The sequence below is a fragment of the Ovis canadensis genome, chromosome X, assembly GCF_042477335.2.
Source record: "Ovis canadensis isolate MfBH-ARS-UI-01 breed Bighorn chromosome X, ARS-UI_OviCan_v2, whole genome shotgun sequence".
NCBI lineage: Eukaryota > Metazoa > Chordata > Mammalia > Artiodactyla > Bovidae > Ovis > Ovis canadensis.
In genome coordinates, this window is record NC_091727.1 from 140,692,163 (window position 1) to 140,764,251 (window position 72,089).

At 40.1% G+C, this 72,089-nt stretch overlaps 1 long non-coding RNA gene across 1 annotated transcript; it reads left to right on the plus strand.

Annotated features, from left to right (window-relative positions):
* The first annotated feature begins 1,994 nt into the window (after window positions 1-1,994).
* LOC138930618 (uncharacterized) lies at window positions 1,995-45,304 on the plus strand. The gene is made up of 2 exons (XR_011446254.1): window positions 1,995-2,115; window positions 44,020-45,304. It is a non-coding gene; the product is annotated as an uncharacterized lncRNA (long non-coding RNA).
* Window positions 45,305-72,089: the final 26,785 nt, after the last annotated feature.

Here is a 72,089-nt window from a genome sequence, read left to right on the forward strand (position 1 = left end):
GGATGTTTAAAAAAATACTTTGGGGATTTTAATGCATTTTCAGATCATGTTTCTTCCTTCACTGAGGCAGGATGGTCGTGGTGGTGGATACTAACTATTTCACTGTTGATTGTGTAAGTCAACAAAGCTGTGAGTAGGGCTTTGAGGGGTTGATTTTTGTTTTTACTCCTGAGACTAAATATGATCCAGTACAAAGAATATTCAGAATATCTATCAAGGAAGGAATAGATTTTATTATAGCAGATTAATGAGCACATTCAGATGAGTCCATTTAGTTTCATTTTACTATGAAATTCACCAAAAGAAATGAAGTAGTTTTGGTGCTATTGGTCATCTTAAATTCACTGATACCAGGAAACTGTAAATTAAATATATGTATGCACAGAAGGTGGAAACCACTAGCAGAAACAAGATCAGAGTGACAAGAAGCCACGCTATGTTAAACTGAAAATGCTACAGGCACATAACTCTGAAGTTACACTACTTTCTGCAAGGGAAATCTTAAGGAGTGTGTTAATGATTTCACTTTGGTGGAAAATCTATACAAACTCGGTATGGTTAATATTATGGCATTTGTTAAAAAAAAAAAAATTAGGGACACAGTCATCTCCTTTGTTCCAGAACTCCACTTCTACTAATTTCTCCGGAGGTGATATTAAGAACATGCACAAAGACTTACCTCCCAGAGTGTTTCTCAGGGCTTTTGTTATAATAAAAATTGGAGACCATTTAAACAGCTAAATCTAGAGTATTTGAATAATTGATGCACATTCATTCAGTGGAATACTATACAGCCAGTTCAAAGAATATTGTCAAAGTGCACATATTAATACACAAAAACCTGCCTGACATATTGAGTGAAAAAACAAGTTAGAAAACAAAATTACATATGACCCCATTTGAAGACTTGTGCAGTTAATCTATTTTGAACAGAAAAATTCTGCACGTGGATTCCACAAATGGTAACTGGTCATCACTGGTGGGATTATGGACAGTTTCTATGATTATCTCTATTTACTAAAATAAATCTGTGCTGCATTCATAATAAAAATATACAAATGCATGGAACAACAGTGATTATATTAGACAGAGATATTTCATGCTTTAAAAAGATACACAAGTCTTGTTTTCCCTGGAGACACACCATTGTTCATGAATCACAGGATAAACCTTTAACAGCATATTATTACTGGCACTCACTGGCTACAGTATTTCTGATTGCTGCTTCTGCCGTGTCACTTCAGTCGTGTCTGACTCTGTGCGACCCAATAGATGGCAGCCCACCAGGCTCCCCCGTCCCTGGGATTCTCCAGGCAAGAACACTGGAGTGGGCTGCCATTGCCTTCTCCAGTGCATGAAAGTGAAAAGGGAAAGTGAAGTCGCTCAGTCGTGTCCGACTCTTCCGGACCCCCTGGACTGCAGCCTACCAAGCACCTCCGTCCATGGGATTTTCAAGGCAAGAGTACTGGAGTGGGTTGCCATTGCCTTCTCCGATTTCTGATTGAGATTAGTATAAATAATGAGTCGCCATATTCAGGGCTCTCACAAAAGGCACTTCCAATGTGAGAAATGTGGCTAAAGTTCATAAGATGACTTTTGGTGTTTTAGCAACTAATTATATAAGCAAATAACAATTAGCATGAATTCTCAGAGAACCTTGTGTGCTTTTTCATTAGCTATGCAAAAAAAAGGCAGGGTGTGTGTGGGGGGGTGTAGATTTGGAAGGAAACTTTCAATAGAGATGAGAGAGCAGAGAGCCAGTATCTTTAGTTTTCTCACCTTTCTCTCCATCTGGCCAGGCAAATGATGCAGAAATGGCCAACAGTAGATTATGCTGGGTGATCAGGGGCAGAAGCAACGTGGATAATTGAAATCCACTGATAATCCAGAAACCTAATTTTACCAAATAGTTGCAACCACCTCGTGGACAGAACCCTTTAGTAGAGCTGCTGATGAGAAGCATAATTGAGTGGTTTGAGTTCATCTGCTTTCAGTTATCCTTTGCAGGTGCTAATGAACAGTGAGGTGGTCAAAAGGCTGTCAGCCAGAGGGAGTGGTAGGAGCAAAAGCAAGACATGGATAAGACCAGAAACTGGATAATCAGCCTCAAAATGGGTGAGTGGACTACAGTGAGGATCAGCTCTTGATTACCTGCTTAACTAAATTCCACAAAGATATGTCATGAAAACAGGTCTTCATATTAAGGGTTTTCATGTATGCAGAGTCTATCTTGGCTGACATGATTTGTCTATAGTCTTAGAAATTCTCTATACTGCAGTGATTTTCCTGGACAGCAATGATAGGCTATTTACTGTCAGAGCACAGCTAATCAACTGCAGGCTCCTCTGCTAAATATGGCCAACAGGCTGCTTATGAGTCAGGACTCTGGCAGACGGTCCTTCTTTTGGACCAATGGGATTGTGATTGACTCTCTCCCATGCCTTTCTGGGAGACGATATAAGCATTGCCGGTATCCACATCCTTTTGTTTTTATTATTCCTCCAAATTCATGCTTGAGTAAACAGCCTTTGGAAAGTACTGTTATGGTGAACATTTTGTGGTTTATGGTAAGCATTTGGTTTTCAAGAACTGTTGAAAACAAATGTTTCTAGAGTGCAGTTATTTGCAAGTATTACACAATAAACTCTAATATTTGTAACTAAAACTCTATCCATGTTTGATTAGCAATTAAGCTCTCAAATAGTTATGAAAGTAATTTTCTTTCATAAGGCTGTACTTTAGGACAAATTACTTGATACATTCACTAATATTCAGAGCTTCTCAACTATATCTACATATGATTATGAATGTAGCTCTTTGTGGTGGTAGCAAAACTGATTTCCATTTTTGGCAGTAGCTGGAGAAAAGTACACTATAAACTATCTGATATTTGTAAATAAAACTGTAACGGCACATGAATATTTATTATGTTTTCTAGAGCAATTGTGAGAGTAATCTCCATTTATAAGACTTGTTTTGAGTAAATGAGATTTTTATTCATTTTAGTATCAACAGTTCTTTCTTGATGCTGTCCTATGATAGTGTGTCCCTTTGCCCATATTGTGAGTGAAAGGGCAAATGAACTAGTTTCATATAATGTGAATTTTTTAAGTCATTGAATATTCTCAATAACTCGTTAACTTTTGCTTTCAGTTCAGTTGATTTCAGTCACTGGGTCACATCTGACTCTTGTGACCCCATGGACTACAACACGCCAGGCCTTCCTGTCCACCACCAACCCGCAGAGCTTCCTCAAACTCAGGTCCATCAAGTCAGTGATGCCATTCATCCTCTGTCATCCTCTTCTCATCCTGCCTTGAATCTTTCCCAGCATCAGGGTCTCTTCCAATGAGTCAGTTCTTCGCCTCAGGTGGCCAAAATATTGGAGCTTCAGCTTCAGCATCAGTCCTTCCAACAAATATTCAGGACTGATTTCCTTTTGGATTCAATGGTTTGATCTCTTTGCTTTCCAAGGGACTCTCAAGAGTCTTCTCCAACACCACAGTTCAAAAGCACCAATTCTTCGGCACTCAGCTAAAGCTGAGGGGTCCAACTTTATTTATGGTTCAACTCTCACATCCATACATGACTACTGGAAATACCATAAGTTTGACTAGACGGACCTTTGTCAGCAAAGCAATGTCTGCCCTTTTTAATATGCCGTCTATGTTAGTCAGAGCTTTTCTTCCAAGGAGCAAGCATCTGTGTTGTTTGATTTCATGGCTGCAGTCACCATCTGCAGTGATTTTGGAGCCCCAGAAAACAAAGTCTGTCACTGTTTCCATTGTTTCCCCATCTGTTTGTCATGAAGTGATGGGATCTGATGCCATGATCTTCATTTTGTGAATGTTGAGTTTTAAGCCGCTTTTTCACTCTCCTATTTAACTTTCATGAAGAGGCTCTTTAGTTCTTCTTTTGCTTTCTGCCATAAGGATAGTGTCACCTGCATATCTGAGGTTATCCCTATTTCTTCCAGCAATCTTGATTCCAGCTTTTGCTTCATCCAGCCTGGCATTTCGCATGATGTAATCTGCATATACACTAAATAAGCAGGGTGACAATATACAGCCTTGACGTACTCCTTTCCCGATTTGGAACCAGTCCGTTGTTGCATGTCCGTTTCTAACTATTGCTTCTTGACGTGCATTCTGATTTCTCAGGAGGCAGGTAAGGTGGTCTGGTATTCCTATCTCCTGAAAAATTTTCCACAGTTTGTTGTGAGCCACACAGTCAAAGGCTTTGGCATAGTCAATAAAGCAGAAGTAGATATTTTTCTGGAACTCTCTTGCTTTTTGTATGATCCAACAGATGTTGGCAATTTGATCCTTGTTTCCTCTGCCTTTTCTAAATCCAGCTTGAACATCTGGAAGTTCTCAGTTCACATACTGTTGAAGCCTCTCTTGGAAAATTTTGAGCATTAATTTGCTAGAGTGTGAGATTAGTACAACTGTGCCATAGTTTGAAGATTCTTTGGCATTGCCTTTCTTTGAGTTTGGAATGAAAACAGACCTTTTCCTGTCTGCGGCCACTGCTGAGTTTTCCAAATGTGCTGACATATTTGGTGCAGCACTTTAGCAGCAGCAATTTTAGGATTTGGCATACCTCAGCTGGAATTCCATCATCTCCACTAGCTTTGTTCATAGCGATGATCCTAAAACCCACGTGACTTCACACTCCATGAGGTATGGCTCTAAGTGAGTTATCACACCAGCATGGTTTTCTGAGTCATTAAGGTCTTATGTGTATAGTTCTTCTGTGTATTCTTTCCACCTTTTCTTACTATCTTCTACTTCTTTAGGTGCATACCATTTCTGTCCTTTAGTGTCCATCTTTGCATGAAATGTTCCCCGGATATCTCTAACTTTCTTGAAGAGATCTCTAGTCTTTCCCATTCTATTGCTTTCCTCTATTTCTTTGCATTGATCACTGAGGGAGGCTTTCTCATCTATCCTTGCTATTCTTTGGAACTCTGCATTCAGATGCGTATATCTTTCCTTTCCTCCTTTGTCTTTAGCTTCTCTTCTTTTCTCAGCTATTTGTAAGGCCTCCTCAGACAACCAGTTTTCCTTTCACAGTTCCTTTTCTTGGGGATGGTCTTGATCACTGCCTCCTGTCCAATGTCACGAATCTCCATGTATAGTTCTTCAGGCACTGTATCAGATCTAGTCCCTTGAATCTATTTGTCACTTGCACCATGTAATCATAAGGGATTTGATTTAGGTCCTACCTGAATGGTCGGTGGTTTTCCCTACTTTCTTCAATTTCAGTCAGAATTTGAGAATAAGGAGTTCATGATCTGAGCCACAGTCAGCTCCTGGCCTTATTTTTGCTTCTTGTTTTGTATAGAGCTTCTCCATCTTTGGCCACAAAGAACATAATCAATCCGATTTTGGTATTGACCATCTGGTGATGTCCATGTGTAGAGTCGTCTCTTGTGTTCTTGGAAGAGGGTGATTGCTATGACCAGTGTATTCACTTGGCAAACCTCTGTTAGCCTTTGCCTCCTTCATTTTGAACTCCAAGGCCATAGATGCCTGATAGTTCAGGTATCTCTTGGTTTCCTACTTTTGCGTTCTAGTCCGTTATGATGAAAAGGCCATCATTTTTTTTTTTTTAAATCTTTAATTCTTACATGCGTTCCCAAACATGAACCCCCCTCCCACCTCCCTCCCCACAACATCTCTCTGGGTCATCCCCATGCACCAGCCCCAAGCATGCTGCACCCTACGTCAGACATGGACTGGCGATTCAATTCTTACATGATAGTATACATGTTAGAATTCCCATTCTCCCAAATCATCCCACCCTCTCCCTCTCCCTCTGAGTCCAAAAGTCCGTTATACACATCTGTGTCTTTTTTCCTGTCTTGCATACAGGGTCGTCATTGCCATCTTCCTAAATTCCATATATATGTGTTAGTATACTGTATTGGTGTTTTTCTTTCTGGCTTACTTCACTCTGTATAATTGGCTCCAGTTTCATCCATCTCATCAGAACTGATTCAAATGAATTCTTTTTAATGGCTTAGTAATACTCCATTGTGTATATGTACTACAGCTTTCTTATCCATTCATCTGCTGATGGACATCTAGGTTGTTTCCATGTCCTGGCTATTATAAACAGTGCTGCGATGAACATTGGGGTACATGTGTCTCTTTCAATTCTGGTTTCCTCGGTGTGTATGCCCAGCAGTGGGATTGCTGGGTCATAAGGTAGTTCTATTTGCAATTTTTTAAGGAATCTCCACACTGTTCTCCATAGTGGCTGTACTAGTTTGCATTCCCACCAACAGTGTAGGAGGGTTCCCTTTTCTCCACACCCTCTCCAGCATTTATTGCTTGCAGATTTTTGGATCGCAGCCATTCTGACTGGTGTGAAGTGGTACCTCATTGTGGTTTTGATTTGCATTTCTCTAATAATGAGTGATGTTGTGCATCTTTTCATGTGTTTGTTAGCCATCCGTATGTCTTCTTTGGAGAAATGTCTATTTAGTTCTTTGGCCCATTTTTTGATTGGGTCGTTTATTTTTCTGGAATTGAGCTGCATAAGTTGCTTGTATATTTTTGAGATTAGTTGTTTGTCAGTTGCTTCATTTGCTATTATTTTCTCCCATTCAGAAGGCTGTCTTTTCACCTTGCTTATATTTTCCTTTGTTGTGCAGAAGCTTTTAATTTTAATTAGATCCCATTTGGTTTTTTTTTTTTTTTTTGCTTTTATTTCCAGAATTCTGGGAGGTGGATCATAGAGGATCCTGCTGTGATTTATGTCTGAGAGTGTTTTGCCTCTGTTCTCCTCTAGGAGTTTTATAGTTTCTGGTCTTACATTTAGATCTTTAATCCATTTTGAGTATATTTTTATGTACGGTGTTAGAAAGTGATCTAGTTTCATTCTTTTACAAGTGGTTGACCAGTTTTCCCAGCACCACTTGTTAAAGAGATTGTCTTTACTCCATTGTATATTCTTGCCTCCTTTGTCAAAGATAAGGTGTCCATATGTGTGTGGATTTATCTCTGGGCTTTCTATTTTGTTCCATTGATCTATGTGTCTGTCTTTGTGCCAGTACCATACTGTCTTGATGACTGTGGCTTTGTAGTAGAGCCTGAAGTCAGGCAAGTTGATTCCTCCAGTTCCATTCTTCTTTCTCAAGATTGCTTTGGCTATTCGAGGTTTTTTGTATTTCCATACAAATCTTGAAATTATTTGTTCTACTTCTGTGAAAAATGTGGCTGGTAGCTTGACAGGGATTGCATTGAATTTGTAAATTGCTTTGGGTAGTATACTCATTTTCACTACATTGATTCTTCCGATCCATGAACATGGTATATTTCTCCATCTATTAGTGTCCTCTTTGATTTCTTTCATCAGTGTTTTATAGTTTTCTATATATAGGCCTTTAGTTTCTTTAGGTAGATATATTCCTAAGTATTTTATTCTTTTCGTTGCAATGGTGAATGGAATTGTTTCCTTAATTTCTTTTTCTACTTTCTCATTATTCGTGTATAGGAATGCAAGGGATTTCTGTGTGTTGATTTTATATCCTGCAACTTCACTATATTCATTGATTAGCTCTAGTAATTTTCTGGTGGAGTCTTTAGGGTTTTCCATGTAGAGGATCATGTCATCTGCAAACAGTGAGAGTTTTACTTCTTCTTTTCCAATTTGGATTCCTTTTATTTCTTTTTCTGCTCTGATTGCTGTGGCCAAAACTTCCAGAACTATGTTGAATAGTAGCGGTGAAAGTGGACACCCTTGTCTTGTTCCTGACTTTAGGGGAAATGCTTTCAGTTTTTCACCATTGAGGATAATGTTTGCTGTGGGTTTGTCATATATAGCTTTTATTATGTTGAGGTATGTTCCTTCTATTCCTGCTTTCTGGAGAGTTTTTATCATAAATGGATGTTGAATTTTGTCAAAGGCCTTCTCTGCATCTATTGAGATAATCATATGGTTTTTATTTTTCTATTTGTTAATGTGGTGAATTACATTGATTGATTTGCGGATATTGAAGAATCCTTGCATCCCTGGGATAAAGCCCACTTGGTCATGGTGTATGATCTTTTTAATGTGTTGTTGGATTCTGATTGCTAGAATTTTGTTGAGGATTTTTGCATCTATGTTCATCAGTGATATTGGCCTGTAGTTTTCTTTTTTTGTGACATCTTTGTCAGGTTTTGGTATTAGGGTGATGGTGGCCTCATAGAATGAGTTTGGAAGTTTACCTTCCTCTGCAATTTTCTGGAAGAGTTTGAGGAGGATAGGTGTTAGCTCTTCTCGAAATTTTTGGTAGAATTCAGCTGTGAAGCTGTCTGGACCTGGGCTTTTGTTTGCTGGAAGATTTCTGATTACCGTTTCAATTTCCATGCTTGTGATGGGTCTGTTAAGATTTTCTATTTCTTCCTGGTTCAGTTTTGGAAAATTGTACTTTTCTAAGAATTTGTCCATTTCTTCCACGTTGTCCATTTTATTGGCATACAACTGCTGATAGTAGTCTCTTATGATCCTTTGTATTTCTGTGTTGTCTGTTGTGATCTCTCCATTTTCATTTCTAATTTTATTGATTTGATTTTTCTCTCTTTGCTTCTTGATGAGTCTGGCTAATGGTTTGTCAATTTTATTTATCCTTTCAAAGAACCAGCTTTTGGCTTTGTTGATTTTTGCTATGGTCTCTTTTGTTTCTTTTGCATTTATTTCTGCCCTAATTTTTAAGATTTCTTTCCTTCTACTAACTCTGGGGTTCTCCAATTCTTCCTTTTCTAGTTGCTTTAGTTGCAGAGTTAGGTTATTTATTTGACTTTTTTCTTGTTTCTTGAGGTATGCCTGTATTGCTATGAACTTTCCTCTTAGCACTGCTTTTATAGTGTCCCACAGGTTTTGGGTTGTTGTGTTTTCATTTTCATTAGTTTCTATGCATATTTTGATTTCTTTTTTGATTTCTTCTGTGATTTGTTGGTTATTCAGAAGTGTGTTGTTCAGCCTCCATATGTTGGAATTTTTAATAGTTTTTCTCCTATAATTGAGATCTAATCTTAATGCATTATGGTCAGAAAAGATGCTTGGAATGATTTCGATATTTTTGAATTTATCAAAGTTAGATTTATGGCCCAGGATGTGATCTATCCTGGAGAAGGTTCCATGAGCACTTGAAAAAAAGGTGAAATTCATTGTTTTGTGGTGAAATGTCCTATAGATATCAATTAGGTCTAACTGATCTAATGTATCATTTAAAGTTTGTGTTTCTTTGTTAATTTTCTGTTTAGTTGATCTGTCCATAGGTGTGAGTGGGGTATTAAAGTCTCCCACTATTATTGTGTTATTGTTGATTTCCCCTTTCATACTTGTTAGCATTTGTCTTACATATTGCGGTGCTCCTATATTGGGTGCATATATATTTATAATTGTTATATCTTCTTCTTGGATTGTTCCTTTGATCATTATGTAGTGGCCTTCTTTGTCTCTTTTCACAGCCTTTGTTTTAAAGTCTATTTTATCGGATATGAGTATTGCCACTCCTGCTTTCTTTTGGTCTCTATTTGCGTGGTATATCTTTTTCCAGCCCTTCACTTTCAGTCTGTATGTGTCCCTTGTTTTGAGGTGGGTCTCTTGTAAGCAGCATATAGAGGGGTCTTGTTTTTGTATCCATTCGGCCAGTCTTTGTCTTTTGGTTGGGGCATTCAACCCATTTACGTTTAAGGTAATTATTGATAAGTATGATCCCGTTACCATTTACTTTATTGTTTTGGGTTCGGGCTTATACACCCTTTTCATGTTTCCTGTCTAGAGAATATCCTTTAGAATTTGTTGGAGAGCTGGTTTGGTGGTGCTGAATTCTCTCAGCTTTTGCTTGTCTGTAAAGCTTTTGATTTCTCCTTCGTATTTGAATGAGATCCTTGCTGGGTACAGTAATCTGGGCTGTAGGTTATTGTCTTTCATCACTTTAAGTATGTCTTGCCATTCCCTCCTGGCCTGAAGAGTTTCTATTGAAAGATCAGCTGTTATCCTTATGGGAATCCCCTTGTGTGTTATTTGTTGTTTTTCCCTTGCTGCTTTTAATATTTATTCTTTGTGTTTGATCTTTGTTAATTTGATTGATATGTGTCTTGGGGTATTTCGCCTTGGGTTTATCCTATTTGGAATTCTCTGTGTTTCTTGGACTTGGGTGATTATTTCCTTCCCCATTTTAGGGAAGTTTTCAACTATGATCTCCTCAAGGATTTTCTCATGATCTTTCTTTCTGTCTTCTTCTTCTGGGACTCCTATAATTCGAATGTTGGAGCGTTTCATATTGTCCTGGAGGTCTCTGAGATTGTCCTCATTTCTTTTAATTCGTTTTTCTTGTTTCCTCTCTGATTCATTTATTTCTCCCATTCTATCTTCTATTTCACTAATCCTATCTTCTGCCTCCGTTATTCTACTAATTGTTGCCTCCAGAGTGTTTCTGATCTCATTTATTGCGTTATTCATTATATTTTGGCTCTTTTTTATTTCTTCTAGGTCCTTGTTAAACCTTTCTTGCATCTTCTCAATCTTTGTCTCTAGCCTATTTATCTGTGATTCTATTTTGATTTCAAGATTTTGGATCATTTTCACTATCAATATTCGGAATTCCTTCTCCGGTAGATTCCCTACTTCTTCCTCTTTTGTTTGGTTTGGTGGGCAACTCTCCTGTTCCTTTACCTGCTGTGTATTCCTCTGTCTCTTCATCTTGGTTATATTGCTGCGTTTGGGGTGGCCTTTTTATATTCTGGTAATTTGTGGAGTTCTCTTTATTATGGAGCTTCCTCACTTTGGGTGGGGTTCTATCAGTGGCTTGTCAAGGTTTCCTGGTTAGGGAGGCTTGTGTTGGAGTTTTGGTGGGTGGAGCTGGGTTTCTTCTCTCTGCAGTGCAGTGGAGTAACCCGTAATGGGTTACGAGACATCAAAGGTTTTGGGATAATTTTGAGCTGCCTGTATATTGAAGCTCAGGGGAGTGTTCCTGTGTTGCTGGAGAATTTGCATGGTATGTCTTGTTTTGGAACTTGTTGGCTCTTGGGTGGAGCTTGGTTTCGGTGTAGGTATGAAGGCATTAGATGGGCTCCTATTGCTTAATGTTCCCTGAATTCAAGAGTTCTCTAATGTTTTCAGGCTTTGGATTTAAGCCTCCTGCTTCTGGTTTTCAGTTTTATTTTTACAGTAGCCTCTAGACTTCTCCATCTATACAGCACTGATGATAAAACATCTAGGTTAAAGATTAAACGTTTCTCCACATTGAGGTACACTCAGAGAGGTTCACTGGGTTATAAGGAGAAGAGAAGATGGAGGAGGTAGTTAGAGGTAACTGGAATGAGATGCAGTGAGATCAAAAGAGAAGAGAGCAAGCTAACCAGTAGTCACTTCCTTATAGTGCACTCTGTAGTCTGGACCGCTCAGAGGTATTTACAGAGTTATACGGGAAGAGGAGAGGGAGGAAGTAGACAGAGGTGACCAGGAGGATCAGAGAGAGGAATGAGTAGGAGAGAGACAAATCCTGCCAGTAACCTGTTCCTTAGGTGTTCCCCACCGTCTGGAACACACAGAGATTCACAGAGTTGGATAGAGGAGAGATGGGGGAGAAAAGAGACAGAGACCACCTGGTGGAGAAAAAGGAGAGTCCAGAGGAGGAGAGAGTGGTCAAGCCAGTAATCTCGCTCTCAGGTAAACTGGGGTAGTGAAGTTTGGGTTTTTAAATGTACAAAATTGGCAACAAACACCTAAGAGCAAAGATTAAAAATCTAGAGTAGAGGTTGGATTTTTTTTTTTTTTTTAAGATTTAAGCAACAAATGTGCCAAGGTTGGATTTTCAAAGATACAATATTAAAGAGAAGCAGAAGGAAAAAGGAAGAAAGAAAAAAAAAAGAAAGAAAAAGAATTATTAAAAAACAAACAAACAAACAGACAATCAAAAAAAAAAAAAAAACCATCAACAACCATCCAAAGACTATATATCGTGTTTGCCTTAAAAAAAAAAAAAAGTCTTAAAAAAATAATAGTAATAATAGGTTATAGAAATAAAAATTAGAGGAGAAATAGAAGGCTTAACAATTTAAAAAAGTTAGAAAAAAAGGCAAAAAAAAAAAAAGGAATGATTTTAAAAATATTAAAAATATATCTCGCCCTTTCTGGTGTTATGGGCCATGTGGGATCACTTCCAAGGTGGTTCCCTCTGTTTAACTTCTTCTGTTTGCTGGTTTTTTAGGCTCACTAGTTCAGTCGCGCTGTGGGGAGGGGGGATGCTGCAAACAAATAGCACTGTCGTGTGCACACAGTATCTCTGGCCCCCTGGACCTGTCCTTTCTCGCGGGGCGCAAACCACTCCGGTTCTAGGATGCTCAGCCGGGAACCGTCTGGGGCCGGCCCTAGGCTGCGTGCACTTCCCTGGTCCAAGCCACTCAGGTTCGGCGCTCAGGCAGCTCTCAGAGGCACAGATTTGGCTGGAACTGCGCTTTGTGCCCTTCCCAGGTCCGAGTAGCTCAGGAGTTTGGCGAGCACGATCGCCGCGGCTTGTCACCTTTTCTGCCGCTGCTGCTCAGCTCTCTGGGTGGACCGCTGGCGCACCCCGTGAGGCAGACTGTGACTGTCCAGCACCCCCAGAAGTCTTAGCAAAGGAGCCTGCTTGCAGTTAGGTACGTAAAGTCTCTCCGGGTCTGCAATTGCCCCTTTCCAGTCCTTACGGCTCTGGCTGCCTGTCCCCGGCGGGGGATGGTCTGCAGCCGGCTTTTTCCGTTCCGTCCTTTGTTCTGTGCTCGGTCCTGGCGGTGTCTTATGTTCAAGCTTTTCACGTGGTAGCTATCCCACAGTCTGGTTTGCTAGCCCAAGTTAGATCGTTCTGGTTGCGCGTGGGGTGTTCCTGCCCGATTCTTACAAAGCTCTGCAGCCCGCGCCTCCCGCGCATCCCTGCCCTGCCCCCACTTCCCAATGGCGGATGGAGGCGTCTGTGCTGCTTTTCCGCTGGGGGAGTTACTGTTGGGCTTGTAATCTGTTGGTTTTAATTATTTATCTATTTTTCCTTCCTGTTATGTTGCCATCTGTGTTTCCAAGGCTCGCCACAGACTCGGCAGGGAGAGTGTTTCCTGGTGTTTGGAAACCTCTCTTCTTAAAATTCCCTTCCCGGGACGGGCTTCCCTTCCCGGGACGGAGCTCCCTCCCCACCTCCTTTGTCTCCTTTTTCGTCTTTTATATTTTTTCCTACCTGTTTCTGAAGACAATGGTCTGCTTTTCTGGTTGCCTGATGTCCTCTGCCAGCCTACAGAAGTTGTTTTGTGAAGTTTGCTCAGCGTTGAAATGTTCTTTTGAGGAATTTGTGAGGGAGAAAGTGGTCTTCCCGTCCTATTCCTCTGCTATCTTTCCCTCCGTCCCCCAAGGCCATCATTTTTGAGTAGGTCTTCATAGAATCATTCAACTTCAGCTTCTTTGGCATTAGTGCTTGGGGTATAGACTTGGATTACTGTGATACTGAAAGGTTTGCCTTGGAAACAAATAGAAATCATTCTGTCATTTTTGAGATTGCCCCCAAGTACTACATTTCAGACTCTCTTGTGGACTATGAGGGCTATTCCACTTTTTCTAAGGCATTCTTGCCCAGAGTAGTAGATATAATGGTCGTCTGAATTAACTTCACCCGTTAGAGTCCACTTTAGTTCACCGATTCCTAAAATGTCGATGTTCAACCTTGCCATGTCCTGTTTGATCACTTCCAATTTACCTTGGTTCATGGACCTAACATTCCAGGTTCCTATGCAATATTTTTCTGTACAGCATCGGACTTTACTTCCATCCCCAGTCACATCCACAACTGGGTGTTGTTTTCACTTTGGCTCCGTCTCTCCCTCCTTTCTGGAGTTATTTCTCCAATCTTCTCCAGTAGCATATCGGGCACCTACCAAGCCGGGGAGTTCATCTTTCAGTGTCATATCTCTTTGCCTTTTCATACTGTTCAGGGGCTCTCAATGCCAGAATACTAAAGTTGTTTGCCATTGTCTTCTCCAGTGGACCACGTTTTGTCAGAACTTTCCACTATGACCCATCCGTCTTGGGTGGCCCTACACGGCATGGCTCGCAGTTACATGGAGTTAGACAAGCTGTGATCCATGTGAGCAGTTTGGCCAGGTTTCTGTGACTGTGGTTTTCATGATATCTCCCCTATCATGGAGAAGGATAAGAGGCTTATGGAAGCTTCCCAGTGGGAGAGACTTAATGTGAGGAAACTCAGTCTTGTACTGATGGGTGGGGCCATGCTCATTAAATCTTTAATCCTATTTTCTGTTGATGGGATGATGGGAGTAAATAATTTTCAATTCAGTTTCAAATAAATATTTATCAAATTCTACCTAACTGAAAAAACCATTCCCCAAATTTCCACTTTAGCAAACATTTGGGTAAACTCTAGCCCAATTTACTCCCATGAAAAACAATGGTATGAGTCGATGAATTGTAAAATTTATTCATATTAAAGACTTGCTCTGTGCCTGATCTGACAGTAAGTGCTTTATATATATTGACTCATGTAATACTTTGGGGAGATGGTACTATGACATCTCTAATTTATTACAGATGAGACCCTAAGATTAAGTAATTTGTCAAAATTCACCTAGAGCTCTTAAGTGGCAGGGCTCAGATTTAAATCCAAGTAGTTGACCTCTGGAGTCAAGCTTTGTAATTCTCCATGCTGTATAGTTTCAGTTAGATTACTGTGGCCTAACATACGCAGCCTGAGTATGACAACTTTTAGGTACTGCAGGACCATCTTCCAACTTTCTCTCTGTTCACTTGGCAAGTGTCTGGCTCAGATGGTAAAAAAATCTGCCCACAATGTGGAAGACCCAGGTTCGATCCCAGGGTTCAGAAGATCCCCTGAAGAAGGGAAAGGCTACCCATTCCAGAATTGTTGGGGGATTCCCTGGTGGCTCAGATGGTAAAGAACCTGCCTGCAATGCAAGAGACCCAGGTTTGATAGCCAGGTCATGGAAGATCCCCTGCAGAAGGGAAAGGCAACCCACTCCAGTATTCTTGCCTGGAGAATTCCATGGGCAGAGAAGCCTGGCAGTTCATGGGGTCGCAGAGAGTCAGACATGACTGAGCGACGTTCCTGTTCCTGTATGATATGTCTTGCTCTTCCCTATGTACTTCACTTCTCATGATAATCTCTAGGTCCATCCATGTTGCTACAAATGACATTATTTCATTCTTTTTATGGCTGAGTAGTATTCCATCTTCTTTATCCATTTATCTGTCCATGAGTATTTAGGTTGTCTCCACACACTGGCTATTGTGAATAGTGCTGCTGTGAACATAGGGGTACATGTATCTTTTTGAATTATGATTTCTCAGAATATATGTCCAGGAGTGGGATTGCTAGATTCAACTGATTTTAAAACTCTTTTGTTTTGGCTTATTTAAATAGCAAGAGGTGGTATGTCTACTCCTTACTGACTCCTTTTGAGAATGGGGCTGTTTTACTGACCTAACCCTCCCTTCCACGTTCATGGAGACAGACTCAAGAAGGATGAGAATTCTGATACTGAATAATGGGGCAGCCCACTCAGCCATGTTTTGTTTATGAGAGAGACTCCCAAAACTCAGCCATCTAGAAATGCCAAAAAGAAATGTGTGAGTGAATTACATATTTATGACAGTCACATCCAAAAAGAAAACTGCTGTCAATATTGGATAAATAGAAGAAAATAGAAGAAAAAACACTTAGTGGGGCAAAATAAGTTTATATTCATTAAAAAATCCAAATGAAGGTATTTTAGTCCTGAATTTTGTGCACTAAAAAGTAATACCAAGGATGAACAAGATGTGGAAGGATTAGGTGAACGTGGAGTATGTCTCTGTCCATGGATACATCAGGAATACACCTTCAGACACAGAAGTGCTTGCAGACACCAGCTGAGAGTGGACAGCAGTACCTGACCACAGGAAAACAACATGTTGAACCTTGCAAAATTTGGTAGGATTTTGTTTCCCCTGGGGGAAAAACAGGAGTATTAGTGTTGCAGGAAGGTGGACCCCTTCCAGGGCCTGAAACTTGGCTCTTGTCTAACACTCAGAAATGAATTGTCCGAGAGACATATGTACTGACAAAGCAAGAGATTTTATTGGGAAAGGGCCCCCCGGGTGGAGAGCAGTAGGGGAAGGAAACCCAGGAGAACTGCTCTGCCGCGTGGCTCGCAATGTCGGGTTTTATGGTGATGGGATTAGTTTCCGGGTGGTCTTTGAGCAATCATTCTAAGTCAGAGTCTTTTCTGGTGGTGCACGCATCGCTCAGCCAAGATGGATGCTAGTGAGAGGGATTCTGGGAAGTGAATGTACACACAGTGTCTCCTTTAGACCTTTCCCGAACTCTTCTGGTTGATGGTGGCTTATTAGTTCCATTCCTTATCAGGATCTCCTGTCATAAAACAACGCATGCAAATAGGTGCTATGGTGCCTGGCCAGGGTGGGCGGTTTCAATCAGTGTGCTTCCCCTAACAACTCTTCCCTGAGAGACTTCATACACAAGATACTTCTTGGGAATTGGGGCAGAGGTCTCCTTCTTCTGTAACTTATCCTGCTGTGCATGGGCGTAGGCCTGCCTAGCAAAGCAGAAGTCTCTCTCTACCTGATCTAAGTTGGGGTGTTCCACATCTGAAACCAGCTTCTACACTTGCAGTAACAGAAATTTAGTTTGAAACTGTTGGCCTCTCTCTGAGATGAAATAGACAAGGGCCAAACAGGAGACCTAAAGGATAGTCATCTCTGGTCCCTGGAAAAAGAAGGGAGCATTTGGGGTGAGGGTTGCAGGGTTTGTGAACCTTTTTGATTGGTTGGTGGTGGGGCAACAGAGCTGTGCTCCAGGAATCTTGTGTTCAGTCTGAAGTTACCATCCTCCACCTGGGTGGGGGTTCAAAGACATTGTTATGCATCTTTCTTTGAGTAGGAACCAGGACTCTGTCTGGAGGCTGTACCAACATTTGATTGTTTCTCCTGTTTCTGTATCCCCTCCCTTCCCTGATTAGCAATTGTGTGAATCTACCCTTTGGAACTCAGGGAAGGTCAAGGAGGCCGAATGAAGCCTGTATCCTACAGACAAGAAATGGAGAAGACAGAACAGATCTGTACTCCAGAGCCCTGCAGAGTTCCGCTCAGTTTTGATTTAGGACACTGGGCAACTATGACTGTGATAACTTCCTGTCAAAATGGAGCAAAGGACTCCCTCAGCTTGGAGTATAGACACTGAATTGGAAGTACTTCTGAGTTCTAAGTTCTACATCTGAATCTCGTATGATGAAAATCCTAATCCCCTGGTCTGCCATTTTGGTGTAACAGACCCAATTAGAAGTAGTCGGAGGAGTGATAACTGGGATTTAGTAGACAAAATAAATCTTATTTCTTTTTAGAAGAATAGGCCTGAAACCCAGTCTGGACCTGGCACTTGAGGGAGACTTGTAGCCAGGTAGCCACTTGCCTCAGTTCAGTTCAGTCTCTCAGTCATGTCCGACTCTTTGCGACCCCATGAATCGAACAACACCAGGCCTCCCTGTCCATCACTAACTCCCGGAGTTCACTCAGATTCATGTCCATCGAGTCAATGATGCCATCCTGCCATCTCATCCTCAGTTGTCCCCTTCTCCTCCTGCCCCCAATCCCTCCCAGCATCAGAGTCTTTTCCAATGAGTCAACTCTTCGCATGAGGTGGCCAAAGTACTGGAGCTTCAGCCTTAGCATCATTCCTTCCAAAGAAATCCCAGGGCTGGTCTCCTTCAGAATGGACTGGTTGGATCTCCTTGCAGTCCAAGGGACTCTCAAGAGTCTTCTGCAACACCACAGTTCAAAAGTGTCAATTCTTCGGCGCTCAGCCTTCTTCACAGTCCTACTCTCACATCCATACATGACCACTGGAAAAACCATAGCCTTGACTAGACAGACCTTAGTTGGCAAACTAATGTCTCTGCTTTTGAATATGCTATCTAGGTTGATCATCACTTTTCTACCAAGGAGTAAGCGTCTTTTAATTGCATGGCTGCAATCACCATCTGTAGTGATTTTGAGCCCCCCAAAATAAAGTCTGACACTGTTTCCACTGTTTCCCCATCTATTTCCCATGAAGTGATGGGACCAGATGCCATGATCTTCGTTTTCTGAATGTTGAGCTTTAAGCCAACATTTCACTCTCCTCTTCCACTTTCATCAAGAGGCATTTTAGTTCCTCTTCACTTTCTGCCATAAGGGTGGTGTCATCTGCATATCTATGGTTATTGATATTTCTCCTGGCAATCTTGATTCCAGCTTGTGTTTCTTCCAGTCCAGCGTTTCTCATGATGTACTCTGCATAGAAGTTAAATAAGCAGGGTGACAATATACAGCCTTGACGTACTCCTTTTCCTATTTGGAACCAGTCTGTTGTTCCATGTCCAGTTCTAACTGTTGCTTCCTATCCTGCATACAGATTTCTCAAGAGGCACGTCAGGTGGTCCGGTATTCCCATCTCTCTCAGAATTTTCCACAGTTTTTTGGGATCCACACAGTAAAAGGCTTTGTCATAGTCAATAAAGCAGAAATAGATGTTTTTCTGGAACTCTTTTGCTTTTTCCATGATCCAGTGGATGTTGGCAATTTGATCTCTGGTTCCTCTGCCTTTTCTAAAACCAGCTTGAACATCAGGAAGTTCACGGTTCACGTACAGCTGAAGCCTGGCTTGGAGAATTTTGAGCATTACTTTACTAGCATGTGAGATGAGTGCAATTGTGCGGTACTTTGAGCATTCTTTGGCATTACCTTTCTTTGGGATTGGGCTTCCCTGGTGGCTCAGACAGTAAAGCATCTGCCTGCAATGCGGGAGACCGGGGTTCGATTCCTGAGTCGGGAAGGTTCCCCTGGAGAAGGAAATGGCAATCCACTCCGGCACTCTTGCCTGGAAAATCCCATAGATGGAGGAGCCTGATAGGCTACAGTCCATGGGGTCGCGAAGAGTCGGACATGACTGAGTGGCTTCACTTTTCTTTGGGATTGGAATGAAAACTGACCTTTTCCAGTCCTGTGGCCACTGCTGGGTTTGCCAAATTTGCTGGCATATTGAGTGCAGCGCTTTCACAGCATCATCTCTCAGGATTTGAAATAGCTCAACTGGAATGCCATCACCTCCACTAGCTTTGTTCGTGGTGATGCTTTCTAAGGCTCACTTGACTTCACATTCCAGGATGTCTGGCTCTAGATGAGTGATCAGACCATTGTGATTATCTGGGTCATGAAGATCTTTTTTGTATAGTTCCTCTGTGTATTTTTTCTTCAGTTTGAGTCTGAATTTGGTAATAAGGAGTTCATGATCTGAGCCACAGTCAGCTCCTGGTCTTGTTTTTGTTGACTGTATAGAGCTTCTCCATCTTTGGCTGCAAAGAATATAATCAATCTGATTTTGGTGTTGACCATCTGGTGATGTCCATGTGTAGAGTCTTCTCTTGTGTTGTTGGAAGAGGGTGTTTGCTATGACCAGTGCATTTTCTTGGCAAAACTCTATTAGTCTTTGCCCTGCTTCATTCCACATTCCAAGGCCAAATTTGCCCATTACCTCAGGTATTTCTTGAGTTCCTACTTTTGCATTCCAGTCCCCTATAATGAAAAGGACATCTTTTTTGGGTGTTCGTTCTAAAAGGTCTTGTAGGTCTTCATAAAACCATTCAACTTCAGTTTCTTCAGCGTTACTGGTTGGGGCATAGACTTGGATAACTGTGATATTGAATGGTTTGTCTTGGAGATGAACAGAGATCATTCTGTCGTTTTTGAGATTGCATCCAAGTACTGCATTTTGGACTCTTTTGTTGACCATGATGGCTACTCCATTTCTTCTGAGGGATTCCTGCCCACAGTAGTAGATGTAATGGTCATCTGAGTTAAATTCACCCATTCCAGTCCATTATAGTTTGCTGATTCCTAGAATGTTGATGTTCACTCTTGCCATCTTTTGTTTGACCACTTCCAATTTGCCTTGATTCATGGACCTGACATTCGAGGTTCCTATGCAATATTGCTCTTTACAGCATTGTACCTTGCTTCTATCACTAGTCACATCCACAGCTGGGTATTGTGTTTGCTTTGGCTCCATCCCTTCATTCTTTCTGGAGTTATTTCTCCACTGATCTCCAGTAGCATATTGGGCACCTAATGACCTGGCGAGTTCCTCTTTTGGTGTCCTGTCATTTTGCTTTTTCATACTGTTCATGGGATTCTCAAGGCAAGAATACTGAAGTGGCTTGCCATTGCCTTCTCCAGTGGACCACATTCTGTCAGACCTTTCCACCATGACCCACCCGTCTTGGGTTGCCCCACAGGCATGGCTTGGTGTCATTGAGTTAGAGAAGGCTGTGGTCCTAGTGTGATTAGGTTGACGAGTTTTCTGTGAGTATGGTTTCAGTGTTTCTGCCCTCTGATGCCCTCTTGCAACACCTACCATCTTACTTGGGTTTCTCTTACCTTGGGCGTGGGGTATCTCTCCATGGCTGCTCCAGCAAAGCACAGCCACTGCTCCTTACCTTGAATGAGGGGTATTTCCTTACCGCCACTGTTCCTGACCTTCAATGTGGGATAGCTCCCTCGGCCCTCCTGTGCCTGCTTAGCCACGTGTATAAGTACATGTAAAAGTATATAAGTACATGATGCAAAATGCCAGGATGGATGAAGCACAAGCTGGAACCAAGATTGCTGGGAGAAACATCAATAACCTCAGATATGCAGATGACACCACCCTTATGGCAGAAAGTGAAGAAGAACTACAGAGCCTCATGATGAAAGTGAAAGAGGAGAGTTAAAAGGTGGTTTAAAACTCAACTTTCAAAAAACAAAGATCATGGCATCCAGTCCCATTACTTCATGGCAAATAGGTGGGGAAACAGTGGAAAAAGTGCCAGACTTTATTTTCTTAGGTTCCAAAATCACTGCAGATTGTGACTGCAGCCATGAAATCAAAAGATGCTTGTTCCTTGGAAGAGAAGCTATGACTAACCCAGACAGCATGGTACAAAGCAGGGACATTAATTTGCTGACAAATGTCCATCCTGTCAAAGCTATGGTTTTTCCAGTAGTCATATATGGATGTGAGAATTGGACTATAAAGGAAGCTGAGTGCCAAAAAATTAATGCTTTTGAACTGTGGTGTTGGAGAAGACTCTTGAGAGTCCCTCAGGCTGCAAAGAGATCAAATGAGTCAACCCTAAAGGAAATCAGTCCTGAATATTCATTGGAAGGACTGATGCTGAACCTGAAGCTCCAATACTTTGGCACCTCATATGAACAACTGACTTATTGGAAAAAGCCCTGATGCTTGGAAAGATTGAAGTCAGGAGGAGAAGGGGATGACAGAGGATGAGATGGCTGGATGGGATCACCAACTCAATGTACATGGGTTTGAGCAAGCTCCAGTTGTTGGTGATCGACAGTGAAGTCTGGCATGGTGCAGACCGTAGGGTGGCAAAGAGTTGGTGAAGACTGAGTGACAGAACTGACTAATGCACCCAGCATAGGATCACCCCAATGGATAAGACAAACACTCACAGACATAAAAAGAGAAACTGACACTAACACAGTAATATTAGGAGACTTTAACACCCCACTTACACCAGTGGACTGATATCAAAACAGAAAATTAATAAGGAAACAGAAGCCTTAAGTGATACATTAGATGAGATGAGTCTCATTGATATCCTGAGGACATTCCATCCAAATGCAGAAGAATACACCGTCTTCTCAAGTGCACATGGAACATTCTTTGGGATAGATCACATCCTGGGTCACAAATTTAAGATAATTGAAATCATATTAAGCATCTTTTCTGACCACAATATTATGAGACTAGATATCAACTACAAGAATAATATTGTAAAAAGCACAAACACATGGAGATTATGAAATACATTTCTAAATAACGAACAGGATACTGAAGAAATAAATAGGGAAATAAAAAAAAATTCCTATAAACAAATGACAATAAAAACATGACAACTCAAAATCTATGGGATGCAACAAAACAGTTCTAAGAGGTAAGCCTGTAACTATACAATACTACTTCAAGAAACAAGAAAAACATTGAGTAGATAACCAAACTTTAGAGCTAAAACAACTGGCAAAAGAAGAACCAAAAAACCCCAAAATTAGCAGAAAGAAAGAAATCATAAAGATCAGAGCATAAATAATTGAAAAAGAAATGAAAGAAGCAATAATAAAGATTAATAAAACTAAAAGCTGCTTATTTGAGATGATAAACAAAATTGGCAAAACTTTAGCTAGACTCATCAAGAAAAAAAGAGAGAAGAATCAAATCAATTAAATTAGAAATGAAAAAGGAGCAGTTACAACAGACAATGCAGAAATACACAGGATTTTAAAAGACTGTTATGAATAACTACATGGCAATAAGATGGATAACCTGGAAGAACTGGCAGATTCTTAGAAATGTTCAATCTTCTAAGACTAAACCAGGAAGAAATAGAAAGTATGAATAACACAATTACAAGCACTGAAATCGAAAACTGTGATAAAAAAAAAAAATCTCCCCAAAAGCAAAAGCCCAGGGCCAGATGACTTCACAGGGGAGATCTATCAAACATTTAGAGAGGAGCTAATGCCTATCCCTATAAAACTCTTTTAAAAAATTGCAGAGGAAGGAACACTTTCAAACTCATTCTATGAGGCCACCATCACCCTGATATCAAAACCAGACAAAGACAACACAGAAAAAGAAAACTACAGGCCAATATCCCTGGTGAATATATATGCAAAAATCCTCAACAAAATTCTAGCAAACAGAATTCAACAAAAGAGTAAAAAGCTTATACACCATGATCAAGTTGGGTTTATTCCAGGAATGCAAGGATTCTTCAATATACAGAAATCAATCAGGGTGACAAACTACATTAACAAATTGAAAGATAAAAATTACATGATCATTGCAATCAGTTCATTTCAGTTGCTTAGTCATGTCCGAATCTTTGCAACCCCATGGACTGCAGCACACCAGGCCTCCCTGTTCATCACCACCTCCTGGAGTTTACTCAAACTCATGTCCATTGAGTTGATGATGCCATCCAACTATCTCATCCTCTGTCATCCCCTTCACCCACCTTCAAACTTTCCCGGATTCAGGGTCTTTTAAAATGAGTCAGCTCTTTCCATCAGGTGGCCAAAGTACTGGAGTTTCAGCTTCAACATCAGTCTCTCCAATGAACTCTCAGGACTGATCTCCTTTAGGATGGACTGGTTGGATCTCCTTGCAGTCCAAGGGACTCTCAAGAGTCTTCTCTAACACCACAGTTCAAACGCTTCAATTCTTTGGTGCTCAGCCTTCTTCACAGTCCAACTCTCACATCCATACATGACCACAGGAAAAACCATAGCCTTGACTAGATGGACCTTTGTTGGCATAGTAATGTCTCTACTTTTTAATATGCTGTCCAGGTTGGTCATAACTTTCCTTCGAAGGACCAAGCATCTTTTAATTTCATGGCTGCAGTTACCATCTGCAGTGATTTTTGGAGCTCACAAAAATAAAGTCAGCCACTGTTTCCTCTGTATCTCCATCTATTTGCCATGAAGTGATGGGACCGGATGCCATGATCTTCATTTTCTGAATGTTGAGCTTTAAGCCAACTTTTTCGCTCTCCTCTTTCACTTTCAAGAGGCTTTTTAATTCTTCACTTTCTGCCACAAGGGTGGTGTCATCTATATATCTGAAGTTATTGATATTTCTCCCGGCAATCTTGATTCCAGTTTGTGCTTCCTCCAGCCTAGAGTTTCTCATGATGTACTCTGCATATAAGTTAAATAAGCAGGGTGACAATATACAGCCTTGACATACTCCTTTTCCTATTTGGAAAAGTCTGTTTTTTCATGTCCAGTTCTAACTGTTGCTTCCTGACCTGCATACTGGTTTCTCAAGAGGGAGGTCAGGTGATCTGGTATTCCCATCTCCTGAATAATTTTCCAGTTTGTTATGATCCACACAGTCAAAGACTTTGGCATAGTCATAAAGCAGAAATAGATGTTTTTCTGGAACTCTCTTGCTTTTTCCATGATCCAGCGGATGTTGGCAATTTGATCTCTAGTTCCTCTGCCTTTTCTAAAACCAGTTGAACATCAGGAAGTTTACGGTTCACGTACTGCTGAAGCCTGGCTTGGAGAATTTTGAGCATTACTTTACCAGAGTGTGAGATGAGTGCAATTGTGCAGTAGTTTGAGCATTCTTTGGCATTGCTTTTCTTTGGGATTGGGCTTCCCTGGTGGCTCATAGGTTAAAGAGTCTGCCTGCAATGCGGGAGACCTGGGTTCGATCGCTGGCTTGGAAAAATACCCTGGAGAAGGAAATGGCAGCCTACTCCAGTATTCTTGCCTGGAGAGTCCCATGGATGGAGGAGCCTGGTGGGAAAATTGACCTGTTCCAATCCTGTGGCCACTTATGACTTTTCCCAATTCACTGGCATATTGAATACAGCACTTTCACAGCATCATCTTTCAGGATTTGAAATAGCTCAACTGGAATTCCATCACATCCACTAGCTTTGTTTGTAGTGATGCTCCCTAAGTCCCACTTGACTTTGCATTCCAGGATATCTGGCTCTAGGTGAGTGATCACACCATCATGAGTATCTGAGTTGTAAAGATCTTTTTAAATACAGTTCTGTGTATTCTTGCCACCTCTTCTTAATATCTTCTGCTTCTGTTAGGTCCATACACTTTTTGTCGTTTATTGAGCCAATCTTTGCATGAAATGTTCCCTTGGTATCTCTAACTTTCTTGAAGATCATTGCAATAGTTGCAGAAAAAGCCTTTATTGAAATTCAGCATGCATTTATGGTTAAAATTCTTCAGAAAATGGGCATAAAAGGAACCTACCTCAACATATGATAAGGCCACATATGATAAGCCCACAGGAAACATTATTCTTGGTGGTGGAAAACTGCAGTCATTCCCCCTAAGATCAGAAAGAAAGCAAGGGTGTCCTCTCTCACCGCTTTTATTCAAAATAGTTTTGAAGTCATAGATACAGCAATCAGAGACAGAAACGAAATGCAAGCAATCCAGATTGGAAAACAAGAAGTAAAGCTCTCACTGTTTGCAGATGACATGATACTATAAATAGAAAACCCTAAAGGTACTATCAGAAAATTACTACAGCTTATCAGTGAGTTTAGCAAAGTCATAGGATACAAAATAAATACAGAGAAACCCTTGCATTCTTATATGATAATAATGAAATTGGAAAAAGAAATTAAGGAGTCAATCTCATTCACTATTAAAACAAAAAGAATAAAATATCTAGGAACAAACCCACCTAAGGAGACAAAAGAAATGTATAAAGAAAATTATAAGATACTAATGATAGAAATAAAAAGTGACATAAACAGATGGAGAGATTTTCCATGTCCCTGGGTAAGAAGAATCAATATTGTGAAAATGACTGTACTACCAATTGCAACCTACAGGTTCAACTTGATCCCTATCAAATTACCAGTGGCATTTTTTACAGAACTAGAACAAAAAAACCCACAATTTATATGGCAACACAAAAACCTTGAATAGCCAAAGCAGTCTTGAGAAAGAAGAATGAAGCTGGAGGAATCAACCTTCCTGACTTCAGATTATACTATAAAGGTACAGTCATCAAGACAGTATAGTACTGGCACAAAAGCAGAAATATAGACCAATGGAATAACATAGAAAGCCCAGAAATAAACCCATGAGCCTATGGGTACCTTATTTTTGACAAAGGAGAAAAGGATATATCATGAGGCAAAGACAGCCTCTTTAGTAAATGATGCTGGGGAAACTGGACAGCTACATGTAAAAGAATGAAATTAGAACACTTCCTGCAACCATACATAAAGATAAATCAAAATGGATTAAATGCCTAAATATAAGACTGGAAACTATAAAATTCTTAGAGGAAAACACAGGCAGAACACTTGATGACATAAATGAAAGCAAGATCCTCTATGACCCACATCCTAGAGTAAGGGAAATGAAAACAAATGGGACCTAATTACACTTAAAAGCTTTTGCACAGCTAAGAAAACTATAAACAAGGTGAAAAGATAACCCTCAGAATGGGAGAAAAATAACAGCAAATGAAACAACTGACAAAGGATTAATTTCCAAAATATACAAGCAGCTCACACAACTCAATACCAGAAAAACAAACAACCCAATCAAATAGTGGGAAAAAGACCTTAACAGACCTTTCTCCAAAGAAGACATACAGAGGGCTAACAAACACATGAAAAGATCCTCAATATTGCTCATTTCTCAGTTCAGTTCAGTCGCTCAGTCATGTCTGACTCTTTGCGACCTCATGGATTACAGCGTGCCAGGCTTCCCTGTCCATCACCAACTCTCAGAGCTTACTCAAACTCATGTCAATCGAGTCAGTGATGCCATCCAGCCATCTCATCCTCTGTCATCCCCTTCTTCTCTTGCCTTCAGTTTTCCCCAGCATCACGATCTTTTCCAAGGAGTCAGTTCTTTGTATCAGGTGGCCAAAGTATTGGAGTTTCAGCTTCAACATCAGTCCTTCCAGTGACTATTCAGGACTGATTTCCATTAGGATAGACTGGTTGGATCTCCTTGTAGTACAAGGAACTCTGAAGAGTCTTCTCCAACACCACAGTTCAAAAGCATTGCTCGTTGCTAGAGGAATGCAAATCAAAACTATGATGAGATATCACCTCACACTTGTCAGAATGGCCATCATCAAAAAGTCTACAAACAATAAATGATGGAGATGGTGTGGAGAAAAGGAACCCTCTTGCACTGTTGGTGGGAATGTGAATTGATACAGTCACTGTGGAAGACAGTATGGAGATTCCTTAAAATCTAGGAATAAAACCACCATATGACCCAGCAATCCCACTCCTAGGCATATACCCTGAGGAAACCAAAATCGAAAAAGACACAAATTTCCCAATGTTCACTGCAGCACTATTTACAATAGCTAGAACATGAAAGCAAGCTAGATGTCCATCAACAGATGAATGGATAAAGAATTTGTGGTACATATACACAATGGAGTATTACTCATCCATAAAAAGGAATACATTTGAGTCAGTTCTAATGAGGTGGATACACCTAGAGCCTATTATACAGTGTGAAGTAAGAAAGAGAAAGATAAATATTTTATTCTAATGCATGCATACGGAATCTAAAGATGGTACTGAAAAATTTATTTGCAGGGCTGCAGTGGAGAAACAGACATAGTAAACAGATTTATGGACATGGGGAGAGGGGAGGAAAGGGTAAGACGTATGGAGAGAGTAACATGGAAACTTACATTACCATATCTAAAATAGGTAGCTAATGGGAATTTTCTGTATGTCTCAGGGAATTCAAATAGGGGCTCTATACCAATCTAGGGTGGGGATGGAGAGGGAGATGGGAGGTAGGTTGAAGTGGGAGGGGACATATCCTTACCTATGGCTGATTCATTTTGAGGTGACAGAAAACAACCAAATTCTGTAAAGCATTTATCCTACAATTAAAAAATAAATTAAAAAAAGAAACTGCAATAATATAAACACAATAGATGAATAATAAATGCTCTCATGGAAAAATGTTAAAAAAATAACAACAAAACAAAAGTCATGTAAAATATTTACCTCTAAGTGTTAATTTTTATAGTAACTGGAAATTCAGAAAACAGTCTTGGAATTTATTTGCATTTGTAAAGCCTAAAGTCTAGCATCTCTCTACATCCATTTACAAGTTGAAAATAAAGAAGACATGATGTAGGGGGAAAAAAAGTAATATCAAAATTCACTGGCCTTCCCTTGTGGCTCACCTGTTACACCTGTTAAAGAATCTTTGTGCAATGAGGGAGATCTGGGTTTGATCTCTGGGTTGGGAAGATGCCCTGGAGAAGGAAGGGCCATGCACTCCAGTATTCTGGCCTGGAGAATTCCATGGACTATACAGTCCATGGGGTCACAAAGAGTCAGACATGATTGAATGACTTTCACAAAAGTAGGATAAATTTCAACTGGAATTGCTGAGCCAAATTTTGAAAGACATCATGAATTTCCCATTTAAAAGATGATAGGGGAAACACTGGTGCCAATAGTAGAAGAAAGTGCTTGTTTACTATACAAGCTCTCACACTATTGTGATTATCAGATGTGTTACACCTTTATTAATTTTAATTATGGACTTGCTAAAGGTTATGAAACTGCCTGGAGAAGTACTGTATAGTCCACGGGGTTGTAAAGAGTCAGACACGACTTGAGTGAGTTTTACTTTCTTTTTAAAATTCATTAAGCACTTGATGATGCTAAAAATATAAATGAACAGAAATAGGATTACAAAAGCTTAACATACCATCATTAGCCTCTATCAAGAAGATTAAAATATGGAAATATGGGTTAGAAGAAGATTCATTTCATTGTCATATGTAATAGCAAGAAATTGAAAACCCAAATATCCATCAAGAGACTATTGGCTAAGAATATTATGTTAATCCATACAATGGACCATTATAAAATGCTTAAAAATTGTGTCTCTCTATATAGTGGTATGGAAGAAATGGTATGGAAAAATGACCTTGCTATGTTATTAAATAAAAAGAAATCGAGTAATAAGTTTAGCATTACACTTTGTGTAAAGACAAAGCTACAAATAATCTATGTATATACACATTCTCTATGTAAATGCATGAAGAAATGACTGCCAAATTTATTACCTCAGGAAGATGAAAGAGAGCTCACGTTTTCACTCTCTGTATTATCTAGTTTTCATTTTACATGGGTATGCTTGTGTTTTATTTTTGCAGATTTAGAAAATAATTTTTCAAAATTATAGACAACTTGAGAAGAGCAATAACCATAGATAAAATCAAAATATAACTGCAGGCATACCTCCTTTCATTGGGCTTTACTTTATTACTCTTTGTAGATACAGCACTTTTTTTTACAAGTTGAATGTTTGTGGCAAACCCTGAAATGAGCCAGTCTATTGGCACCATTGTTCCAACAACATTTGCTCATTTTATGTTTTTATATGAGAATTATGGTAATTCTCACAATATTTCAGACTTTTAAAATCATTATTATATTTGTTATGGTGATCTATCCTCAGTCAGTGATCTTTGCTGTTACAATTGTAATTGTTTTGGGCACCACTATCTTCAAGCCAGGCTTCAGCAATACGTGAACCATGAACTCCCTGACGTTCAAGCTGGTTTTAGAAAAGGCAGAGGAACTAGAGATCAAATTGCCAACATCTGCTGGATCATGGAAAAAGCAAGAGAGTTCCAGAAAAACATCTATTTCTGCTTTATTGTCTATGCCAAAGTCTTTGACTGTGTGGATCACAGTAAACTGTGGAAAATTCTGAAAGAGATGGGACTACCAGGCCACCTGACCTGCTTCTTGAGAAACCAGTATGCAGGTCAGGAAGCAACAGTTAGAACTGGACATGCAACAACAGACTGGTTCCAAATAGGAAAAGGAGTATGTCAAGGCTGTATATTGTCACCCTGCTTATTTAACTTATATGCAGAGTACATCATGAGAAATGCTGGACTGGAAGAAACACAAGCTGGAATCAAGATTGCCGGGAGAAATATCAATAACCTCAGATATGCAGATGACACCACCCTTATGGCAGAAAGTGAAAAAGAACTAAAGACCTTCTTGATGAAAGTGAAAGAAGAGAGTGAAAAAGTTGGCTTAAAGCTCAACATTCAGAAAACAAAGGTCATGGTATCCGGTCCCATCACTTCATGGGAAATAGATGGGTAAACAGTGGAAACTGTCAGACTTTATTTTGGGGGGCTCCAAAATCACTGCAGATGGTTATTGCAGCCATGAAATTAAAAGACACTTGCTCCTTGGAAGGAAAGTTATGACCAACCTGGACAGCATATTAAAAAGCAGAGACACTATTGTCAACAAAGGTCCATCTAGTCAAGGCTATGGTTTTCCCAATAGTCATGTATGGATGTGAGAGTTGGACTGTGAAGAAAGCTAAGAGCCAACGAATTGATGCTTTTGAACTGTGGTGTTGGAGAAGACTCTTGAGAATCCCTTGGCCTGCAAGGAGATCCAACCAGTCCATTCTAAAGGAAATCAGTCCTGAGAGTTCATTGGAAGGACTGATGTTGAAGCTGAAACTCCAGTACTTTGACCACCTGATGTGAAGAGCTGACTCATTTGAAAAGACCCTGATGCTGGGAAAGGTTGAGGGCAGGAGGAGAAGGGGATGACAGAGGATGAGATGGTTGGATGGCATCACCAACTCAATGGACATGAGTTTGGATAAACTCCGGGAGTTGGTGATGGACAGGGAGGCCTGGCGTGCTGCGGTTCATGGGGTCGCAAAGAGTCGGACACGACTGAGGGACTGAACTGAACTGAACTACACCCATATAAGATGGTGAAACTTAACCAAAAAACATTTTTTGTGTTCTGACTGGTCGTTCTCTCTGTGTCTCTCCATCTCCTTGGGTCTCCCTATTCCCTAAGAAACAGCGATATTTAAATTAGACCTATGAATTGAAATTAAGCCTACAATGGCCTCTAAGTGCCATGTGAAAGGAAGAATAAAAAATCTCTCACTTTAAAAGTAGAAATGATTAAGCTTAGTGAGGAAGGCATGTGGAAAGTTGAGATAGACTGAAGGCTAGGTCTCTCGTACCCAAAAGTTAGCCAGGTTGTGAATGTAAAGGAAAAGTTCTTGAAGGAAATTAATGCTCTTTGTGCTTATCACATGGATGATAAGAAATTGAAATACCCTTATTGTTGAAATAGAGAACATTTTAGTGGTCTGGATAGAAGGTCACACCAGCTACAATACTCCTCATAAGCCATAACCAAATCCAGAACAAGTCACTAACTCCCTTCAATTCTATAAATGTTGAGAGAAGCGAGGAAGCTGAAGAAGCAAATTTTGAAGCTAACCGATGTTGGTTCATGAGATTGAAGGAAAGAAGCCATCTCTATAATATCAAAGTGCAAGGTGAAGCAGTAAGTTCTGGTGTAGAAGCTGCAGCAAGTTATCCAGAAGATGTATAATATCATTTATGAAAGTGGCTAAACTAAACAATAGATTTTTAATGTAGACAAAGCATCCTTATATTGGAAGAAGATTCCATCTAAGACTTTCATAGCTGGAGAGGAGAAGTCTATACCTGGCTTCAAAGCTTTAAAGGATAGGCTGGCTCTCTTGTCAGGGGCTAATGCAGCTAGTGATTTTAACTGAAGTCAGTGTTCATTTACTACTCTGAAAACCCTAAGGCCCTTAAGAATAACACAAAATCTGGGGACTTCCCTGGTGGTCTGATGGTTTAGACTCCATTCTTCCACTGCAGGGGGTTTGGTTTTGAACCCTGGTTCAGGATTTAAGATCCCACATGCTGTACTGTGAAGCCAGAAAAAGAAGAAGAAGAATGCTAAATCTACTGTGTCTGTGTTCCACTTATAAGTGGAACAGCAGGATCTGGATGAGAGAATATCATTTTACCACATTGTTTACTGAATATTTTAATTGCATTGTTAAGGAATTCTGCTCAGAAAAAAGATTCTTCTCAAAATACTACTGCTCATTGACACTGCACCTGGTAACCCAAGAGCTCTGGTGAAAATGTACAATGAGATCAATGTGTTCTTTTTTTTTTTCATGCTTCAAACACAGTGTCCATTCTGCAGGCTATGAATCAAGAGGTAATTTCAACTTTCAAATCTTATTTAAGAAATACATTTCATAAGGATATAGCTGCCATAGACAGTGATTCCTCTAATGGATCTGGGCAATGTAATTTGAAAACATTCTGGAAAGTACTCATCTTTCTAGATGCCATGAAAAACATTCAGGATTCATGGGAAGTGGACAAAATATCGAAGTTCACAGGAGTTTGGAAGAAGCTGATGCAACCCTCATGAATGACTTTGAGGAGTTCAAGGCTTCAGTGGAGGAAGTCACTGCAGATATAGTGGAAATAGGAAGAGAACTAGAAGTGAAGCCTGAAGATGTGACTGATTTGTGGCAATCTCATGATAAAGGCAAACCAGCCCACCTTTATGTGCAGGTTGAATTTCAGTTTTATACCAGGGCTTCCCTGGTGGCTCAGACAGTAAAGAATCTGCCTGCAACATGGGAGACCTGGGTTCAGTCACTGGGTTGGGAAGATTCCCTTCAGCCCACTCCAATATTCTCACCTGGAGAATCCCACGGACAGAGGAGCCTGGCGGGCTTCAGTCCATGGGGTCACAAAGAGTCAGGCATCACTGTGTGACTAACACACGATAAAACTAACAGATGAGGAGTTGCTTCCATGGATGAGCAAAAAATGTGGTTTCTTGAGTTGAATACTTCTGGTGAAGATGCTGTGAAGATGGTTGACATGACAACAAAAAATTTAGAATACAGCAAAAACTTAGTTAATAAAGCAATGGGAGGGTTTGAGAGGACTGATGCTAATTTTGAAAGTAGTTTTAGGGGTAGTATGCTATAAAATATCACTGCATGCTACAGAGCACTTAAAACTGGTGCTCTGGGACAATCCATAGGAATGGGGTGGGGAGGGGGGTTCAGAATGAGGGGACACTTGCACACCCGTGTCTGATTCATGTTGATGTATGGCAAAACCACTACAATATTGAAATGTAATTCGCCTCCAGTTAAAACAAATAAATTAATTTTAAAAAATCACTGCATGCTACAGAGAAATAAATCATGAAAAGAAGAGACAATCTGTGAGGAAATTTTCATTGTTGTCTTAAGAAATTGCTAGAGCCACTACAAACTTCAGCAACCACAACCCTTGATCAGTCAGCAGCCATCAACATCAAGGCAAGACCCTCTACCAGCAAAAAGATTACAACTCACTGAAGGCTCAGATAATGTTTAGCACTTTTAAGCAATAAAGCATTTTAAAATTAAGATATGTACAGTTTTTAGAAATAATACTACTACATACTTAATATAAAACAGTGTAAATATAACTTTTACATGCATGGGGAAACCAAAATGTCATGGGCCCTATTTTATTGCCATATTTGCTTTATTGTGGTGGTCTGGAAGCAATATCTCTGTGGTATGTCTCTGTCCAGGAATTTCTCCCAGGAAATTCTCTGTGCCTTGGCTGGTTCACAGGCAATTTCCTATACAATGTAGTCAATTGAAAATCATCAAAAATGATTAAAGTCATCTGTTGTCCACTTTAGTTTTTGCTTTACTTTTATGTGGAGTTTTTCTTGCATATGTTTTATGACTGTCCAGCCCAAGTCTTTGCTTTATGTTTGAGGAAAATAAAGCCTTTCTTTGCCTTCCCACCCTGCTTCTTTAACTTATATCCAGAGTACATCATGAGAAACGCTGGCCTGGAAGAAACACAAGCTAGAATCAAGATTGCTGGGAGAATATCAATAACCTCAGATACGCAGATGACACCACCCTTATGGCAGAAAGTGAAGAGGAACTAAAAAGCCTCTTGATGAACGTGAAAGAGGAGAGTGAAAAAGTTGACTTAAAGCTCAACATTCAGAAAATGAAGATCATGTCATCTGGTCCCATCACTTCATGGGAAATAGATGGGTAAACAGTGGAAACAGTGTCAGACTTTATTTTGGAGGGCTCCAAAACCACTACAGATGGTTACTGCAGCCATGAAATTAAAAGACACTTACTCCTGGGAAGAAAAGTTATGACCAACCTAGATAGCATATTGAAAAGCAGAGACATTACTTTGCCAACAAAGGTCTGTGTAGTCAAGGCTATGATTTTTCCAGTAGTCATGTATGGATGTGAGAGTTGGACTGTGAAGAAAGCTGAGTGCTGAAGAATTGATGCTTTTGAACTGTGGTGTTGGAGAAGACTCTTGAGAGTCCCTTGGACTGCAAGGAGATCCAACCAGTCCATTCTAAAGGAGATCAGGCCTGGGATTTCTTTGGAAGGAATGATGCTGAAGCTGAAACTCCAGTACTTTGGCCACCTCATGCGAAGAGTTGACTCATTGGAAAAGACGCTGATGCTGGGAGGGATTGGGGGCAGGAGGAGAAGGGGACAACAGAGGATGAGATGGCTGGATGGCATCACCGACTGGATGGATGTGAGTTTGAGTGAACTCCAGGAGTTGGTGATGGACAGGGAGGCCTGGCGTGCTGCGATTCATGGGGTCGCAAAGAGTCGGACACGACTGAGCGACTGAACTGAATGAAACTAAAAAAGCAAGATGCTATCTCTAATTCTAAACCCTAATTTTTATTTGTTTTTATTATTTTTTTACTTATTTGGCTTCACTGGGTCTTATTTGTGGCACAGGGGATCTTTAATCTTCATTTTGTCATGTGGGATCTTTAATCACGAAATGTGAATTCCTAGTTTTGGCATGTGGGATCTAGTTCCCTGACAAGGGAGTGCCAAGTCTTAGTCACTGGACTCCCAAGGAAGTCCCTAAACCCTAATTTTTAGATACACTGTTGTTATTCTATAGTTGCTAAGTCATGTCTGACTCTTGCAACCCCATGTAGTCTGCCAAGCTCTTCTGTCCATGGGATTTTCCAGGCAAGAATACTGATGCTGAAGCTGAAGCTCCAATATTTGGCCCCGTGATGCGAACAGCTGACACATTGGAAAAGATCCTGATGCTGGAAATGATTGAGGACATGAGCAGAAGGTGGTGACAAGGATGAGATGGTTGAATGGCATCACTGACTCAATGCACATAAGTCTGAGCAAACTCTGGGAGAAAGTGAAGGACGGGGAAGCCTGACATGCTGCAGTCCATGGGGTTGCAAAGAGTCGGACATGACTTAGTGACTGAACAACAACAACAGTACAGGATTGGGTAGCCATTCCCTTCTCCAGGGAACTTTCTGAACCGCAGATCAAACCTGCATCTTCTGCATTGGCAGGCAGATTCTTTACCACTGAGGAAGCCCCTACAAGATCCTTACGTGAACAACAGCTGCAAATTTGCTTTCATCATGTTAAGACAGCATGTCCAGAGGTTCTGGAGAATTAGGTCTTGGATATCTTTGTTGCGGTTTATACGCTAAGTCCTGTCTGACTCTTGAAGAATACTGGAGTAAGTTGCCATTTCCTTGTCCAAGGGATCTTCCCGACCCAGGGGTCAAAATCCTGTCTCCTGCTTGGCAGGCAAATTCTTTACCACTGAGCCACCAGGGAAGCCGTTCAGATGTATCAGTTCAGTTCAGTTGCTCAGTCGTGTCCGACACTTCACGACTCCATGAATCGCAGCACGCCAGGCCTCCCTGTCCATCACCAACTCCTGGAGTTCACTCAGACTCAAGTCCATCGAGTTGGTGATGCCATCCAGCAACCTCATCCTCTGTCGTCCCCTTCTCCTCCTGCCCCCAATCCCTCCCAGCATCAGAGTCTTTTCCAATGAGTCAACTCTTCGCATGAGGTGGCCAAAGTACTGGAGTTTCAGCTTTAGCATCATTCCTTCCAAAGAAATCCAGGGCTGATCTGCTTCAGAATGGACTGGTTGGTTCTCCTCGCAGTCCAAGGGACTCTCAAGAGTCTTCTCCAACACCACAGTTCAGAAGCATCAATTCTTCAGCACTCAGCTTTCTTCACAGTCCAACTCTCACATCCATACATGACTACTGGAAAAACCATAGCCTTGACTACACAGACCTTTGTTGGCAAAGTACTGTCTCTGCTTTTTAATATGCTGTCTAGGTTGGTCATAACTTTTCTTCCAAGGAGTAAGTGTCTTTTAATTTCATGGCTGCAGTCACCATCTGTAGTGATTTTGGAGCCCACAAAAATATATCTGACACTGTTTCCCCATCTATTTCCTATGAAGTAATGGGACCAGATGCCATGATCTTTGTTTTCTGAATGTTGAACTTTAAGCCAACATTTTCACTCTCCACCTTCACTTTCATCAAGAAGCTTTTAGTTCCTCTTCACTTTCTGCCATAAGGGTGGTGTCATCTGCATATCTGAGGTTATTGACAATTCTCCCAGCAATCTTGATTCCAGCTTGTGTTTCTTCCAGGCCAGCGTTTCTCCTGATGTACTCTGCATATAAGTTACATAAGCATGGTAACAATATACAGCCTTGACATACTCCTTCTCCTGTTTGGAACCAGTCTGTTGTTTCATGTCCAGTTCTAACTGTTGCTTTCAGACCTGCATATAGGTTTCTCAAGAGTCAGGTCAGGTATTCTGGTATTCCCATCTCTTTCAGAATTTTCCACAGTTTATTGTGATCCACACAGTCAAAGGCTTTGGCATAGACAATAAAACAGAAATAGATGTTTTTCTGGAACTCTCTTGCTTTTTCCATGATCCAGCAGATGTTGACAATTTGATCTCTGGTTCCTCTGCCTTTTCTAAAACCAGCTTGAACATCAGGAAGTTCACAGTTCACATATTGCTGAAGCATGACTTGGAGAATTTTGAGCATTACTTTACCAGCGTGTGAGATGAGTGCAATTGTGTGGCAGTTTGCACATTCTTTGGCATTGCCTTTCTTTGGGATTGGATTGAAAACTGACCTTTTCTAGTCCTGTGGCCACTGCTGAGTTTTCCAAATTTGCTGATATATCAAATGCGGCACTTTCACAGCATCATCTTTCAGGATTTGAAATAGCTCAACTCGAACGAATTCCATCACCTCCACTAGCTTTGTTCATAGTGATGCTTTCTAAGGCCCACTTGACTTCACACTCCAGGATGTCTGGCTCTAGGGAGTGATCACACCATCATGATTATCTTGGTCGTGAAGATTTTTTTTGTACAGTTCTTCTCAATATTCTTGCCATCTCTTCTTAATATCTTCTGCTTCTGTTCAGTTCAGTTCAGCTCAGTTGCTCAGTAGTGTCCCACTCTTTGCGACCCCATGAATTGCAGCACGCCAGGCCTCCCTGTCCATCACCAACTCCCGGAGTTCACTCAGACTCACGTCCGTCGAGTCAGTGATGCCATCCAGCCATCTCATCCTCTGTCGTCCCCTTCTCCTCCTGCCCCCAATCCCTCCCAGCATCAGAGGCTTTTCCAATGAGTCAACTCTTCGCATGAGGTGGCCAAACTACTGGAGTTTCAACTTTAGCATCATTCCTTCCAAGGAACACCCAGGCCTGATCTCCTTCAGAATGGACTGGTTGGATCTCCTTGCAGTCCAAGGGACTCTCAAGAGTCTTCTCCAACACCACAGTTCAAAAGCATCAATTCTTCAGCGCCTAGCTTTCTTCACAGTCCAACTCTCACATCCATACATGACCACTGGAAGAACCATAGCCTTGACTAGACGGGCCTTTGTTAACAAAGCTTCTCTCGTTAGGTCTATGCAATTTCTGTCCTTTATTGAGCTCATCTTTACATGAAATGTTCCTTTGGTATCTCTAAGTTTCTTGAAGAGATCACTAGTCTTTCTCATTCTGTTGTTTTCCTCTATTTCATTGCATTGATAGCTGAGGAATGGTGTCTTATCTCTTTCTGCTCTTCTTTGGAACTCTGCATTCAGATGCTTACATCTTTCCTTTTCTCCTTCCCTTTCACTTCTCTTCTTTTCACAGCTATTTGTAAGGCCTGCCCAGACAGCCATTTTGCTTTTTTACATTTCTTTTCCATGGGGATGATCTTGATCCCTGTCTCCTGTACAATGTCACAAACCTCTGTCCGTAGTTCATCAGGCACTCTATCTACCAGATTTAGGCCCTTAAATCTATTTCTCACTTCCACTCTATAATCATAAAGGGATTTGATTTAGGTCATACCTGAATGGTCTAGTGGTTTTCCCTACTTTCTTCAGTTTGAGTCTGAATTTGCCAATAAGGAGTTCATGAGCTGAGCCACAGTCAGCTCCTGGTCTTGTTTTTGCTGACTGTATAGAGCTTGTCCATCTTTGGCTGCAAAGAATATAATCAATCTGATTTTGTGTTGACCATCTGGTGATGTCCATGTGTAGAGTCTTCTCTTGTGTTGTTGGAAGAGAGTGTTTGCTATGACCAGTGCGTTCTCTTGGCAAAACTCTATTAGCTTTTGCCTTGCTTCATTGCGTATTCCAAGGCCAAATTTGCCCGTTACTCCAGGTGTTTCTTGACTTCCTACTTTTGCTTTCCAGCCCCCTATAATGAAAATGACATATTTTTTCAGTGTTACTTCTAAAAGGTTTTCTAGGTCTTCATAGAACCATTGAACTTCAGCTTCTTCAGTGTTACTGGTTGGGGCATAGACTTGGATTACCATGACATTGAATGGTTTGCCTTGGAAATGAACAGAGATCATTCTGTCATTTTTGAGATTGAATCCATGTACTGCATTTCGGACTCTTTTGTTGACCATCATGGCTACTTCATTTCTTCTAAGGGATTCCTGCCCACCGTAGTAGATATAATGGTCATCTGAGTTAAATTCACCCATTCCAGTCCATTTTAGTTCGCTGATTCCTAGAATGTCAATGTTCACTCTTGCCATCTCCTGTTTGACTACTTCCAATTTACCTTGATTCATAGACCTGACATTCCAGGTTCCTATGCAATATTGCTCTTTACAGCATCGGACCTTGCTTCTATCACCAGTCACATCCACAACTGGTAACTTTTTTTGCTTGGTTCCATCCCTTCATTCTTTCTGGAATTATTTCTCCACTGATCTCCAGTAGCATATTGGGCACCTAGTGACCTGGGGAGTTCCTCTTTGGGTATCCTATCATTTTGCCTTTTGATACTGTTCATGGGGTTCTCAAGGCAAGAATACCGAAGTGGCTTGCCATTCCCTTCTCCAATGGACCAGGCTTTACATCACAATTTTGTTGCTGTAATGAAGACAGGCAATTTACTTATTTGACATTCTCCATATTCCACCTCTGCAATATTTATAACCTCTTCTCTTTCTTCTAAATCTTTCATCATAAATGGCCAAATAGAAATTTATATGACCTAAGGCTAAAGCCATCAAATTGGATTAAATTTTAGTTACCCATTACGGTTACACATTGCAGAATAATTCTTAAAAAATCTTTATTTTATACAGTCTGTTTTGACCGAGCATGAAAAAATATAATTTAGTATAATATGATTTAATTGGAAGTATCAATTATTTTTAAATAAAATATTATGCTTCCTTTTTAGTGCTTCTTTATTAGATGTATGGAGCTTATACCTGGAGAAAAACAAGTTGTCTCATAAATTCATTGGTTTGAAAATGAAAGCAACTTTAAGAAATTATCCAGGACATCTCTTGGACACCCATCACAATCTCTTTAAATAGTTCAAACTAATTTGTATTAATATTATTTTTAGAGATTCCCTTTTGTGCCAGTTCCTTTGGTAACACTGTCTAAGGTTTAACACAGTTCTTCCTTCTTTATGTGTCATCTAAAGCCTTTCTGGTAAAATGCTAATTTGTTTCCTTTTTTCTGTATTTGTGAGGATAGCAAATGGCTTGGCCAGGAACTTTTTAAAAAATATTTCATTTGAGATTAATAGATACACATTACTACTCATTTCTCTCCTATGAGAACACCAAAATTGCAACTAACTGCTGAACTGTCATTGATAGGTGAATGTTGGAACCCATCAAAAAAAGATACCCCATGGCCAAGGGCAAGGGAGAAGCCACAACAAGATGGTAGGAGGGGTGCAATTGTGTTTAAAACCAAACTTCACACCCACCAGAGATGCTTGGAGGGCCCTAACAAAACCTTGTGCACACCAGGACCAAGGCAAAGGAGCAGGCCCGACAAAATATAGAGACAGACCTGCCTTTGAGTGTTTGAGGGTCTTCTATGGAGGTATGAGTCAGCAGTGGCCTACCATGAGGACAGAAGCTCTAGAAACATCATCAGTCCTAGGAGATGAAGTGTGTGGCATAGGTCCTCTTGGAGGAGGTCACCATTAGTGCTACTACAGAGTAGTCGGGCAGGCAACTCACAAACTGGAGAACAATTATACCAAAGAGGTTCTTCAGTTCAGTTCAGTTCAGTTCAGTCGCTCAGCCGTGTCTGACTCTTTGTGACCTCATGAATCGCAGCACGCCAGGCCTCCCTGTCCATCACCAACTCCTGGAGTTCACTCAGACTCATGTCCGTCGAGTCAGTGATGCCATCCAGCCATCTCATTCTCGGTCGTCCCCTCCTCCTACTGCCCCCAATCCCTCCCAGCATCAGAGTCTTTTCCAATGAGTCAACTCTTCGCATGAGGTGGCCAAACTACTGGAGTTTCAGCTTTAGCATCATTCCTTCCACAGAAATCCCAGGGTTGATCTCCTTCAGAATGGACTGGTTGGATCTCCTTGCAGTCCAAGGGACTCTCAAGAATCTTCTCCAACACCACAGTTCAAAAGCATCAATTCTTCGGTGCTCAGCTTTCTTCACAGTCCACCTCTCACATCCATACATGACCACAGGAAACACCATAGCCTTGATTAGACAGACCTTTGTTGGCAAAGTAATGTCTCTGCTTTCCAATATGCTATCTAGGTTGGTCATAACTTTTCTTCCCAGGAGTAAGCGTCTTTTAATTTCATGGCTGCAGTCACCACTTTCAGTGATTCTGGAGCCCAAAAAAATAAAGTCTGACACTGTTTCCACTGTTTACCCATCTATTTCCCATGAAATGATGGGACCAGAGGCCATGATCTTCGTTTTCTGAATGTTGAACTTTAAGCCAACTTTTTCACTCTCCTCTTTCACTTTCATCAAGAGGCTTTTTAGTTCCTCTTCACTTTCTGCCATAAGGGTGATGTCATCTGCATCTCTGAGGTTATTGATATTTCTCCTGGCAATCTTGATTCCAGCTTGTGTTTCTTCCAGTCCAGCGTTTCTCATGATTTACTCTGCATAGAAGTTAAATAAGCAGGGTGACAATATACAGCCTTGACATACTCCTTTTCCTATTTAGAACCAGTCTATTGTTGCATGTCCTGTTCTAACTGTTGCTTCCTGGCCTGCTACAGATTTCTCAAGAGTCAGGTAAGGTATTCTGGTATTCCCATCTCTCTCAGAATTTTCCACAGTTTATTGTGATCCACACAGTCAAAGGCTTTGGCATAGTCAATAAAGCAGAAATAGATGTTTTTTTCTGGAACTCTCTTGCTTTTTCCATGATCCAGCGTATGTTGGCAATTTGATCTCTGGTTCCTCTGCCTTTTCTAAAACCAGCTTGAACGTCAGGGAGTTCATGGTTCACTTATTGCTGAAGCCTGGCTTGGAGAATTTTGAGCATTACTTTACTAGCATGTGAGATGAGTGCAGTTGTGTGGTAGTTTGAACATTCTTTGGCATTGCCTTTCTTTGGAGTTGGAATGAAAACTGACCTTTTCCAGTCCTGTGGCCATTGCTGAGTTTTCCAAATTTGCTGGCATATTGAGTGCAGCACTTTCACAGCATCATCTTTCAGGATTTGAAACAGCTCAGTTGGAATTCCATCACCTCCACTAGCTTTGTTTGTAGTGATGCTTTCTAAGGCCCACTTGACTTCACATTCCAAGATGTCTGTTTCTAGATTAGTGATCACATCATCATGACTATCTGGGTCCTGAAGATCTTTTTTGTACAATTCTTCCGTGTAGGAAATAAAAATATTCAAGTCTTCCCAAGTCTTCCTCTCCCCAGGAAAGTGCTGTTCGACAAAGCTAGCTGTTCCAGCTTTTTAGATTTGTTATCCTTTTAGTGGTTGACCCTTGCTTTCCTTAGAGACCTAAACTAATTCAATTAAGATGCAGTCAAGTGTTGAAGGCCTATTCTGACCATGCTAGGGAACTTTGAGTGTTTTCTGTTCTGATTCACAAAGGTTCCATGGAAGAGATGGGATCAACATGGCTCCCCATGGTTAGGTTTTGTACAGAAGAGTATTCCAGATGGGAAACTTGGGGCATACTGCTTAAGCCATTCTAGTTGGACTAGAAGATTACCATTGAGTATAGTCTGTGGGACAAGGTGAGAAAAGCAGATTTATCCTGTCAGCAATAAGAAGCCATGACAAGTTTTTCACGAGGGATGTGTAATCCTTGTTAAAAATCTAGCTAAAATCCCACTTGCTCTAGCCTATGCTTAAAGTTCATATTGTAAAAGACTTTATAGCATCCCATTTTATGTGTTTGCACTTTGTTTTTCTGACTAGACCATGAGCTTTTATGGGCAGAAAATCTCTCACTTTTGCTTGTCCTAGAATGAACAGTTCTTATTGAATTAGTTCAAAAACATTCCATATTCCTTTAATCCATCACTGTCTTATAGGTTTGTCTTTTAATCAGTATCAGATTTTCCATCTCTCTTTTGAATTTTCAGACTGAATCTTGTAAGAATGTGATCCAAGTTGGAAACTTACCATATGGTTCCTAGTTAATATACTCTAGTTAATACATGCCACTGTCATGGCTCACCCCCCTTTATAAAAAAATAGTGATGCAATGCTGACTCATGTTTATCTTGAGTTTATATAATCTTAAACCCTTGGCAAGGGATTTAGATATTTGTTGTGCAACACAATGTTTGGAAGCTGACCATAAAATGCTCTCTGAATGTGGAAACTATGTTATGAAAGGCTGGCACCCTGCAGAATAAAGTCAATTCCTTGTGAGCCTGACAGCAAGATTTATAGTTATTTCCCAACTTGTCCTGCTGAACAACCCTGTCATGTCTCATAATGGTTACTTTTGGTTGGCAAGCTTGAGCGGTAATCAGAAAATCTTGTGGTAACATAAATTGTGGTGGGTACTTTTAGGTTTGGAGAAGAATAAATAATGTACGAAGGACTTTCTCTCCTTTAACAAGGACAGGGGATGGAAAGAAAGTTGTCATTAGAATTTTCCATATAAAAAATGCCCCACTCTTCTACCCATCCTGCTCCAATCCTGTGTTGAGTGAGCCTCCTCTGTATGCTCACAGCATTCCCCAATTATTCTTTCAAAGTGCTTACCACATTATATGGCCATTGCAGACATATGTGTCTATTTGTTCCACATTGTGTAAGCTTTTTCAATGATGGGGACAGATTCTTTTTCGTTTCTGCATCACCAATGGATAATGGGGTGCCTCACACAAGGTGGTTAGTTAATGAATTATCTGTTGAATTTAACTAAGACTAATAATAATAATAATAATAACAACAACAATAGCAGGTAGCAGGGCTTTCCTGGTGGCTTAGATGGTAAAGAACCTGCCTGCAATGCAGGTTACCAGGGTTCGATCCCTTGGTAAGCAAGATCCTCTGCAGAAGGAAATGGCCACCAACTCCAGGATTCTTGCCTGGAGAATTCCATGGACAGGGGACCCTGGTAGGCTACAGTCCTGGGGTTACAAAGAGTTGGACACAACTAACACATACACACACACACACACACACACACACACACACACAGATACACACACACACAGCATTGAATGCAATTACTTCAGCTAGCATTGAGTGCATTTACTTTGTACCAGCCACTGCTTTAAGGACTTTAGAAGTATTAATCCATTTAATCCTCTCACAAATTAGAAAAATAACAATGAAGTGAAGTAAGTATTAGGTAAGTTCAAGATTTTAAAGTTGATGAGTGGTGAAAATGTGTGTGTTGTGTACATGCATGTGTGCTTCACATGAATATGAATGTGTTTTGTGATGTGATTTGTTTAACAATGGATGGAAATGTGTTCTTTATCCATCCCCTTATCGAAGGGCATTTAGGTTATTTCCCTTTTCCCCTACTATAGAGAATACCGTAGGGCACGTTTAAGTATGGATATTACTCCAAAATTGATAAAGGAATTGTTGGGTCATAGGATGTGCATCATTTCATGCCGAATAATGGGGAAACAGTGGAAACAGTGGCTGACTTTATTTTTCTGGGCTCCAAAATCACTGCAGATAGTGATTGCAGCCATGAAATTAAAAGACTTACATGCTTACTCCATGGAAGGAAAGTTATGACCAACCTAGACAGCATATTAAAAAGCAGAGACATTACTTTGCTAACAAAGGTCCGTCTAGTCAAGGCTATGGTTTTTCCAGTGGTCATGTATGGATGTGAGAGTTGGACTATAAAGAAAGCTGAGTGTGGAAGAATTGATGTTTTGTTTTGTTTTGTTTTTAGAATTGATGCTTTTGAACTGTGGTGTTGGAGAAGACTCTTGAGAGTCCCTTGGAGTACAAGGAGATCCAATCAGTCCATTCTAAAGGAGATCAGTCCTGGGTGTTCATTGGAAGGACCGATGTTGAAGCTGAAACTCCAATACTTTGGCCACCTGATGCAAAAAGCTGACTCATATGAAAAGACTCTGATGCTGGAAAAGATTGAGGGCAGGAGGAGAAGGGGATGACAGAGGATGAGATGGCTGGATGGCATCACCAACTCGATGGACATGGGTTTGGGTGGACTCCGGGAGTTGGTGATGGACAGGGAGGCCTGGTGTGCTGCAGTTCATGGGGTCGCAAAAAGTCGAACACGACTGAGTGACTGAACTGAACTGAACTGAGGATGTGAATAATAGACATAGCCACTTGTTTGTGACAGTGATGCTAGCAGTTCCTCCACACGAAAGATAACTGCAATAGATGGAAAGACATGCAATGCCCCTAGATGGAAAGGCTCAATTTTCTAAAGAAGGCAGTCCTCATCAAACTATTCTGTAAATCCTATGGAATTTCCATTAAAACCCAACAGAAATTAAAAAAAAAACATTTAATTTTGTAGTGGGGTTATAGCCAATTAACAAACAATGTTGTGATAGTTTCAGGTGAACAATGAAGAGACTCAGCCATACATATACATGTATCCATTCTCCCCCAGTCTTCCCTCCTGTCCAGGCTACCATGTAACACTGAACAGAGTTTCCTGTGCTATACAGTAAGTTGGTTATCCACTTTAAATATAGCAGTGCCAACAGAAATTTTCTTTCAAGTTTGATAGGCTGATTCTAACTTTTAAGAGGTAGAGAAAATAACCTAGAAGAGTTGAGAAATTTTGAGAAACTAACAAAGATAGAAAGAGTGGTAGTCTAAGGCCATACCACTAGTGTTCCAGGCCAGAACACTAGAGTAGATAGACTTTACCTTTTCCAAGGGGTATCCCCAACACAGGAATAGAACCCAGGTCTCCTGCATTGCAGGCGGATTCATTACCAGCTGAGCCACAAGGGAAGCCCAAATATATCTATATCTATATATAGATATACATATAATGTCTACCTTGAATACTATTGCAAATATATTAACTTTGAAAATGCATATAAAAAAGGACTAGAATAAAACCTGGCAAAAAAAAAAAATCATTGACCTGGTTAAGTGGTGGGATTATGGACTATTTTTGTTTTGGAATGCAAGCTTTTTAATCTTTTTTCAGTAATGTGCAGAAATATAAATATGATCTAAAACATTAACATGAATCTTATTGTCTTAATTTTTAATATTGTCCCATCTTCTTCCTTCACAAAGTTGCCTATGGCAATTCAGATGTCATTGATTATTGCTCCTTTAGGGCAATGTTTTACTTTCTGGAAGTTAAGAGGCTTTTGTTTTTGTTTTTACACTTATTCTGACATTCCACAACAGTGTGTCTTGGTGTGGGTCTTTATCCATATATTGCACTTGACAACTGATGGGCTTCTTAAGTCTGAGAACTCATGTCTTTCTTTAGTTCTGGGAAATTTTCTTCTATGATAGTTTGTCTCCTTCCTATTTGCTTTTAAAAAACTTTTATTTTTCTCTGGCTCTGATGATAGACAAATGCTAAAATATCCAGATTTTATTTTATATTCAGAAACCCATGTGTTTTATGGAAGAGGTACTAGTAACTAGATACCCAGATAACCACAATGGTGTGAGCACTCACCTAGAGCCTGACATCCTGGAATGTGAAGTCAAGTGGGCCTTAGGAAGCATCACTATGAACAAAGCTAGAGGAGGTGATGGAATTCCAGTTGAGCTATTTCGAATCCTAAAAGATGATGCTGTGTAAGAGCTGCCAGCAAGTCTGTAAAACTCAGCAGTGGCCACAGGACTGGAAAAGGTCAGTTTTCATTCCAATCCCAAATAAAGACAATGCCAAAGAATGTTCAAACTACTGCACGATTGCACTCATCTCCTATACTAGTAAAGTAATGCTCAAAATTCTCCAAGCCAGGCTTCAGCAATAAGTGAACCATGAACTTCCTGATGTTCAAGCTGGTTTTAGAAAAGGCAGAGGAACCAAAGATCAAATTGCCAACATCCACTGGATCATGGAGAAAGCAAGAGAGTTCCAGAAAACATCTATTTCTCTTTATTGACTATAACAAAGCCTTTGACCTTGTGGATCACCACAAACTGCGGAAAATTCTTAAAGAGATGAGAATACCAGACCACCTGACCTGCCTCCTGAGAAACCTGTATGCAGGTCAGGAAGAAACAGTTAGAACTGGACATGGAACAACAGACTGGTTCTAAATAGGAAAAGGAGTATGTCAAGGCTGTATATTGTCACCCTGCTTATTTAACTTCTATGCAGAGTACATGATGAGAAATGCTGAGCTAGATGAAGTACAAGCTGGAATCAAGATTGCCAGGAGAAATATCAATAACCTGAGATATGCAGATGACACCACTCTTATGGCAGAACGTGAAGGACTAAAGAGTCACTTGATGAAAGTGAAAGAGGAGAGTGAAAAAGTTGACTTAAAGCTCAACATTCAAAAAACTAAGATCATGGCATCTTGTCCCATCACTTCATGGCAAATAGATGGGGAAACAATGGAAACAGTGACAGATTTTATTTTGGGGGGCTCCAAAATCACTGCAGATGGTGATTGCAGCCATGAAATTAAAAGATACTTGCTCCTTGGAATAAAAGCTATGACCAACCTAGACAGCATATTAAAAAGCAGTGACATTACTTTGGCAACAAAGGTCCATTTAGTCAAAGCTATGTTTTTTTTTCCAGTAGTCATGTATGGATGTGAGAGTCAGACCATAAAGAAAGCTGAGAGCTGAAGAATTGATGCTTTTGAACTCTGGTGTTAGAGAAGACTCTTGAGAGTCTCTTGCACTGCAAAGAGAGCCAACCAGTCTATCCTAAAGGAAATCAGTCCTGAATATTCATTGGAAGGACTGATGCTGAAGCTGAAACTTCAAGACTTTGGCCACCTGATGCAAAGAATTGACATATTTGAAAAGACTCTAGTGCTCGGAAAGATTGAATGTGGGAAGAGAAAGGGACAGCAGAGGATGATAGTTAGATGGCATCACTGACTCAATGGACATGAGTTTGAGTAACCTCAGGGAGTTGGTGATGGACAGGGAGGCCCGGCGTGCTGCAGTCCATGGGGTATCAAAGAGTTGGACATGACTGAGTGACTGAACTGAACTGAACTGAAGTGAGTAGAAGGAGGAAGTCTAAAGAAGACTTCTGCGATATTATTAAAATTCTCTTTACTTTTTACTTTTTTTTTTTTTTTTTTTTGGCTCTGCCACATGGCTGTGTCATTTCAGTTCCCCAACCAGGGATTAAACTCAGATCATAGCAGTGAAATCCTAGAATCCTAATCTCTAGGTTGCCAGAGGACTCCCAGTTCTGATTCTGCTTTTCTTCAATTTGTATAAATTCTTAAACATTAGATGTCTAATACATATACTTATTTCAAGAATTATTTTTTTAAAAAAATAATAACTTCAAGGTTTTTATTGGCCTGAACAACTGGAAATTTGAAACTGACATCCACTGAGATGAGGAAGCCTGGTAGAGCAGTTTTAGGGAGAAGCCCAGGAGTTCAGGTTTGAACATGCTGAATTTGAATTGTCTCTCAGATATGGAGGAAGAGATGTCCATTATTGTGTTTAATTTTCCTGATAAATCCTCTTTGTGTATTTGGTCTGCGATAACAAAATACCACATATTAGGGGCCTTATAAACAACAGAAATTTCTCACAGTTTTGGAGGCTGGACGTCCAAGATCAGGGTACCAGCATGGTTCGGTGAGGGCCCTCTTCTGGGTCTCAGACTGCCAACTTCTTTCTGTGTCCTCATGCAGTGGAAGGGGCTGTGGAGCCTCTTTTATAAGGACACTAATTCCATTCATGAGCGTTTCACCCTCATGACCTAGCACATCCCAGAAGCCTCCCCTGTTAGGATTAGGATTTCAACACATGAATTTGTGGCACACGAACATTCAAGTCAAGTAAGATGAGAACTGAGAATTAACTACTGGATTAACACTTTTGTTAGGTAGTTAGAATGGGGAAAAGGAGTCCAGAATGGTGGTGGCTAAAAGACAAGGAAGGGAAAAGCCCACAAATATAGAACAAAGGAAGGTCCGAGGACCTGAGTGAGGACTTCAGGTAGAACAAGCAGCACTCCTGGCTAGCCCCATTTACACAGGGCAGGCCCGGGGGAGGAGAAAACAAAGAGAGGAGCCAAAGGGCCGGGGCTCTCTCTCTCCTTTCTTCGCTTCTTTTGGGTCAGCATGCCCTCATGCCTCAAGGATGTATTTTCTTAAATAAAACTGGGCTGTAACACGGAGCTGTAACACTGATCTGTCCAAGAGCTGTAACGCTGATCTGTTCAAGAGCTGGACACGGTCTATCTGAGGGCTTTAACGTCTGTCGCTTCAAATTTTCATTGTGATGAGACAGAACTGAGGAAATTACATGCTCCCACAACAACTTTGGAGTTCGTTAGTCACCTCCATGAGAGCACTGTTGGTGGCATTAACGGAAGGGCTAGAATCTGATTAGAGTGGTCTAAGGGCATCAAGGAAAGGAAATGGAGATAGGACGCATAGGCAACTTTTTTTTGGCTATCTGGTCCAAGATCATGATACAGCATTACAGTGGGGTCAAAATTTCTCACTGCTTCTGCTGTAGGGCTCACCTATCATCATTTTGATTGCTCCATGGTCTCAGCCATTTCTGTGTTACAAGCACCTCAAAAAGTCTCCTCACTTTTCAGGAGCTCTTCCTCCTCTGTGCCTTTGGACTGTGGCTTATCTTTATTTCTTTCCTTCCTTCCTTTCCTTCCTTCCTTGCTTTTTTTCTCTCCCTCCCTTCTTCCCTTCCTTTTTTTCTTTAATTTGATCCCACCTGAGTTCTATCTTTGGAGCATTTCTTTTTTGCACTCCTCAAGAACACCTGCTTTTATTTCCCAGCATATGATACCAATTCAAATTATTTGCTCCACTGTTTGAAACCTGTTTCCTTACCTATGAAATATGCCAAAGAATGGCTGCTTAGTTCATGGATTTATGATGTTGCAGGGAGGAAGCCAATTCTGATTTCATGTTGGAAACTGTTTCTTTGACTTGCTTTCATTATTATAATCATACACAATGGCTTGCCTAGAGAACCCTGCCCCCTTCTTGACTGTAAACCAAAATGCCTTTGTTCAGCTCAAGGTGAGATAGATTGTCCCTGTCCACCTGTGAATAGAAGAGATTAACACACCCCTTCTGAAGGCTGGACATAACCTTGGAGATGTTTTGCAAGATTGGAGACCCTTTCACTTTACTTCCCACTGCCTCTCCCTCTCTCTTCTGCCTTTTGACTTTAGTTCTTCATTGCTTCTTTCTCTTCTTTCTCTCTGATCTATGAAAGAACCTGGAACCTAGACCCCAATATAGTGGTTATTTTGAGGCACTAGCCTGCCATCTTCTTGATCTGCCCCAATTAATGTCTCTTCCTGGTCTCAACATCTCATTTCTCGGATTCATTGTCCTGCCGTGCGGCAAGCAGAGTGAGCTTGGACTCCGTATCAATTATGGTCAAATGAGATTATAGAAAGGAAAGTGCTTGGTAAATTGCATACTCTATAAAAATGTTGATTTTCTGTTAGCTCTTACTTTTTTAAGAGTGTTTCATATCATGCTTTGGATATATGGACTCTTTTCTTTTTAATTGTGATTGTTTACAGTGAGTTTAGATGGCTCACATTTTAGTGGTGGCCTACTAGAAATCTCCAGTAGTGGTTTACAGGATTATGGGAACTAGGACCAAGGATGTTTCTGATCCCAAGTTGTTTTCTGCCACAAGACTCGCTGAGTTGAAAACAATGGACTTACTCATTACCCCTTTTATAAATATTTACAAGGTTCTTCTCCCCACTGTCTCCCCTAAGGGCAACAATTAAGCCTTACTTATTGTGTAGCCTCTGCCTGGCAAAACATGTCACATAGTAGGAACTTATTTCATGCTTATTTTTTAAACAGTTGATTGTACTATAGCAACATTTTTTTATTTTGTCTGTATTGACTCTAGGGATATTATTAGTGTGATAAAAAATTTGGCTAAAAATATTCCAACAAGATTTTACTGGCATGTTCATAGTGCCTATGGTGTGGGTATTTGTTTTAGGCAGAAAAATTGCCTTATTAGGACTAAATTCAGCATGATTGTCCACAATTGAAATACTAATTATAACTTAAGGAGCTGAAAAAGCTGTACTTATTGAAAGCTGCTATTTATTAATATTTTCTCTAATATCACAGTAACCTTGAAAGTCTCACATTTGTTTAAGTGCAGAATTGGAGTGAATATCCTGATCTGACTCCAAAACCAGTGTAACCAAGTGGGACCCAACGGGTCCTTCCTGGGATAGTCCTCCTCCCATATCCCTGGCTTTAGTTCCTCTCTGAAGTATGTAGCTAATAGTAGCTGATGTGCATTTCCTGAGTTGTTTTACAGATGCTAAAACCTCCACCAAGTGTAAGACTTAACTACTTGATGACCAGAAGCATGTACCCCCAGACTTACTGGAGCCTGAGGGTCCATAATGTTAACCCCTGTGACACCAGCCTGTTACCTCACCATCAACCAATCAGAGAATCACAGTTGAGCTGAACATGAGCTGAACACTCACCCCAAGACCCACCCCCTCTCATCTGGGAGTGGGTCTTTAAAGTGCTTTCCTGAAATCCACTGGGGAGTTAGGTGGTTTTGAGCACTAGCTGCCCTGGACTCCTTGCCTGGTGCCCTGCTATAAACGTTGCACTTTTCTTCACCACAACCTGGTGTCCGTAGATTGACTTTACTACATGTGGACTAGTGGACCCAGATTTGGTCTCATAACACCAGAGCATTGAACTCTTCTGCCTCTCATTTGTTTCAAGCCAAGTAGGTAGGAAATATCAGCTGGCAACAGCCTCATAAAATTTCAGTTTTCTGTTTTGGGAGTATAGTATTTACCTTATTTTTGCCCCATTTATCAACTTTTTTTTTTTCCCCCTGGGGGTTAGTGATAAAAGCAGTTCCTAATTATCTTATTCTACATCAGGCTGACTTGCTTTACTTGCTTTTTTCCTTTTTATTTCCTTCTTTCTTTGTTATTCAAACTCACACTGCAGCTCTGAAAGATCTCACCAGTTTTAATCCTTAATTTTTCCACAGAAAGAAGAGAAATGCCTTCGCTCCCCCACAGAACTATGTCTAATTTTAGCATTGTTTATGAAATGGCTTTGAAAGTATGTTTTCAAATTGTTTTTAGTCTCTGTTTTGCCCTTGGGGCCTAAGCAACCATTGAGGTTAAATGTTAATATAATTAGAGAGAGAAAAGGACCTGATCTAGAAAACTGCAACAATATTTATTGCATGCCTACTATGTGTCAGCATAATTACAGGCCCTGGAGAAACTCAGCAATGAAAAAGAATACTGATTCAATGAAACATGCATTTTAAAATTCCTCTATAGATGATGCAATTTTTCCTTGAAACAGGTTAAATACGTTTGTGGTTTTAATATTTGCGGTATAATAGCTTTATTGTGGAGAAGGCAATGGCACTCCACTCCAGCACTCTTGCCTGGAAAATCCCATGGATGGAGGAGCCTGGTGGGCCGCAGTCCATGGGATTGCTAAGAGTCGGACACAACTGAGTGACTTCACTTTCATGCATTGGAGAAGGAAATGGCAACCCACTCCAGTGTTCTTGCGTGGAGAATCTCAGGGATGGGGGAGCCTGGTGGGCAGCTGTCTATGGGGTCGCACAGAGTCGGACACGACTGAAGCGACTTAGCAGCAGCAGCTTTATTGTGAATGAGTACAACTCAAGAGTAATATTACTTGCCCATGTTTTTCTTTTTTTTTTGATTGTCTCAAACCATTGGATAAGTATACATTTGTATCTTAGCCTTTTGATAGTAACCATTAATTTAAAGCAAGCAGTTTGGGGCACTGAGTGCTTCCACTTCAATGAGGACTTATGCTCAAAGCTTCATCTGCATTTTTTCTGGTGTTATGTGCTGTTTGCCATAAAAAGGAGACTATAATATTTATCATATGTTAGTGAGATGTAAGATCTTAAAGTGGAGGAAACTGCTTTGGCAGGAATTTTGATAATTTCACAGTAAGACTAAATACAGCTTATCTGGGGGGCAGGGATTTAAAATTCCTGAGCAAATTTTATAGCAAAGGAAATCATAAATAAGATGAAAGACAACCATCAGAATGGGAGAAAATATTTGCAAGCAAAGCAACCAACAAGGATTAATCTCTAAAATACACAGACAGCTCATGCAGCTCAATATCAAAAGAACAAACAACCCAATCAAAACATGGACAGAAGACTCATGTTAAATAGACATTTCTCCAAAGAAGACATATAGATGGCTAACAAACACATGAAAAGATGCTCAGTCGCTCATTATTAGGGAAATGCAAATCAAAACTACAATGAGATATCACCTCACACCGGTATAGCTGGTGTGGCCATGATCAGAAAATCTACAAATAATAAATTCTAGAGACAGTGTGGAGAGAAGAGAGCTCTCCCTCACTGTTGGTGGGAATGTAAGTTGGTGCAGGTACTGTGGAAAACAAGTATGTAGGTTCCTTAAAAAGCTAAAAATAGAACTACCATATGACCCAGCAATCCCATTACTGGGCATTTACCCAGAGAAAACCATAATTCAAAAAGATACATGCTCCCCAATGTTCACTACAGCACTATTTACAATAGCCAGGACATGGCAGCAACTTAAATGTCTATCAACAGAGGAATAGATAAAGAAGATGTGATATATACATATATATATATAAAGGAATATTACTCAGCCATAAAAAGAATGAAATTATGCCATTTACAGAGGTGTGGATGTATCTAGAGAGTGTAATTCAAAGTGAAGTAAGTCAGAAAGAGAAAAACACATATTGTATAGTATCACTTATATGTGGAATCTAGAAAAATTGGTATGGATGAACTTATTTACAAGGCAGAGATAGAGTCACAAATGTATGCAAACCAAGGGGGGAAAAGAGTGGTGGGATGAATTAGGAGATTGGGATTGACATATACACACTTCTATGTATAAAATAGATAACTAATGAGAGCCTAACTATATAACACAGAGAACTCTACTCAGTGCTCTGCGGTGACCTAAATGGGAAGGAGATCCAAAAAAGAGGGAGGAAATCCAAAATATGCATAGCTGATTCACTTTGCTGTACAGCATAAACTAACACAACATTGTATACAACAAATATACTCTGGTAAAAATTAATATAAAATAAAATTTCTTAGCAAATTTAAATTCTCATCAACTTTTCTATTTGTACCCTGTGACAAAGGTGATTACAGAGTGCCTTTTTATTCTTGGTATGTTGGTGTTGGCACACCTCCTTGTTAAAGAATAACTTCTCAGAGTCCTCTCTTATAACTTCGGAGCATAATAGATGCTTCCCTACTCTGTTCTATCCAATTCCAACTTCTATTCCTAGTCAATGCCCTGCTCCATTGAACATTTGATTATAGACTCATTCTGATTGTATTTGTTAACTGATTCTTGTATGCTGACTTCGCATCAATTTCAAAACTCCTAGCAACAGGGTAAGTGTCTTCAAATTTAAAACTCTTTTTAAAAAATAAAAATTATTTTATTGAATATAGTTGTTTTACCATGTTGTGTTAGTTTCTGGTGTACAGCAAAGTGATTCATATATATATATATATATATATATATATATATATATATATGTGGTTCAGTGGGTAGAGAATCTACCTGCAAAGCAGGAGGCACAGGCAGACATGGATTTGATATATATATGTTCCTCTGTTGATGGACATGTCTGTGTGTGTGCTCAGTCGCTTCAGTCGTGTCTGACTCTTTGTGACCCTGTGGACTGTAGCCCACCAGGATCCTCCGTCCATGGGATTCTCCAGGCAAGAATACTGGAATGGGGTGCCATGCCTTCCTTCAGGAATTTTCCTGACTCAGGAATCGAATCCATGTCTGCCTGTGTCTCCTGCTTTGCAGGTAGATTCTATACCCACTGAGCCACCTGGGAAGGCTGTCGATGGACATATAGATTTTTAAAACCCTTCTGTTTTAAATTTTTAGATAAGGAAATGGCAACCCACTCCAGTATTCTTGCCTGGAAAATCCCATCATGAAGGAGCCTGGTGGGCTACAGTCCATAGGGTCGCAAAGAGTTGTACACGACTGAACAACTTCACTTTCACTTTCTTTTAAACTTTAGCTTCCCCTTCAACACATACCAAATAGTGGGAACTCAAATGTTACTTTCGGATTCATTCATTTAGTCAAGGTGTGGGGACTAGTATTAGTGTGGTGCCACAGAATGAAAGCTCTACTGTTTACCAGCCATAGGACTTTAAGCTTTTCACAGTCTCTCTGCATTGTGGTTTCTTCTTTAAACTAAAGATGCCTAATTTATTTTTTTTCAAATTCCTTTCAATTCTATGATCTGGTGATCCAAAGGAGTGAATAAGAGTTCTCTGTATTTCTAATTTCCCACCCATGTCCTATAGTTAGTGAATGTTGTCCCATCTTCTGGGATTTATATTTATGGCTCCTGTTGATGGTATATAACAAAATGATTTAAAAGAGAGAAAAGAACTTGAATACAATATAGTATGTTCAGTAGAAAATTAGTAAATGAATAAAAAGACTGATTTTTTTTCATAGTCTATTGTTTTTCCAGGTACAGTTACCAATGGTTTCAAAACATATCTCTCAAAGAATAACAAGCCCTTTTCACTTTTATGCTTTTCCTTACACATTTGCTTTATTTTTAGCTGACAAGTGGATATGTGTGTTATAGACCAAATTTCCTTAAGCTGGTCTTCTTTTTAACATGTGCAATTTTTCTAATCACATTTATTTGTGAGAGCAAGACTGTGTATGCTGATAGGAAAGACAACAGAGTCAGCTAATTTTTGGAATAATTAGACCAGGCATGAAAATAAAGTATTGGTCTATGTGTGTAGGGCCTTAGAAGAAATCAGTCTCAGAATAATATGTATATCAGTCTTAATATGAGTAAAATTCTTAATCTAATTAGAAAAAATCCTAATAAGAAATGATAGACAATCTGTCTCACCTTCCTACCTCATAGAGTTGTTGAAAAAACTTAATAAGACTCAGCACATTGATATTAGTTGACCATGAAGAACACCACAGACCTGTTTCCTTACCACTAATGACCACTCACAGAAAGGGGCATACTCTTCAGGGCATTTGTGAGACTTTAATTGCCATCAGTGAAGACTCCCAAATCTGCATTCCAATCTTGTTTCCTACCTTAATTTCCAATTTGATATTTTCCAACTGTCTATCAGGACTCACCTATATGAAAGTGAATCCCACCATCACTACCAAGTCAATAATGAAAGTGAAAGTCGCTCAGTCGTGTCTGACATTTTGTGATCCCATGGACTATACAGTCCATGGAATTTTCCAGGCCAGAATACTGGAGTGGGTAGCCTTTCCCTTCTCCAGGGGATCTTCCCAACCCAGGGTTCAAACCCAGGTCACCCACATTGCAGGCAGATTCTTTACCAGCTGAGCCACAAGGTAAGCCCAAGAATACTGGAGTGGGTAGCCTATTCCTTCTCCAGCAGATCTTCCTGATCCAGGAATCCAACTGGCGTCTCCTGCATTGCAGGCATTTTTTTTTTTTTTTACCAACTGTGCTATAAGGGAAGCCACAAAAGTGAAAGTCAACAGAACATAGACAAAGTGATCCATTTTCTCCTACCCCAATTGTTTATCTTCTGAAACTTCCTAATTTTTCTCCAAGTCAGTTTTTTCCAGTGCAAACCAGAAAAGGAAAGCTATCTTAGGCTTTGCCCAGGGTCATCTAAACCTCCAAGTTGGAACAACATCTAGAAAGAAAGTAGTTAGGGTCTGGGAAGTTGGAGAGGTGAGGCAGGAAAGGACCTGAAGACAGAAAGGTTTAGAAACTGAAGGATTCAAAGGCAAGGAGCACAGTGGAATTGAAGGTCAGTTCAGGAACTCATTACACAAATTTGGTTCATCTGTTTCCCTCTCCTCACGTGGTTCAAGCACCTTTTAGAATTTTATTTTTAAAAGGACCAGAGAGCATAATAAAATTTCAGTAAACATAAAATTTGTTTTTGAAATCTCAAAGCCTTGAAGCCATATTGGAATCTCCAGCCCACTCAATATTCTACCAATTAAAATGGTTGGGAAGATCCGCTGGAGAAGGGAATGGAAAACCACTCCAGTAGTCTTGCCTGGAGAATCCCATGGATAAAAGAGCCTGGCGGGCTATGGTTCAAAGAGTTGCAAAGAGTAGGACACTGAGCGACTACACACACGCACACACACACACACACACACACACGGTACTTGACAAATACTTGCTGGAATGAATAGATGAAAACCCTGTTGATGTTTCTGTCTCTAGGACATCTGTACTCACCATTTCTACCCCATTCCCAGTGTAAAACTAGCGCCAAATCTCCCCTTTAGTACTTACATTCCTCCAAAATTTATTTCCAAATGTATCTTTCCCTATCAACATCTTCTGGAGAAGGCGATGGCACCCCACTCCAGTACTCTTGCCTGGAAAATCCCAGGGACAGAGAAGCCTGGTGGGCCGCAGTCCATGGGGTCGCTAAGGGTCAGACACGGATGAGCGACTTCACTTTCACTTTTCACTTTCATGCATTGGAGAAGGAAATGGCAACCCAGTCCAGTGTTCTTGCGTGGAGAATCCCAGGGATGGGGGAGCCTGGTGGGCAGCCGTCTATGGGGTCGCACAGAGTCAGACACGACTGAAGCGACTTAGCAGCAGCAGCAGCAGCAGCAGCAGGTCAACATCTTCATCTTCCCACTTATGTTAAGCTGTCTCCATTCACTGTCTCCTGGTCATGCTCATTCTTTTGTTTCTTAACTCTTCCTGTGCATACCCTCTCTTTTCATTTCACTTAATTCAGTATCCTTTGTACATACCCTTTCTCTTCCTTTCAACTTAATCCAGTATACTTTAAGACCCAGCTCAAGTCCCATCAACATCTTCATAAATTTCAGTGAAGATGAATCCCATCTATTTAAAAAGTTCTATCATAACTCCAGCTGTATTGGCATTTAATCATTTTTTCTCTTTGATAGTATATGTGTCTTGACTTCCTAGAGTGTGTGTGTGTCTTTTTTGTGTGTGTTACCCACAATGTTTAGCAAAAAAAGCTTATTGAATGAATGATTCATGCTGAGTACAGAAACAGAAAAAAGGGGGGTGATAATGAAATAATATTAACCTCTTTCACTTTATTATTCAAGAGATCAGCAAAATACCTTAAAGACTGACAATATCCTTGACATCTCAATTTTATAATAATAATGTATGCAAAGATGATACACAGATATATACAAAGGTTACTATATGTGTCATCTTTATAATATGTAAGTGTATATAAAAGAGGAAGGAATTTTCTAAAATAAGAATTTAATAGTGGAAACCAATTCAAAATAAAAACCTTTTTTCTTAGAAACATATTTGAGAATTTGGAAAGGGATTTATGCTTTTTGATTTTAGAATGAATCTATTAGGCTTCTAATAAAAGATAAAATGACACCCAAAAGAAGTATTTTTTAATAAAGTTCTAGCCAATGAACTTCTAATGAGATAATTCCTGCTTTACTTCTTTCAAAACTTGAAATAAAATCACCGCTATTGAATGCAGATTTTGAGGGCAGTGATCTAATTACCCTAACATATCCCAAGGAACAATTTAAAACTTTGATAGCTAAAATCTTGGAAGAAACAATCTAGTCTTTGAAGGCATGAAATCTTTTGAGGCTATTACTGGTAAGTGAGGTAAAAATAGATGAAACTTGTAATTGTTATAAATATTATTCTTTGGATAGTTAAACCTTAAGCAGAGAGAAACTTTAAATTCAAAAAATGTTATCTGAGCATTTTTGAAGTGGAGACTGGTCTATTGGTCTGAGGATTATAAAATAATACTAAATTAGTTTGTTCTGAATAAAATACTAATCTTGAACCACTTCATGAAATTGACATGCTTGCCTTTAATAGCTCTTTTTCTTTTTTTTCTTTCTCATTTTTTCTCCTTAACATTTCATAAATGTCATAATACACATTGAGTCATGATGCCTCCCCTGTGTTTCTGAAATCATTATCTTGGATATTACTGAACAATTTCAAGCATTTGAAAGGCTGACATTGATTGATAAAGTTATTCATAATACATGCCGATTACTGATTTAATCACTTTGGGGTTAAATGAAGAAGCATTTTAAGTGGTATGCTCTGATATAGTTCAATTATTGAATGCAAGACAGCAAAAAAGACACCGATGTGTATAACGGACTTTTGGACTCAGAGGGAGAGGGAGAGGGTGGGGTGATTTGGGAGAATGGCATTCTAACATGTATACTATCATGTAAGAATCAAATCGCCAGCCTATGTCTGACGCAGGATACAGCATGCTTGGGGCTGGTGCATGGGGATGACCCAGAGAGATGTTATGGGGAGGGAGGTGGGAGAGGGGTTCATGTTTGGGAACGCATGTAAGAATTAAAGATGTTAAAATTAAAAATAAAATAAAATAAAGAAAGCAAATTAAACAAGAAATACATTTCAAAAAAGAAATATGATAAATGGACATCATTTTTGTAAGAAAGTTTATTTTTAAATGAATAATATTTATAAATTAATGGCACACAGAAATGATGAATTCCTTGTCATTTGTCTTTAAATATCAGCATCATCAAATATTAAGTACCTGTCAATATCTACTCCAATTGATCTCATGCTTTTCCTTGACCTTGATACATAGTTGGATGTTTCCTTAAAGAGCTAAATACCTGTTCAGTCCTGCTGCTTTGCTGGCTAACTGATTTCTTCCTGTTGTTAAGTCATTTGTTCCCCAAACCCTTTTCCCTCTAGGATTTAACCTCTCCTCAAAAGTACCTGTATGTGTCACAGCCTATCATACTAACGCTGTCTGTGAGACTTGGCAGTAAAACAAGGCTACACTTTTCAAAGCAGCTCTAAGTATAATACAGGCAGCTCGCATCGGGAGACGATGTAAGATGAAGTTTCAGGGCTATGATGAAGAGGTCTTCAAATCTAAATAGCTTCTGCAAGGGAAATGGTTCTGTGTTTCTCAGGTAATTGTAATCCCTGAAATCAAAACACCTCTCAATGTGTGCAATGACATGGTTATCAAATGTTTTAAATGATTTCCTGAGCATCCGAGCTGAGAAGAATGGCAGGTTTAGATTTGTTTGAAATTCATAATATTTGTCATTCAGCCTCTGAACCAGCTTGTTCCCATCATTTGGAATGGGGCTATACAGATGGCAACCCACTGGAATGCCTTTTTTTTCCCCCAGAGAGAGACTGCTGTCCTAGAATTATAGCAGCGTATTAAAGAAAAAAAATTACACCCTTTAAAAATAAATTTTCCAGGTCCCATGGGATGTTATCTTGGGAAAACTTGATACTTTATTAAAAAAACAGGAAGAGCTCATACACAATAATATCTCATGTCAGTTAAGTGCTTAGAGTAGAAGTTTCCTTTGGTAAATCTTTTATGTTTCTAGTTGGAATTTTAAATTTATTTTGCTTAAATATTTCAAGTCAGATTAAATTAGGTAATTAATAAAAGCAATTCTGAGATGTTTTTCCAACAATAAATAGATATTTTGATTTTGAGGACTACAATGCCAAAAATATGGATCTTTCCTAAACAATGTTTGTTTAGCATTAGTGAGAAAAAAAAAAAAGAAATTGAACTGAGGAGTTAATGTTTTTCTAAAAAGTTGTCTTGGGTTACTATTGCTTCATTCTTTAATGTTGGTGCTTAACCTATTTTAATAAAGACTTCAGGCTTTTTAATTGGATTGGATTGGCCAAAAAGTTTGAAACCCAAATGAACTTTTTGGCCAATCCAGTAAAATGGATAATGGAATACAAAGCATGCTAATATGTTATTCAGTTTACACACACATGCGGGGAACCCAACTGTTCAAGTCGAAAGAGCCGGGTCAGTACTGTTGGCAGCATCTCTGAAGCACAGGCAGAGAACATTAGAAATGATTATGCATGGGAGCCTTTCCTCTTGTGCTCTTTTCTCTCAAGGTACTACCTGTGCTGTTTTGTAGTTGCTGGTTAATGGGCAAGCCTCTTGCATAGACTGTGCTTTGTGAAGGTAAGGATCCTGCATTTCTTTTTCCCTTAAAAAAAAATTGAAGTGTAATTGATTTACAGCGTTAACTTTAAGGACCTTGTTTTTCATCCTCATTAACCCCCTCAGTTAGCACAGTGACTACCATAATGTTAGCGGTTGAAATAGGTCTGCCCATTGAACATCTTGTGTTATAAAGTCCATGAAAACAGTGACTCTGTTGACTTCACTTTTATGTCTTGAGCACCACTAGGTGCCTCTCGGCTAAAAGAATGTGAAATATGTGAAAACAAACCATTAAATTTTGTGAATAACTCTTATGTACATCATCTTATTTCAGCCTTCCATAAGCTTCATGGACTAGTAGGTAGGGCAGTTTATTATTATCTCCACTTTCTAGATAGGGAGACAAAGATCCAGAGTGATGAATTAACTTACTGAAATTAACTCAAACTTATAACTATTTAGTGAAAACACGGTAAAGGAGCTCATATGTCTGTCACTAATTGCCCTTAAGAATAGGTCTTGAGTTCACAGACATAAAAAACAAACTTATGGCCAAAGGGGAAAGAGGAGGGGCGGGAAGGATAAATTAGAAGTTTGGGGTTAGCATGTTACTGAGTCCAAACTCCCTCTGCTCACCTCACGACAGGCCAATGAATCCAAGAGACGGGCTGTTGAGGCAAAAAAAAGACTTTAATCGGGCAACTAGCAGACCTAGAAGATGGCAGGCTAATGCCTCAAAGTAACCATCTTGTTGGGACCTGGATGTCAGATTATTTATGTATCAGAGATGGGGGAGATGAGGAAACAAAGTAAAAATACCATTTAATTGTTGCAAATATCTCCTAGAATGACAAGCTTCTGACAGAGGGATGTGTTAGTTTCACTTCCGTACAGTCATTTCACGGGTAGTGTGAAATGGAACATCTCCTGTCATGTCAACAAACAAAGATGTCACATCTATCTGTGATTCCAGCCTCCCCAAATGTGAATTTCTGGGATGCACAGGTAAGCAGCATTCAGATGCTTATATCTTTCTTTTTCTCCTTTGCTTTTCAATTTTCTTCTTTTCACAGCTATTTGTAAGGCCTCCCCAGACAGCTATTTTGCTTTTTGGCATTTCTTTTCCATGTGGATGGTCTTGATCCCTGTCTCCTGTACAATGTCATGAACCTCCATCCATAGTTCATCAGGCACTGTATCTATCAGATCTAGGCCCTTAAATCTATTTCTCACTTCCACTGTATAATCATAAGGGATTTGATTTATGTCATACCTGAATGGTCTAGTGGTTTTCCCTACTTTCTTCAGTTTGAGTCTGAATTTGCCAATAAGGAGTTCATGAGCTGAGCCATAGTCAGCTCCTGGTCTTGTTTTTGCTGACTGTATAGAGCTTGTCCATCTTTGGCTGCAAATAATATAATCAATCTGATTTTGGTGTTGACCATCTGGTGATGTCCATGTGTAGAGTCTTCTCTTGTGTTGTTGGAAGAGGGTGTTTGCTATGACCAGTGCATTTTCTTGGCAAAACTTTATTAGCCTTTGCCTTGCTTCATTGCATATTCCAAGGCCAAATTTGCCTATTACCCCAGGTATTTCTTGACTTCCTACTTTTGCATTCCAGTCCCCTATAATGAAAAGGACATCTTTTTTTGGTGTTAGTTTTGAAAGGTCTTGGAGATCTTCATAGAACCATTGAACTTCAGCTTCTTCAGCATTACTGGTTGGGGCATAGACTTGGATAACTGTGATATTGAATGGTTTGCCTTGGAAACAAACAGAGATCATTCTGTCGTTTTTGAGATTTTATCCATGTACTGCATTTCAGACTCTTTTGTTGACCATCATGGCTACTCCTGCCCACAGTCGTAGATATAATGGTCATCTGAGTTAAATTCACCCATTCCAGTCCATTATAGTTCGCTGATTCCTAGAATGTTGATGTTCACTCTTGCCATCTCCTGTTTGACTACTTCCAATTTGCCTTGATTCATGGACCTGACATTCCAGGTTCCTATGCAATATCACTCTTTACAGCATCAGACCTTGCTTCTGTCACCAGTCACATCCACAACTGGGTATTGTTTTTGCTTTGACTCTATCCCTTCATTCTTTCTGGAGTTATTTCTCCACTGATCTCAAGTAGCATATTGGGCACCTATCGAGGAGAGATAAGGAAGCTTTCCTCAGTGATCAGTGCAAAGAAATAGAGGAAAACAACAGAATGGGAAAGACTAGCAGACTCTTCAAGAAAATTAGAGATACCAAGGGAATATTTCATGCAAGGATAGGCTAGATAAAGGACAGAAATGGTATGGACTTTACAGAAGCAGAAGATATTAAGAAGAGGTGGCAAGAATACAGAGAAGAAGTGTGCAAAAAAGATCTTCACGATCGAGATAATCACAATGGTGTGATCACTCACCTAGAGCCAGACATCCTGGAATGTGAAGTCAGGTGAGCCTTAGAAAGCATCACTATAAATAAAGCTAGTGGAGGTGATGGAATTCCAGTTGAGCTACTTCAAATCCTGGAAAGTGATGCTGTGAAAGTGCTGCACTCAATATGCCAGCAAATTTGAAAAACTCAGCAGTGGCCACAGGACTGGAAAAGGTCAGTTTTCTTTCCAGTTCCAAAGAAAGGCAATGCCAAAGAATGCTCAAAATACCACACAATTGCACCAATTTGACATACTAGTAAAGTAATGCTCAAAATTCTCCAAGCCAGGCTTCAGCAATATGTGAACCATGAACTTCCATATGTTCAAGCTCGTTTTAGAAAAGGCAGAGGAACCAGAGATCAAATTGCCAACATCTGCTGGATCATGGAAAAAGCAAGAGAGTTTCAGAAAATATCTATTTCTGCTTTATTGACTATGCCAAAGCCTTTGACTGTGTGGATCCCAATAAACTGTGGAAAATTCTAAAAGAGATGGGAATACCAGACCACCTGACCTGCCTCTTGAGAAATCTGTATGCAGGTCAGGAAGAAACAGTTAGAACTGGACATGGAACAACAGACTGGTTCCAAACAGGAAAAAGAGTACGTCAAGGCTGTATATTGTCACCCTGCTTATTTAACTTATATGCAGAGTATGTCATGAGAAACGCTTGGCTGGAAAAAGCACAAGCTGGAATCAAGATTGCCAGGAGAAATATCAATAACCTCAAATAGGCAGATGACACCACCCTTATGGTAGAAAGTGAAGAGAAACTAAAACTCTTCTTAATGAAAGTGAAAGAGGAGAGTGAAAATGTTGGCTTAAAATTCAACATTCAGAAAACGAAGATCATGGCATCTGGTTCCATCACTTCATAGGAAATAGATGGGGAAACAGTGGAAATGGTGTCAGACTTTATTTTTGGGGGCTCCAAAATCACTGCAGATGCTGATTGCAGCCATGAAATTAAAAGACACTTACTCCTTGGAAGAAAAGTTATGCCCAACCTAGATAGCGTATTCAAAAACAGAAACATTACTTTGCCAACAAAGGTCCATCTAGTCAAGGCTATGCTTTTTCCACTGGTCATGTATGGATGTGAAAATTGTACTGTGAGGAAAGCTGAGCGCCAAAGAATTGATGCTTTTGAACTGTGGTGTTGGAGAAGATTCTTGAGTCCCTTGGACTTCAAGGAGATCCAACCAGTCCATTCTAAGATCAGTCCTGGGTGTTCTTTGGAAGGACTGATGCTAAAGCTGAAACTCCAATGCTTTGGACACCTCATGGGAAGTGTTGACTCGTTGGAAAAGACTCTGATGCTGGGAAAGTTTGAGGGCAGGGGAGAAGGGGACGACAGAGGATGAGATGGCTTGATGGCATCACTGACTCGATGGACATGAGTTTGGGTAAACTGCGGGAGTTGGTGATAGACAGGGAGGCCTGGTGTGCTGCAAATCATGGGGTTGCAAAGAGTCGGACACGACCAAGCGACTGAGTTGAACTGAACTGAATTGAACAGGTAAGCAGCAGACAAGGGGCACTGGGCACTGCACCATTTGCCACACAAAGAATTCAAGACTGTCACAGTCCTTCACAGGTGGGAGGGGTCAGGTTATCTCCTTGAGGCAGGCCATTATGTTTAACAAAAAGAATTAAAGTTACAGAAGCAGATCCAGTGTAAGTTAAAAATTAATCCTTCCCAGTTACAAACAAATACACACTACTGTATATAAAATGGACCAGCAAGGTCCTACTGTATAGCATAGGGAACCTATATTCAATATCTTATGATAATCTATTATGGAAAAGAATCTGAAAAACAATATATGGCTGATAAAATTGTAAATCAATGCCACTTAAAAAAGAAACAACTGGTCTTGAGCTAGTCTGCTCTCACTTCTAAACAGAGAAAAGAATGTTGCTGTGATTGCATACGTGTATTGGCAAGTACTTATTCCTTAGAGAGATTTGTGTGTGTGTGTGTGTGTGTGTGTGTGTGTGTGTGTGTGGTGTGTTTGGTGACATTCTTTCAGCTACTTCAAAGATATGAGAACTGATTATTTACGCATCATCTAGTGTTTAACAATCTCTTTTACATAATCTTTGTAGTGTGCCAGCTAGTATAAATAAGGTACTTGATTCAGTTCCTTGAACCCAGGGCCTCTTTTGCCTTAAGGTGGCAGAATACTTCCCATAACTTTTCCAGTCATAACTTTTGGTGCAGTGCCTTACAGCAGGAAATCTAAATGGCAGTGTGATCATAGAACTGATACTCTGGGGTTGCAAAACTATCCCAGTAAGTTTGACTTAAAAAATTAGTGTCAGAACTTTCTGGAAACATATTTTAACTCATGTTAAAGATGACTGCAACTCTGAGTATTCTCAGAAAAGCAAAGTTTGGGGAAGATAATATAAAATAACTTTTTCCATTTATTGCTAAAAGATTCTAAAATATACATCTCCTAAAGTAGTCTATGCTCTGCTTCATCCTCACTTGTAATGGCCTTCCAATAATACAGTAACTTGATGTTGTCATTTAAAGTGGAAATCGACTCTAATCAAATTTTATGTTGCTATGCCAGTGTTTGATAAACTCCAGACATTTGCGCCTGCTGCTCTTTTCTATTGATTAAAAATCTCTTAGCATGTCACATGATCTTATCTTAGTCAGCAATCAAAAAGCATGTGGGTCATTGCCAATGTGAGGGAGGAAACAGAAATGGATGTGATGACCTGTTAAAATTAGTGAACTTTAGAGGATCCAGTGGGTCGAAATATTTTCCTATCTTCTGAGTTCTTTCCTTTGAATAGATTTCAAATGTGTTCCATGAGGATTATTAAAGATAATCTTTATTTCAGAGTTTTCCTAAGATTTTCCTCACGCTGAATACAAGTCTTGGAGTCTTAAACCTATCTGGCTTTTCTAAGAATCAGTCTCTTTATGGGGGATGGGAGGGCGAAGGTTAATGACTGTTTCCTTCTTCCTTCCCTTCATTCTTCCAGCCGTCTTTCCTTCTTTCCTTCCTTCCTCCCTTCCTCCTTTTCTTTCTTTATTAGGAGCAGCACTAGCAGGAAAACACACAAACTAAAACCACTCCAGGAAAAAGCAAATCATAACATCTGTCCAGGTCAAAGTTAGTAAAGTCTTGAGTTGCCCTAGAGGGCAAGAGCAGATAGAAGTTTATACTTTGGTCAGTGATTATTGCTGGATAGGAAGAGATTCCTTAAGACTGTGGTCAGAGAGGTGACATTACTACTGTTGGGGGTAGGTATATGCTGGGGACTGATCAAAAAAGATCCTCAGTCTTTCCTTGACAGGACCAATGAGGATCCCCTGGGGAAAATCCTAGAGTCACTGGAGGCGGGGAGAAAACATCGCTGAAAGGCAAGTCTGTCATCTTGCTTCCTGCCCTCTCTTCTAGAGAGCAATGACGCCCAGCAGGTGGCAGAGAATCAGAATTCAATGGCATCATTGAGTAGCGGAATCATTAGTAATGATGGTGATCACCATATACTAAGGATTAGCCTTTCTCTCTCATTTTCTTGTGACTTAGTAAGCTCTGAAATTCCTATGAAAGCTGATAGGGGAGAAAGCTCCAAGAAAGACTGATAGCAAGTGAGTGCCCTATCAGCTAGAAAGGTGAGGGCTCAAAACTAAGTTGGATTTAATTTAGAAAATAAGACCACAAAATGTTTTATTTCCTGTACCAAAGCAATCAGGAACAAATTCATGCCTATCACAAATACATTTTAAAAATGGAAGGAAGCATCTAACCTCTGAGAATTGGGTTGGGATTCAAAGGAGCTTTCACTTTGTACTTAAAATGTGTGTGTGTGTGTGTGTGTGTGTGTGTGTGTGTGTGTGTGTGTGTCTAAGGGAAAGAATAATCATCCTTTCCTTTCAAAACAAAAACAAAAGTCAATTTGGGTTGAGAAGGGGGTTTGGAGATACACAGATATCTTCAAAGTCATTTAGATTAGTCCTTGCCTAGAATGACTTTGAGAGCCTGGAAGCCCTAGATTGAAACATAGCTTTGAAGGGGATAAGCTAGGAGAAATGCAAAAGCATATGATCTCTTTTACTCATTATCCAATTCTACAAAGAACATTTGTGAGTGTGAATATTTTATACTATTTCAAAAACTGCAATTACTTGACCAATTAAATACCACTTATTTATTCATTCAACATCGAATGAATATTTCTGGCCTATTATGTGCCAGGCAGTTTTCTAGGCACTTAGGATACAGAGCACAATAAAAAGAAATTAATTCTACTTCTTACACACATTTTAATTGACTCCTTTTTGTGTCTTCCACACTATTGGTATAGGTACCAATATGGTACCATTCTACCATATTGTTTATCACATCGTATCAAAGTAATCAGCTTATGTAATTTGGGTTGAAAACAACTTTTACAATATAAAAGCAGAAAATATGAGAATAATGGACTTGACTGTATAAAAGTTAGATTCTTCACAGAAACAAAACAAAACATCAAGAAAAATGATAAAGTAGGAGAAATATTTGCAACATAAATGACACACAGGTTTTCTATCTGTAATAGATAAAGAGTTCTTCCAGGACACTAAGCAACAAATCAGTAACTAGTCAAAAAATCTCCAAAGGTCACAAACAAAAATGTACAAAAGGCGAAATTGCATAGCTAATAAATACATTTAAAACTTTTAAACATGTATGTTCACTAGTAACCAAGGAAATGTAAATCTAAGCAAAAAGATACTATCTCTGGTATTGAACTTGCAAAGACTAACATTTTTAAATCTCCAGTTCTAATTCTTTAATAGTTTCCCAACTGTTGACATTTGAGGCAGGATCATTCTTTGTGATGGGCCACTGTCCTGTGTACCGTAGGATGTTTAACAGCATCCCTAGCCTCTCCCTACTAGATGCCAGTAACATCCCCTCTGTGTTATGACAGCCAAAAATGTCTCCAGAAAATGTCGCATGTCTTCTGAGAGGCAAGTTCGCCCTGAGTTGAGAACCACTGCTCTAAGCATATGGGCTTCCCAGGTGGTGCTAGTGCTAAAGAACCCGCCTGCCAATGCAGGAGACCTGGGTTCGATCCCTGGGTGGGGAAGACCCCCTGGAATAGGAAATGGCATCCCACTCCAGTATTCTTGCCTGGAGAATCCCATGGACAGAGGATCCTGGTGGGCTACAGTCCATGGGGTCACCAAGAGTTGAACACGCCTGAAGCGATTTAACAGGCACGCTCTAAGCATATGAAGGTACTTGGCATTTCTCCCACTCATCATCACCTCTTTTAGTTTCAGACCTATGCACGCTCTTTTTTTTTTTTTTTGGCAAATCTTTATTGTTTCCATTTGGTCCAAGGCTTGACAGAGGGCTACAGGTTTAAAAAGCTGTCTAGAGAGGCTGCAGGCAGAAACCCTGACACCAGAGGGGTTTCTCAAAGACTGGTTGGCTCCAAATGCTTCTAGTTGTGCTTGAAGGTGAGCGTTTTGGAGAGATCGGCTCCCAGCTGCCCCTGGGAACCAGTCATCTGGCAGAGATTAGTCAAGTGGTCGATCATCTTCTGGATGAATTTCACCTGCTCATCTAGGAAATGATTCTTCAGGAAGTCACGGAGATGGGGATCTGCACAGGCAGCACCCAGGGCTTTGTTGCTGTTGTTCAGTCCTAAGTCATGCCTGACTCTTTGCAGCCCCATGAACTGTAGCACACCAGGCTTCCCTGTCCTTCACTATCTCCCAGAATTTGATCAAATTCATGTCCATTGAGTGGGTGATACCATCCAACCATCTCATCCTCTGTTGGACCCTTCTCCTGCCTTCGATCTTTCCCAGCATCAGGGTCTTTTCCAATGAATCTGCTCTTCGCATCAGGTGGCCAAAGAATGTAGACCTAAAAGGACCTGGTTTGGCTTCTTTTGCATAAGTTAGGTGGCTTCCGTAGGCTCCTGGGCTTTTGCCTGCTCATCTTGGGGAGGCTTCTGCAAGTCTTGGAGGAGGGCACAGATGCTGCTCTGATTTTACATTTTAAAGAGATGCTGGGTGACTTTGTGCTTCTCCTAGGCCAATTCATGGAAAAAGAGGCCCAGGCCCTCCAGATCCACATTGTCCTGTGGAAATAGAAGCCCAGAGAAAGGTAAGTGTGGGAAGCACGCAGATGGAGGTTGATGGAGCGGTGGACAGGGCCTCCACCTTGGTGGAGACATTCTGATGAATCTGGGAGCTCATGGTTGATCAGCAATGAGGAGTTAAATACAAAAACTTGTGTTAACTGGTCCTGGAGGCTAAGGATAGCTGAGTGGCTGGTTTCAAAGGTTGTGACTGGACAAAAATTTGGAGGGTGGTTGGAGGCTGGAGGCAGGGGTGTCCCTGGGTCTGTTGCATCCAAATACTGTTGAAGGAAGAGGCACATCCCAGGACCGCTTGGTGTGCTGCCCAGATCTGTGCATTTTCTTGCTCTTGTGCATTTCCTTTCAAGCTCTTAAAAAAAAAACCCAAAACAACAAACTTTTTACTCTTCATGTTTCTGTTGAGGTTTTTGAGAAGCTTTCCATGACCCCTTGAGATGGGTTCCCACTGCACCCTGCATTTACCCCTATCTCAGCTCATTTCACACTGTCTTTTACTTAATGTAATTATTATCCAGTCTCCTCTAATAGAACATAAAATCCCCACAGGCCCATCCTAGCAACTTGTGCTTTTGTGGGCCTCTTTGTCCATAACTAACATTAGAATTATATTTTATCACTGCATTAGAATAAAGACTAATACAATCCAGCCAGGATTACATTAATTTCTTTTTTCTCATCTTAAAGAAAATTAAAATATTTTTGTGGACCCCTGAAAAGTACTGTGGTTCCTAGGCACTGTGTTCACCATGCCTAATGGATAAGTTGGCCCTGGCTTCAAAAAGATGAATAGTACCTGTCTTCATCACTACTGTACACTCAATGCCAACAATGAGTAGCTGTTTAATGAATAGTTCTCAAATAAATAAATGGATAAAATTTCTACTAAATAGGAAGTATTTCTAAATCCTTGAATCACAAGACTTTAAAATAAATTTAACTAAGCAAGATATAGTCATTTCATTAGATTTTGTTCTTAACTTCATTGTGCTCTAGTTTTGACCTGCTTGAAAAATGTTCTGCATTCTCTCATCATATATATTATTAAAATATTTCTAATACAATTTTTAAAAAATTAAATAGATCCTTGATCATCTAGCTTTCCACCTGATTCTGATATCAAATACTTGTTGTTAAACTGAAAATAATAGGCCCATAGTATATATCAGATTACTTTATGTGGATTCTTCCATCATTTTTCTACTGGCTTTCTTTTCTTTTGTAAAATAAGGATATAGCAGGTAAATTTGTGAGTCTGGTAGGATGTATGAGAGTTAAGTGACAACTAAGAGCCTACCTTGCTTTGCTGGTACTTCAAATTGTGATTTTTAACAGTTTTGTGAATTTTCAATTTTGTCAGTTTACATAAGCTGTCACCAAGCACTGTCATGTCGATCTATGCTAACCAGTGTATAAATTCCCACGTGGCTCAGTGGTAAAGAATTCGGCTGCCACTGCAGGAGACATTAGTTTGGTCCCTGGGTTGGGAAGATTCCCCTGGACAAAGAAATGGCAACCCACTCCAGTATTCTTGCCTGGAAAACCCCAGGGACAGAGGGGACTGGTGGGCTACAGTCCATGGAGTCACAGAAAAGTCAGACATCACTTAGTGACTAAACAAACAAACAAACAAAAACAATAACCAATGTATAGTCCTTGCCCTCAAGGAGTTCAAAGATTAGTGCTATTCTTCAGTTTCCTTTCTATGATTAAAATGCATGCTTATAATCAGCCCTCTTTATCCACAGGTTCCAAATCTGTGGCTTATACCAACCATGGATCAAAAATAATAAGAGAAAAAAAATTACAGAAAGTTCCAAATAGCAAAACTTGAATTTGCTGCACATTGGCAACTATTTATATGGCTTTCACATTGTAGTAAATATAAGTAATCTAGAGATGATTTAAAGTGTATGGAAGGATATGCATAGGTTATATGTAAATATTATGCTATTTTATATAAGGGACTTGAGCATCCTTGGATATTGGTAACCTCCAGGGGGAGGAGACAGGGTCCCAGTGCCCTGTGCATACTGAGGGAAAACTGTACATTAGTAATCAAAGACCTACTAGGTATTTGTGAAATAAGAGCAAACTAATTGATAGTCTTGGGAGAAGAGTGCATCGTGGACATGTTTAGGACAAGCAAACTACTCCTGTTGTACTCTATAGCACACCTTTCTAGGGGCAGAATATTTATGTCCTCCTGCTCTGTTATCCACTGTTCAAAATGCTATTTTTCTGCAACTAAGAGTCATGATGTTGTCCTTTTTGAATTAAATACACTTTTGTAAAACGTTGCAATTCCCAGAACAGATATTATTTACTGATAGCATTTTCAGTTCAGTTCAGTTCAGTTGCTCAGTTGTGTCCGACTCTTTGCGACCCCATGAACCGCAGCACGCCAGGCCTCCCTGTCTATAACCAACTCCCTGAGTTTACCCAGGCTCATGTGCATTGAGCTGGTGATGCCATCCAACCATCTCATCCTCTGTTGTCCCCTTCTCCTCCTGCCTTCAATCTTTCCCATCATCAGGGTCTTTTCAAATGAGTCAGCTCTTCACATCAGGTGGCCAAAGTACTGATGTTTCAGCTTCAACATCAGTCCTTCCAATGAACACTCAGGACTGATTTCCTTTAGGATGGACTGGTTGGATCTCCTTGCAGTCCAAAGGACTCTCAAAAGTCTTCTCCAACACCACAGTTCAAAAGCATCAATTTGTTGGTGCGATGGCATCCCACTCCAGTACTCTTGCCTGGAAAATCCCATGGATGGAGGAGCCTGGTGGGCTGCAGTCCATGGGGTTGTGAAGATTTGGACATGACTGAGTGACTTCACTTTCACTTTTCACTTTCATGCGTTGGAGAAGGAAATGGCAACCCACTCCAGTGTTCCTGCCTGGAGAATCTTGGGGACAGGGGAGCCTGGTAGGCTGCCGTCTATGGGGTCACACAGAGTTGGACACAACACTACTAAGTGACTTAGTAGTAGTAGTAGTAGTGACTAGATGGACCTTTGTTGACAAAGTAATGTCTCTGCTTTTTAATACGCTGTCTAGGTTGGTCATAACTTTTCTCTCAAGGAGTAAGCGTATTTTAATTTCATGGCTGCAATCACCATCTGCCATGATTTTGGAGCCCCCCAAAATAAAGTCAGCCACTGTTTCCACATCTATTTGCCATGAAGTGATGGGACCTGATGCCATGATCTTAGCTTT